The sequence below is a fragment of the Papaver somniferum genome, chromosome 3 (assembly GCF_003573695.1).
Source record: "Papaver somniferum cultivar HN1 chromosome 3, ASM357369v1, whole genome shotgun sequence".
NCBI lineage: Eukaryota > Viridiplantae > Streptophyta > Magnoliopsida > Ranunculales > Papaveraceae > Papaver > Papaver somniferum.
Window position 1 is genome coordinate 169,453,105 of NC_039360.1, and position 72,089 is coordinate 169,525,193.

Genomic DNA, 72,089 nt, shown 5'->3' on the forward strand with positions numbered 1-72,089 from the left:
TCTTAAAGTCAATAGGTGAAGGAGGATATTGATTTCTTCGAAGACAGAACCTAATCACAAGTGCTGAAGAAGAAGATGGATCAGCTTCCATATTTTCTGAACCAGAGAGCAAGACTATCTTGTGACTAGGATGTTTCCTAATGTTCGGAAAAGGCACAGTGAACAACTCATCATCTATTTTCGTCACATCTTTGAAGCTGTTAGCACTCCCTGACTTGGCACCAACGTTATCTTCAGAAGGCGTTTCAACAGAAGTCTTTTTGTTCATCCTACGAAAATCAAACATGGAGGTCAACACCTATACAAAACGCATGGGATATGTAGTCACACATGACAGGACACACATTCGCGTTAAAGCACACAAAGCAGGGAAAGCAAGCAGGCTGGTTTAAAGTCATAGTAGCCAAGTCAAGGTCATGAGACTGGTATGGGTTCACATGAAGACAAGACTAGTCACGCCAGTCCGGTATTGGTCAACGTCAAAGTCAGATATCATGCCACGTCAGCAAAGGAGGCTGGTATTCATCAAGTCACAAGTCCAGTATTGATCAATTTACAAGTCCGGCATTCATCAAGTCACAAGGCTGGTATTGGATTCAAATGAGGCTGGCATTAATCCATGACAACATACAAGACTGGTATTGCTCAAATCACAAAATCGGTGTTGGTCGAGGAAGCAAGGCTGGTATAAGGTCGACTTTCGGTCAGGCATATGCGGTGGGACCCGAGTTCAATCAACACACACGATGGGCCGCATTCATGTGCACGTATTATAGCACAGTTTTCTTATATTCATGGAAATCTTGTTTACGAAATTCAAGTCAAACTTCTTTCCTAGCTACAACCTAAAAAGATAGGTTTTCATGCAACGATGAAAAGGAGGCAAAAACAACATATTCATGGATTCCCAATTACCAAGCAATCCTAGCAAATATTGGCGGTTTTTGTTATCAATTTTGGTGGAAAAACTAAGCATGATATGTCTTGCAAAAGGGTTTTACCTAAGAAATTAGGGTTTTTTCAAAAAAAAAAACAAAACGGAAAGCTTACCTTGCCGCGGATGGACGGCGGCGACGGGCGACATGATCGGCGAAAGAAGCTGCGGACAGAGAAGGGAGCTCCAAAAAAAATCGTGAGAAAATAAAAAAAAAGGGGTCGACCTTTTATAGACAAAAATTGGAAGAATCCCAATAGAAAAAAGGATTCCTCTTTTTGGATTCTTCTTTTGATTCAAACACCCAAGGAAGGAAACCGGTCCCACCAAAGGATTCCATGTTTGCACGGCGGTGTTTACATGAACAATTACTAGCGGTCATTCAAAATTCTTCCGGATAAGCTTCCTTTATCCTGTCTTTCTCACATATGTATGTCACCATCTCATACCTACCACACAATAGTGTAACCATTATGTGCTAGGCAGGGGACTTAATGTTGATGGTGGATTTTCATTTAAGGCTAAAATTGTAAAAGCCCAAAAACTATGCGCTAACATTCAGCAAGGATAAAGCCACTGATAAAGTGGAGAATACTTCTTCACTATAAACTTATAACATTACCAATTAATGAATGACCAGCCTTGTATTTTATGTACTGCTCCACTCTTATTATTGGTGCGGCATGACGACTGAGTGTTGCGCTCAGCAGAGCAACACGAATCTCCAAGCATTAAATAAGGAGGCACGTACGAAATACTCGTACAGGCTATAACTCTCGGAGTGTTATACTAGCCCGATTGAGCATCTGGACTGTCCATATAAGTCTCAGAAACAATCACGACCATCCAACTTCACCAGCATGATTGGAGAGCTTACATCGAATCCATAACCCTCAAGCAGGTACTGGAATGTTCAACACCGGACCAATGCGAACCCCGCATGGTCGGCCTCCCCAAAAGGGTAGTATGGCTTGCCAATTTGTCCAGCCAAAGCAGCGTGAATGAGAAACCCTAAATTAGGGTTTGCAGCACATTACATGTGTCGCAAATCAGTCTCAACCATCCATCTTCGCAGGCATAGATGGAGGGTGTAGATATAGATTCAAAGGGCCCAGAGCATGACAACACAAACACCGTGGGCCCGCCTACATACATGACTGATCGGTCAGGACCAAACATGGGTGGTCGTCCCAATTCGTGCGCCCAAACAAGGCATGACGCACGGCTGGAAAAACCCTAATTAGGGTTTTCGATCACGAGCGTCCATTTTCACCTGATCGAACGAAGGGTCTAGGAATCTATTAAGCAGGTCCAGTGAGTATCAACATGATCATTGTGGGCCCACATATCTCCACACCTGATCGGCCAAGGCATATCATGCCTGGTCATCTCGATTCGCACGCCCAAATTAGGCGTGGTCACACCTCCCAATTGCAAACTAATCTCGGCCACTCAACTTTGCCAGACAAATTGAGTGGCTCAGATCACGTTTCTATGGGGTGTTAAAGTATGGACGTGTACACCAGCCCGCCGTTTGTATACCTGACTAATCGGCCAAGACCGACCAAGCTTGGTCGTCTCGAAACGCGCGCCCGACCAAGCTGAAGAGTGATGCTTGCGCACCTCTTCATAAACCCTAATTTCACTAACGGTCGCAGATGAGTGTCTCAAATATCATCTCGTCCGTTCAACTTCACCTGCTTGGTTATACAACCTTAGTCAGGAGTTAACTGGTCAATGAGGTGTCGTGGTGATTATCATCCGCCACTCTACCACACCATGTGGTCGGCCAAGTCAGGACTTGCTTGCGCAGCCTCCAAACCATCACATGAAGTAGGCTGGACATGAAGCTATTTTAAGACGCTCAAACAACGATGCTTCATACATGCTGAGTATATTCGATGCATTACTTGCATAGAATACACACGATACTTCACAAGTATCGACTACCTAAATAACTTATTTATTTAATCTAGCATCACATGCTACCTTCTGTGGGTACCACGATCCACACACTCGAGACATCAATCATGTCACAAACTGGGGGATACATACTGGGGTATTGGTCTGGCGGTTTACAACGTGCAGCGCACAACGCGCCATCACAAGAACGTGTCAGGAAGTCATGGACGGTTAGTGATGATGGGAGAAGTGGGCAAGACTGATCGTGTAACACTAACACCCGCAACTCCACTACTCCATCACTCCATTTTCTCCACTTCCCACGAAATACGTGAGTAAGGCTCAATGACTTGTATAAATATGTTCTCTTCCCTATTTCGACAACACAAGACAACAGAAGCAAGTGTTAGTACAACTGTATTCAAACACCGGAACTGATAGCTTACATGCTGCAAGCCAGTTCAACTTTCTGATACAAGTCATACATAGCCAACACCTTCACAATCTCAACACCTTCTTCGCTTCCCTCCCTAAGATCAAGCCCAACTCCTTCACTTTGTGACCGAAGCAATTCTGGAACGGCCATTTCTTGGTTTAGGCCAGAATTGTACAGATTGATTTCTCGAATCACAATGCACTCCCGTGCAGTGCATTTGTTTAGGGTTTAGATTCATTTCTCATCCACACACTCCAAATTACCAAATTCGTCAGGAATAGTTTTCACCTATAAACAGTTACCAAGAAAACAATTATCCGAAACAATTTTTTCAATTTAGTTTAGCAAACCAAAAAACAACTAAGCACCTTAGTCCCTTTGATAAACCGATTGTTCAAAAATAACCGCATAATTCGATAAGACCAAAATAAAGATAAACTCCATTTTTCTCATCAGGTTCTAATTATCCATAAAATTAGACTTTTCAATTTTAAACAAGACAAGTACTAGGTTAGTTAACTAGCATTTCTTGTTAAGGCATTCGATTAAACTTTAATAACTGAAACCTTACTTCGATAAGTCTAACTAAGATCAGAATTAACTTAGTTTCTCTTATCCGGAATCCAATTGGACTAAAAAAATCATAGGCGTACACAAATTATTTTTTTAAGCCATAAATAATTCATACAAACCAAAATAAATCAACTTGCATAATTATTCACCTCAACCGGAAGCAATTGAAACAACATAGACATTAAAAGCACCGCAATTGCACCAAAATTTTGTAAGCCTAAACAATTGATACCATACAAAAGCAAGATAACAATAGTTCTTCTTGACAGAAACCAATTGAATCACACATACACATCAATTGTACCGAAATTTTGTAAGCCTATATAATTGATACCACATAATAAAGCAAGATAACAATAGTTTTTCTTAACCGGAACCAATTGAATCACACATCCACACACACATCATGGAATAAACATCAATTGAACCGAAATTTTGTTAAGCAAAAGAAACAAATATATATAATATAAACTCAGGCTTTTCTTAAATATGAAAATAATTAACTAACAAGATTGTTACCTCAAATTTCGCATCCACTTCTCCAATATGATTGCATCTTCGTCCAGGCAGAATGGATATCGAAATATCATCACGTTGTCATCCTTATGCATAAACAAAAGAATAACAACAACCCTCAACCTTTACTAGAGAAAGGTTGAAAACCGGTTTTAACAATTGCAAGCAATAGTTGAAAACCGTCGAAACACATATGCTTTTATGCTAAACCAAAACCTATTCAACATATTGTGACTTTTTCACATATTGTTTCTACCAGATCCCATCATGATCCTTTGATAAAACCTACCAACATGGGCTAGAACGTAATCCTGCTAAATCAAAAAGTCACCCAAACCATAAGGGTTCACAATATATGAGATCGAATATTAAGGTAGTAAAACCAAAATCAAACATCCCATAAACATACATAACAATAAGGTAAAATCAATTAAGCACAGGCTATGTAAACTGAAAACTATCACAAGAGAAATTACCAAACAAATAATTTTATTCATAATAGTTTTATTCATAATAGACCAATACAATCAATGAAAAAAATCAAAAAAATTGATGTCTATTATACTAGATTAAGTAATACAACAAATAACTTAATCTTTAATAACCTTCCGACAGGTGTTTTTCAAAGATTATCTTCAATTTCCTCAAATTTTTCAGGATCTTCATGAACAGCATCTCGACTGATATCTCGGATTCTGCACACAGTACCTTGGTTATGTTCACAGGATAAAGCATTAACCTTTCGATTAATATTCCTAGCATACTCCCTATTACTGATTCCAAGTTTAATCAGCTTCCTTTGGTTACGGATAACAGTTCCTAGTAATGGTGCCTGTCTGTGATGAGTTTCGATGGTACTGACGAGGACTTGTCGAAGATTGATAATATCAACCTTAGCATCCAAACTGTTTTTCACAAGGAGATGAGTCATATCATCCTTTTCATTATCGATGTTTTCACAACCAGGTTTCTTGAAGGTATTATCAAGATGAAAATTTTCCTTAGAAGTCATTTCACTCAAGGCTTTCAGAAGTTGTGCTTGAGATCTGGTTTGAGAATACATCCTTTTGTATAAATTCTCTGACACGTTGAGTACTAATACAAGAAATACCTTTAACATATTCCAAACATAGATATCAGCCTTAAATAAATAATTCTGACAAGATTTGAAAAAGATTTTCGCATCTAATGTTTTACGGAAACACAATATTCTTCAAAGAGATTATCTCCAAAATCGGTATCAATACATACTAACTTATCCTATTTACACAAGTTGTTGTAAGACAACCTTTCTACACGTAAAGATGAATAACATATCCTTAAGGTAGATTGTGTAATCTCTCTATGTTGAATAAGAGAGATTAGTAGGATACCAGCTGCCCAGATATATGTGCTTCCTTACATCCGAAGATTGGGCAGAGCAAGGACGCACAATCCAATGCAGTTATACACTGGGATGAGGATATTCCTCATCATACACCTCGGGATATCTTTCTCCCTTTTGAACATAATCATGTTCTTCTTCGTGGGTTCTGAACCCATCCTTTTTGTTAAGGGAATTGCGAGATACAATATCCTTAATTACATCTTGTGTGCAGGATGGTATGTTCCTTGAACTTGAACCCGTTTTGTCTAGATCTGCCAGTCGACAGTTGGCTAACGTCTCTTGTTCAAGACGTTCTATAGGTCCTCTTAAGGTTTTCATTCCTTGTTAGAAATGTTTTTCTAAACACTTGTTCAGATATACCTCTTGACATGTTACACTAAGAAGTTTCTCAATAAGGACCTTATTCCTTATCTGCGGGTGTTCCACCAATTGAGTTCACACTCTTTAGTCTGTTGATGAACTTCATTGCATCAAGCCAATTTTTGTTCCTCATAATCTATCGGATTATTTTGAAGACTAAGTGTTTCTCGCTTTCCTTCACATATTCTTACATTCATTTGAACAATAAGTTCTAGGACATCATCTAGACTGTCAATGGATTTACCCTTTTCTGAATTTTTTTCAATATGTTTGAAAAAGATTTCCATCATTTTACAAATTCAAAACTCGGGCATACAAGTGAATCGAATCTCTTTTCAGAAGATTTTTCACTATGAATTGGAGACGAGTCCAAAACATGTTTCTTGAGTTTCAGACTCAATCTTTTCTGATCAGGAACCTGATTCGCAATCAAATTATTTTTCATAGACTTTTTTTTTTTATTTTCGAAAAGACTTTCGAGACCAATTTCCATTGGTTTTCCTTGAGATCTTATTATCATTATATTGACTTACATTAACTGAATCACTCATTAGATTCATTCTTATAGGTTGGATCGCACGAAACACAGATTGTTAGATCTTTTCGTGTTTGCCTGCTCTGATACCAATCGAAAAGGCGAGGGTACCCAAATATACCTCAAGCTAAAACTTTTCCTACCTATAAGTCCGTTCTCCAAAAGTGATTGTCTACGGACTGAGTCGAGACAATACAACTAATCGGTTTACACTTCGTATGATCGTCTATGGATACGAGATCGAGACAATACAATAACGAAGTATGTTTACTTGATACAAAGGTTTGGACTTAACCAAACACAATAGGATTGCTTATCAAGTAAATAGGAATTAACGTTTGTGTGATTTTTCTTTAGTTATAATACGGAAAATAAAAGTAAATGACACATCAAGATTTTGTTAACGAGGAAACCACAAATGCAAAAAAAAACCCAGGACCTAGTCCAGAATTTAATACTCTCAGGATCAAGCCGTTACACAAAATTACACCTAACTTCGTATAGTTGAGACCAAGTAACTAACCCTATAGTTCACTTAGTTCCATCTGTATTCCCACACCTCCGACTTATGAATAAGTCACTTACTTGGAACAATCCCTTTGGTTCGTACTCCAAACAGTAAAGGAACAAGAAATTTGTTTGGTATCAACTCTATTCAACCAAGTGATATGGGTCGGACAAAGGCTCTTCCGTTTATCTTAACATAAACTCCTTCGTCGGGTCTAGATCTATTTTATGTTCAATCAACCTAAGGTAATCGTTTAAGATTAAGCCAACAACACCTTCAATCCGAAGAACCGTGTTGATGCCGATCTACTCAATTAATCAATCCAATCTACTACAAGGATAAACCGATTATTAATTGGATCCTCTTCTACCGAAACAAGTATTGTGCACACCAAAGATTATAAAACCCAAGTCAGATCTTCAATATCTTCTTTGTCTTCAAATCTTCTTAAATCTTCAATAAAAACCTGCGCACAATCACTTGCATCTCTTGTGATCAATCACACACAGAACTGAGTCTGTTAACAATGGATTATCACAAGATCGTCTTTAGAACTAACAACAGTCTAAAGATCCCTGTTGAAACTCTGAACTAGTTTGAGTGAATCTTATATCAGAAGAGAAGATTCTCAAGAATAAACAAACTAGGTGCAATCATATTTCAACCACCGTTAGTCAATCAAATCAATCAAAAAGAAAAATAAACCGCAATTATCTAGTTTCCCACCAACGGGTCGCGCTAGAGCTTCTCAATCCCAAAGAAGACTTTAAAACGAGCGGCCGTAAGAGATTTTACCTAATTAGATTACTCTCCTCCCCGATAGGAGTCTACACCAGTAACAAAGACAAAAGATATAGTCTGTTGTTACGAAGGATTGGTTTGCTAGAAAGGCAAACTTCGTGTATTTATAAACAAGGAAGTTTGGACACCAAGGAATTTCCGAAACCGAAAATATTCTCAAGATATTCATAAAAGCACAGATTTGGTTTTCATAATTCCTGGAAATGCTCTGTCCAAGAATAACAATCGAAATCTCTCGAAAAATATAATTAGTAAATGCACATTACTAATTCTGAAATTTCCCTACAAAATGAAATTAATAACCTTAATTAAAAGGTTCTTAACTTACTTATTTTCGATCCTGGGATTCTCTTCCCTTAGCCGTTAAGGATTATCTTTGAACAATTATAGAAATAAACATTCTCAGCACGTGTTCAAAGTTTGTCGACATCTTAACTTTGTAAGTTCTCTTTCACACTTACAACCTTGAAACCGATTTGCCACACTTTCAAACAAGTTTAGAATTGGTTCATCTGACTTTCAAGAACTATGTGATTGATCAAACCAACATTCAATCACAATCATGGGTTTAACGGTTCTACCAAAACAAGTTTCGGTTCTACCTCCATGTGAGTATTGTGCATAGTCACACTAGTTTTCCAAAATTGGGTTGACTAGGAACTACGATCAGTTCCCCACATATATATGGTATCTAAGTTATATGTGTTGCACATGTCCGTAGGATCGGTTCCCCTTTGCCTAAAAACGTGTTGCACATGTCCATAGGATCGGTTCCCCTTTCTTCTATAAACCTTGCTGCAGCCCATACAAGGATCGGTTCCCCTTGTGATGTACTGCACCTCTTACTAGGATCGGTTCCCCTTTCCCATATTCGGTCAGACACACAAACCCAATCATACCACAGGTGATTACTTAAGATCGGTTTTACTAATAAAAGTTATACCAATACATAAGTCAGGCCTTTGTGAATAGTTCTACCAAGAACACAACAAGTTGTGAGCGGTTATACTCTATCACACATATTGGTTGTTCATAAGATATACAATGAATAACAAAACCAATAACACCTGGAAATTTTCTTTTCAGTCCACAAACAAGTTTATGAACTTACTTCCTTAGAACACATGTAAACATTGTTCCCTAGGATGAAATCCTCACCTCATACCCATACATAATCACAATAGAATTCAAATGATTATGGCGATGTCTTATTTACAAAGTTTAATGGTTAAGCAATAAACATCATATTGTATTCCTTAATACTATGTCTATCTAGAGTTCAAATATGCTTCGCAGTTATGTTTTCAATATGCACGACTTGAAAGATATGTTAGGAATGAAACAGTTCAAGTCAAATATCACTAACCTCAAGTGGAAGGATGATTATTGTCGTTGTAGCTCCTTGCTTCTTCACATCTTCAAGACTTCGCAATACTTGTAATGTCTCATATCCTAATACTTTCAAGCTAACCAATACGAAGTTGACTCTAGTACATAATCAAGCGAATCTTAACATGAGTTTTGATTCACTAAAATATGACAACCAAACTTGACATACCAACGTTTGGTGGGTTCAACCGAGAAATGCTCTAAAAGTTTTCCATTATTGATTTAATTGATTAACGGTTGTTGAAACTTTGACTGCATCTAGTTTGATTATTCTTGAGATCCTTCTCTTCTGACATAAGGTCACTAACACTCGATCAAAGTATCGACGTGATCTTCAAAACTGTTTTTTCATTTGAAGACAACTTGTGATCATCCATTGTTAATAAACTCCGTTCTGTGCGTGATCGATCATAAGTAGAATCAAGTTTTTGTGTGCAAGTACAATTAAAGACAACTGAATATTTGAAGACAAAAAGACTTTTCTTATTGGTTTCGCATCTTGTGATATTACTTTAGGCACACATCTTGATTGGCTGGGATCCGACTAATATTTATTTATCTTTGGTAGATTTAACTAAGTATTCTTATAGATCGACAACTATCATTTGGTGGTATTTTTTAATATCCGAATTTGATAGTTGTGAATCTAAATCAGATTATTTCGGATCTTGATTGATCTTTCCCGACAAAGGAGTTTACTTGTCTAAACAGAAGAGCCTTTGTAAAAAATCAACATATTTATTCTAAAAGATTGGTAGGGAGGTTACCAAACAACTTTGTTCCTTTATACGATCAAAAAAAGTTGAGTGCTTAGAGCTTTACATAGGTAAAACAACTCAAGATAATGATTTCTAATTTTGGATTCACGTGCATTGGCCAGATGGTTTTAGGCACAGGGATACTGAGGGAACTAAGTAACTAGGGGTAAATTACGTGGTCTTAACTATACGAAGTTGGATTTCTTTTTTGTATAGCTGCTTAATTCTTAGAGTATTCAAAATTGGACTAGGTCCCGAGGTTTTTCTGCATATGCGGTTTCCTCGTTAACAAAATCTTGATGTGTCATTTACTTTTATTTTCTGTAATTATAATTGTTTTATTATAATTAAAATTAAATACATTTGTACATCAATCCAAGACACTTGATAGTGATCATATAGTATATCGATTTTATACGATAATTATTGTCAAGTGTATACCTTGTTGTCATACTTTGTACATAGAAGATCACTCAAGGTATCATACTTATAGGTTGATACGAAAATATTTTGATGGACTTGGGTACCCTCGTCATTTCAATCAATAATTTTCATATATATATTTTTTTCATATTGATTTGATTATTAACATTTTAATTGAATTTTTAATGTTCGGTCTTGCTACCAACATTTTTGCTGCTCGAACATCCACTTGGTCGATTATCCAATATCTACCAATATTTTTATCTCTACTTTGTCATTCAGCTACTCATGACATGGTGGATCGAGGATTATAATAACTCCGCAATATCTTATCTCTTGTCAAATACTTGACAAATCAGTGGTCATAGTTCATCAGAGTACATGGTGTCCGACATTCATTAATACAAATTATTCGAGTATCGTTATTCCCTCAGCTGGCACAATGATATTTCATAATTTATCATACTCAACGTCTAAGCATTATGGTTTTTCCAGCAGACACCTATACTTAATCCATCATAATGACGAGTCATATAACGTGTCGCATTTGTCATTGAGAATTATGCTTGACTCATCAAAGATAAGACTCATGGTCTAGTCACGTCGACAATTGACCAACTAAATACTCGTTTGCATAGCATAATTCACATGAGACATCAATCATGTCACATGGGGGATATTGACTAGGGTTTTTTTCGGGCGGCCTACAACATGTGTTATGTAACGATACATCCACGATGAGAAATGTTAGTAAGTCGTGTTGGCAGTTGAAGGAGTAAGTGAAGTAGTGGATGGAAAATCAACCAAGTCTCTCACGCAATTCGGAACTGGTTCAACCACGATTTACCACTTCCCTACTCTTCCACTCCTCTTCACCGTCACCACTTACTAGAGATCAATGCGTTAACTGCTTCTGTAATAAATACGTTCAACATATCCACGATCCATCAATTACCGAAGTTTTACAGATTGATCTCTCGAATTCAAGTACTCATGTGCAGTACATCTGTTAAAGGTTTTAAAAATTTGCTTAATTGAGGATCCGCCTAATCCAAAACTTTCCACTTTACTCAAAAACCATTAAATCGTTTTACCCATCAACAAAAGGATTTGGGCTTAATATCTCCGTGAAAAATTCTTGAAACTGAATGGTAATATTATTGATTATAAAATGAAGTCATCTGTTTTTCCTGGCATTAAATGGGTTTATATCACTGTGGAAAGAAGAATATTATCGAGGATGGTAAATAAACCTCTATGTTTTTCGATAATTAGTGTGATGCACCTTTCTCCTCACTGATATGTGTTGTTAATTATAATAAAGATAAGTACCAGACTAATGTTTGTAACTTGATAGGCGATGGGGTACGGGTTTGATGAGTGCTAAAAAGTGCATATTTCTATATATTTTTCTTGGCATTTAACTCATCTTTTGTGCATTAATTCTACATTTTATCCCATATTCTGTATTTCATTGTTTTCAAGAATAAATATTTTTATTAATTAATTTTGCATTTTTAGGTTAGAAATAAAGTTTGGATGAATTACGAAGCAAAAAGAGCAGAAAAGTGGTGGAAGCCGATAGGAATCACGCAAGGAAGCCGCGAGGAATGTTGTTCACAAGACCAAAAGGCTAGAAATGGGCTTAACAAGGAAGAATTGTTCTTAAAGAAGATATGGGCTTGGCATACCCAAGGCCCAAAACCCTTACCCAAACCCATTTCCAATATCCATAGCCCACTTCTCCTGTAGCCGTCAGATTGGATCATCTCAGCATCCTACGGTCGCCTCATCGTCGTGCATCAAAATCTGAAGATCCTGCTTCACACTACAGCACCTAACTCTAATCTTCACCGTTAATTTTGATGTATTATACATCCAACGGTCGCTACAAGCTCCCTTCTATCTCGCCGTCAGATTGATCTATCAATTCCACATCCAACGGCTGAGTTTCGCAAATCATCAAGCTTGCTATCCCTGCCACACACCCAAGCACCTAATACCTATACCCATCAACCAAACACTCCCCTCCTTCTTCTCCATCGACTTCACCTCCCTCACCCCCGTCTGCAGAACCACTCCCCATCGCCTGCACCACCATCATCATCACCTCCACCACCTTTCTCAACCACTCCACAACCAAACCAACTACAAACCATCTCCTTTCCCATCATTTCCCTACCTCTCTACCTATCTATTTCATCAATCTCTCTTCTTTTCTTTCTCTGAAACCCTAAGAGAGAAATTGATGAATTAGGTCTAGTTAGAAAAGCAATTGGAAGGCATGGAGAGGAGCAGGAGAGTTAGAAGAAGAATGAGTCGACGCATGGAGTAGTTATCATTCCATCAAATTAGGTAAATCAGTAACCCTAATTTCTCTGATTTGGGGGAAAATTATTGTAACCCTAATTGAGTGCTTGTAACTATAAATAGATGTTGTAGGTGTGCGTTGAAGATATGCCTGCGCTAGCCAGAGCTTCACCCAAGAGGACTGGACTAGCCAGTTCCTCAACTGTGTTATTTTCAATTGTTTTGCACAATGTTTGTTATGTTCTGATTTCATGTCTAGGGTTTAGATGAAACCCCAATTCTGATGTTAAGTTGTTCATATTCTAGACAGTGTTCTTGTTGTGATATAATGTTGTGGATAAATATAATCTAAACATGTCAGCATTTTACTTTCACAATGTATGCCTTGTATCCATTGTAGTCAGGTTATTTCTATGTTGAATGTGTTGCAACTCATGCTTAACAGATTGTTGTTCATAACTTTGATTAATTGTACTTTAATCAGACAGTTAGTACTTTGTAGGAACACCTTAGTTGCGATTAGAATATCCTTCAGGATTATTTAGCTATCTAAGAGGTTAATCCATAGTTAGTTGCATTGTGAGAAGGCAGCTAGAACTAGGATTAGGATCATCTTAGAGACACTGAACCATTCTCCTAAGACCATCATTTGATGAGCAGCAGGCATAGAACCTCAACTGCCATCTAGATAGTTAGATGAGGCTAGAACTTCACTAATATCTATACAAGGAACAAGACTCTATTAGAACTAGGAGGAATTAGCTTAGGAAAATGGTGGATTCAAGATCCTAGTCCCTCCCATATCACTTCCATTTATAATTCTTTAGGAAATCACTTAGAAAACAACATATCACCCTCCTTGTCCCCGTGGACTTTCCCCTACTTTCACACTAGCTTCATCAAGACCCTGTATACTTGTAGGTAAAACATAGGTTGTAGTTTTAGGTACTCTTTTCCCAGCTACCAGGGTTATACCTAGTTTTATTAGAGATTTTATGATGGAGGCATGCATTGATCTAAACTTTCTTCCTAATATTTGTGACTTGATAATCATGGGGAATTGGAAGTAAAGACTAAGGGGGAGAACATATCACTGTAGTAGTGCTTCAAAGTTGTGGTACAATTAGACTTTGAGGAAGGTAAGAATATTATGCACCAACGTAACAACCATTAAGTTGAGTGACTTTGTCATTCTAGAAAAACTCTAAATGAGTATTCTCATAAGTTTTTATCGCTACAGATCTTTAACAACAAAAGTGTTGAATCGATCATATGCAGAACCATATAAGAACCTGAAAAACGAAGAATTCAAGACGATGTTGAAGAACCAAAGAAATCAAACATGAGGGATTTTGAGCCGGAAGGTTTATTTATTTTGAATACATATGTATTGATAGTTTTGTCACTAAAATTGACAAAGGGGGAGATTGTTAGATCACTGCTCGGCCGAACTCGCAAGTTTTGCTATCTCAAGCTTGTTGTCAATGTTAGTTACACAAAACTATATCTTGATTTTTAGTCCACTCAAGTCAAGTCTCAGACTAGGATTAAAGTATGGTAGTTGAGTATCATATATAAATGAACAAACCTCGAAGTTTGAAGATTGAAGATTAAACGAAGACATTTGAAGAACTTCATCGACGAAAAGGTATGTGAAGACAAAACTTTCCTATTTACTCACGGAATTTACCATTCTATCTATATGATACTATGTCGTATGAGTTTAGTATGTTTGATATCAAAAATAAGAAATTTCGAGTCAAGCTAGTTTTGAAAAATCTCTCGGAATATGATTCAAGCAATGTATGTTCATAAATCCTTGACAATCTTGGTTAAGAATTATTTATTGTTCATGAGCTTTTTTTATTTCAACTTTATCATCTGGAAATTGCCCAAGCAGTGGTATTTATTATCTATGGATATTGGGAATGTTTCGAATTGTTTAAAGAGATATTTCATAACTACTGAAATTTTGGACAGAGGGTAGGTATGCATACCCTAGTTATTGGAGTTACAGAATGGGGCAGGTACGTATACCCCAACGTTCTGAGTTCGTTAATGGGGGGATGTACGCATACCCAGTATGCTTACCCCCAAGGGCATGAGTTCGTCAATGGATATGAGTACCCTAGCAGCCTGAGTTCACTGATTGGTTCGTAGGTATGTATACCCCTACACTACCTACCCAGTATGAAACTAAGATGATGCTCATAACCACTTCTAAAACAACTCTCATAACCACTTCTAAGACAACTTTGTGAATCATGGTTTAAGTCTTGAGTATTGATGAACACGATTTATGCTTATAAGTTCAATAAGCATATTGCCATGCATTACCATTTTACACGGTTCCAGTATTTTGTACCCTAGTGTATATTCTTCTGTGTAATTTCAAGGCGAACTTCTCACATGCTTACATGAAAGAATTTTATCTAAACTGAGAAAGTGTTTGCTTGAGTCTCAAGTTATCTTATATTGAATTCAAATCTACCTAGATCCTTGAAAATAAATAAATAAAAAGACTCAAACAACTGGAAACTTTAATCCATGACACTTATGTGTCCTAGTTGCATGCTATAGTCGTCCTATATTAACCTAGGTTTCCTCTATGAAACATAATTAGGTTTGTATTTAAAGACTTCACATAGGGATTTGTGAAGTCAGGTCCGACTATTATTTACCTGATAGTTTGTGTATCATGATCTTGTTCTTTTTAATTGTTAAGGTTTTCGTCAATTTCCGATCAGGAACGAGATAAATAGAAATCGCAAAGTTTTCTCCATCTCATACTTTGTGATTCCCCGAGATAGAAGCCTAAATTCTTCATTGATCGATTTAGATTGTTCTTGAGAGGTGGTTAGTAATCAATCCTTGTCAGCTAACTGAGTGTAAATATTCCGGATTCGTAAAGTTTGTTATATTTTTCTAGGCGAACAAGTTTCTAAACCTAGACTGAAAGATCAAAAGGGAAATCGAATAGGCTTATCTGTTAGAGGCAGATTGGTATCAAAAGTCTAGGTTGAAGCAACTCTTAGGCTGTAAAGGACGTTACCTAAGGGAATCAATTCCATAGAGCCTTGGTAGGTTCAAGAGACTAAGAAGCACCAATGCAGTTGAATTGGTTGGAGGGTTAATTCGGTTTCAACTACATTCCGGTCCGAAGTCTGATAGTAGGCTAGTGTCTGTAGCGACTTAATACAATTTGGTGTTCAAAGATATATGAGGACCCGAGGATTTTTTGCAGGTTCAATTTTCCTCGTTAATAAAACTTCTGATGTCTTGTTTTTTTTCCATATTATATTATTTTATTTTTATAATCTTTATAATATGAATATCACAAGTAGGGGTGGAGGCTGAAAGAAAAACCAAACTCTTTAGGGGGGAAATACTAAAAGTAAAATATTATCCTAAATGTGACATATTAATCCTACACCTAAAGATGGGGACAATTGGTTGTGGGTATTCTTAATGGAGTTGAATAAGTTAAGAAACACTGTAGATGTGAAGTAGTAAATGGGAAACTTATTGATATTTGGGAGGACCGATGGATTCTAAATACCATTGCTCAACTTGAAAAATCAACTAAAAGTGCTGTAAATTTGAAGAAGGTATGTCATCTCTTCAAAGCAAACAAAAATTGGGACGAACATAAACAAAAAATCGGTTTTGATGGAAAAACAGTTAATAAAATTATGAATATACACATCCCTGTAACTGATATTGAAGATGCTGCACACTGGAACTTAGAAAAAATGGTAATTTTACAGTTAAATCTTTGTATAACTCAATAAATAGTGATAGTAACATTGCTAGAAGTGATTGGGGTAGAATATGGAGATTAAAAGTAACTCCATCTGTAAAGATTTTCATCTGGAAAACAACTCAGTAAATATTATCTACAGGTATGAGAGTAGCTACAATTATCCCTAACATTAATACTAAATGCAACCTATGTAATGAGAATGAGGAATCCTTATGTCATCTTTTTCCCAGATGCAATTTTGCAATTCCGGCATGGATATGCACTTAAACTTTGATACAAATTATGTGACAGATGAAAAATTTGCTTTCACAAATGGCTAAATGATTGGTTTCATGAAAAAACAAAAGCATAAGGGATCATAGAATGGTCAGAATTCTGTAGCATAATAATATCGCATATATGGAAAGCAAGGCACGAAAAAGATTCAAAATAGTGCTTATGCACCAAAAAAGATAGACTAGACATCAATAGTACAATGACTGTTAACATGCCCAATTACAACATAATGCAAACACTATCCTATGATCCTAGCTATGCATGATGAAGTTCTAAAAATGTTGGATAGAGAACCTGAAAAACAAATAACATGTGTAAGTATGAGAATGTCCATAGCTCTAACTATGCACATTCTAATAAGTCATTCTGGAATTGGCTTAACTTTGATGGATTTACAGATTACACAATTGAGGCAAGAGGATTTTTTGTGGACTGCACAATTAGGGAACAATTAGAAGGAAAAGCTGTTGAAACTGCCTTCCGATGGGAAACTGAATGGAGTGGCTACAACATCACTTTTAAAGTGACTCAAAACCTACTCTAAAGCTGTTGTTGGGAAGATATGCAAAGTCTAGAGAACATTGTTATAACATTAGTGAAAACTTCGAAGTTAGCATAAACTCTTGTATTAACTTCAAAGATACTGCTTTTATTTTAATTTCTAAATTCAATATTAGAAAATGCAGCAAATATAACGAGTTTTTTTAATCTTAACACCATTCAAAACACTTGGACATGTGAGCTATGTTGCATTATTTTTATATTGAAAATTGTCGTAATCTTGTAACAAAGAATGTTCTTCATGTTTATGAGAAGCAACCTATCTTATGACGAATCTATCCTCTTTCCGAAAAAAACAGAAAAACAATAAAAAACAAAAAAAAAAGTGTTGGAAGATACTGACCGTCCATTACATTTCCCATCTAGACGTCACACTGCATATCCAAGTCATCGATCCTCGTGAAACATTTTTTCTTTACTATTTTATCCTTTCTCTTTACCCGAGACGAGACTTTCTTCTAAATAATTAAAATATCTAAACCGTCTGTTACAACTCAATTTAAACAGCACACAGTATGTACAAGTCATCAAAGTGGGAGATTGTTAGTTAATTGAAGACTAATTAATTATTTCCTAAATTTAGCCGTGGTTATTTAGGGAAGGGATTTCCTAAACCGGTTAGAATTCTTGGTGGCCAAGTTTGTAACCTATATAAATAGGTAATTAGGCCTTGTAGATGTACATTGTGTAGAAAACGATTAAGAGATCGGTGAGATATTTCTTGTATATCTTTTAGGGATAAAGCTATGATTTCGTTGTGAGAGCATATTGGTGAGGAACAAGAGACAAGGTTATCGTATCGGGTAATTGTTGCGGTGTAACCAAGGGTTTGCTGGTATTCACACGACGTTGTAATCTTTTTTTCTTCATAGTGGATTTGAGTTGGTGCGGCTCAAAGTGGACGTAGACAATATATACAAGTTGTATGTATTGGTCGAACCACTATAAATCTTGTGTCTTGTGAGTTGATTTATCTTTCTCGTATTATTATAGTTGTTTGTGCTTGGTTTACTTATTATTCATCATAATATCTCAAGATCCGTTATTCCGCGGTTGTCAGTGATTCCCTAAGAAAATCCTGACAACTGGTATCAGAGCTCGGGTTAGATCTTTAGGGTTCATAGTACGATTGGAGTGGGAGTTATGGGTGATAATAACGAAAGTACGGTTTTTAATGGGAAGAAATTTGCGTTTTGGAAGTCTCAGATGGAAGACTACCTATATGAGAAAGACCTTGTTGATCCATTGGGTGGAGTTGCGAACAAGGGAGCACGCAAAGACCATGAATGGACAACTCTTGACCGCAAACGTGTAGTCGTGATCCGTAGATGTCTAATGGAGGAAGTCTACAATAACGTACAAGAGGAAACTAGTACGAAGGATCTTATGGATAAACTTGAAAAGTTGTATCAAAAGTCATCAGCCTCGGGGAAGATTATGTTGTGTGAACAATTATTTAATCTGAAGATGCAAGAAGGCGGAGCGATTTCAGCACATCTTGGGAAGTTTAAATCAATTATTTTTCAGCTTTCAAAAGTTAGTATTACTTATAATGATGAAGTTCAAGCTTTACGGTTATTGTCGTTATTACCAAAGAGTTGGGAGACTGCAAGGACAACCATTAGCAATTCCGCAGGGAGCGAGAAGTTAAAGCTTGATGATGTGCAGCAAAGGTTAATTGCTGAAGAGGAAAGAAGAATATAACAAGGTTATGGTTTTAGTACTTCAAGCTCGGCCTTAAGTTTGCAGGAAGAAGATAAAGGCATGAGTTCAAATAGGAACAACAACAACAAATCCAGATGGAAGTCTAGAGGAAAGTCTAGGGGGAGATCTCAATCCCGGCCTAGAGGTGTTTTAGAGTCGGTAGTCTATAATGGACTTCAGATGGAACTACTTTAGCAGTGGCTAGTAGTGGTGAAGACACTAACTTATGGCATAGAAGATTAGGGCATATGAGTGAGAAGAACATGAAGATTATATGTTCGGGAGGATATCTACCAAAGGTGAAGTCTGTTGATATGAGTTTTTGTGAGGACTGTGTTCTTGGAAAGTAAAAACGAGTTAGTTTCAGTAGAGGAGGAAGAGACTTGAGAGGTGCAAAACTTGATTTGGTTCACACGGATGTATGGGGACCGATTGATGTTGCATCTCACAACGGGTTTCAATATTATATCAGCTTTATTGATGATCACTCAAGGAAGGTGTGGCTTTACTTCATGAAGAATAAGTTCGAGGTGTATGAAGTTTTTAAGAAGTGGAAAGCTTTGGTTGAAACAGAAATTGGTCTGAAGTTGAAGTGTCTAAGGTCAGACAACGGTGGTGAGTATGACAAAACATAATTCTTACAGTTATGTGCTACGAATGGAATTCGTTTGGAGAGGACAATTCCAAGGACGCCACAGGAGAATGGAGTAGCAGAACGTATGAATTGGACGTTGAACGCACGTGCTAGGTGCATGAGGTTGCAGATATGGCTGCTTATCTAATTAATAGGACACCTAGTAGTCCATTAGATATGAAGATACCAGAGGAGGTTTGGACTGGAAAAAAGTTAAATCTTTCATACTTGAAAGTTTTTGGTTGTGTTGGTTTTGTTCATCTTGGTCCCAGTGATAAGTATAAGATAGGTGCTCAAGCAAAGAAGTGTATATTTCTTGGTTACGTAAATGACGCTTTTGGGTATAAACTTCGGGAATACGAGGGTCACAAAGTTATTAGAAATAGAGACGTCACTTTTAATGAGAATGAGTTATACAAGGACAGGATCAAAACACAAGTTGAAGATGTCGGATCAAGGAACGTCGATAAGGAGTTGTATATCGATATTGATGATGTTTCTGGAAAAAGTGTGGTACAAGAAGGTCACGGTGTTGTTGATGGCAGAGAAGTACAAGGTAAAGAGGCTTCTGCTGTAGTGGGAGTTACACCTATAGTTCCACAAGAAGTACGAAGATCATGAAGAACTCCAAAACCAAACCCAAGGTATGATCTGAATTATCTATTTCTTACGGATGGAGGTGAACCTGAAGATTTTAAAGAAGCACTAGCGGCTGATGATTCAGGCAAGTCGAAACTTTCTACAGAAGATGAGATGAATTAACTTGGGGAGAATGGCACTTGGGTGTTAGTAAAATTACCAAGAGGTAAGAAGGCGTTGCATAATAAGTGGATTTATCGGATGAAATCTGAAGCAAATGGAGAAATTCGCTACAAGGCGAGGTTAGTTGTGAAAGGTTTTCAGCAGAAACCTGGTGTTGACTACAACGAGATATTTTCTCCAGTTGTAAAGATGACTACTGTCAGAGTAGTGTTAAGTCTAGTGGATTCTGAAGATCTCTACCTTGAACAGTTGGATGTAAAGACAACTTTTCTTCATGGTGACCTATATGAAGAAATTTACATGAAGCAGCCAGAAGGATTCATAGTAAAAGGCAAGGAAGAGATGTGTGCAAGTTGAAGAAGAGTTTGTATGTTTTAAAACAAGCCCTGAGATAGTGGTACAAGAAGTTTGATAACTTCATGCATAGAGGTGGTTACTCACGGTGTAATGCAGATCATTGTTGTTACTTCAAAAAGTGCGGTTCTGACTACATCATATTATTACTGTATGTGGATGATATGTTGGTTGCCGAAACATCTCTACAAGAAGTTGAGAATTTGAAAAACAATTAGCAAGTGTGTTTGCTATGAAAGATCTTGGTGAAGCAAAGCAGATTCTTGGTATGAGGATCATAAGAGACAGAGCTAAGGGTGTACTTATGCTTAGTCATGCTGAATATATTGAACGAGTGTTGAAAAGGTTCAATATGTAGAATGCTAAACCACTTAGTTCTCCACTTGGGAGTCAAATTCGTCGTTCAAGTATGCAGTGTGCGAAGACAGATGAAGAAAAGGAGTACATGTCTAACGTACCATATTTTTCAGCTATTGGGAGTCTAATATATGATATGGTGTGCGCGAGACCGGATATTGCACATGCAGTGAGACTAGTGAGTAGATATGCAAGCAACCCAGGAAAAAAACATTGGGAAGCTGTGAAGTGGATTCTCAGGTATTTTTGAGGTAACACAAACGTACCATTGTGTTATGGAAAAGGTGGTTCTATCTTGAGGGGTTATGTGGATGCAGACTTCGCAGGTGATGTAGATAAAAGGCGAAGTACGATCGATTATGTTTATACTATGGGATCAGCTGCAGTGATTTAAAACTCACGGTTACAGAAGTTGGTGACATTGTCTACTACGGGAGCGGAGTACGTAGCAGTAACAGAAGCGAGCAAGGAGATGATTTGGTTACGACGTTTGTTAGATGAATTGGGAAAGGAACAACGAGATAGTATTCTGTTTAGCGACAGTAAAAGCGCTATGCATTTAGCCAAGAACTCAGCCTATCATGCTAGGACAAAGCATATAGATATTCGTTATCATTTCATTCGAGATCTCTTAGAAGAAGGAGAGTTGAAGCTCGAGAAGATTCTTGGTTCGAAGAATCCGGCGGACATGTTTACCAAGGGAGTTACATCAGACAAGCTAAATCTCTGCAAGGCTTTAGTTGGTCTCTCAGAATGAGGATCTGGGATGGGAGCCGCACTGACATGAAGATTTTTTAGCACCGTCAAATCCAAAGTTGAAGAAAATGAGACTTGAAGACAACAAATGAGTCTTCAAAGGGGGAGATTGTTAGTTAATTGAAGACTAATTAATTATTTCATAAATTTAGCCGTGGTTATTTAGGGAAGGGGTTTCCTAAACCGGTTAGAATTCTTGGTGGCCAAGTTTGTAACCTATATAAATAGGTAATTAGGCCTTGATATGTACATTGTGTAGAAAACGATTAAGAGATCGGTGAGAGATTTCTTGTATAGCTTTTAGGGCTAAAGCTAGGGTTTCGTTGTGAGATCATATTGGTGAGAAACAAGAGACAAGGTTATCGTCTCGGGTAATTATTGCGGTGTAACCAAGGGTTTGCTTGGATTCACACGACGTTGTAATCGTTTTTTCTTCATAGTGGATTTGAGTTGGTGCGGCTCAAAGTGGACGTAGACAATATATACAGGTTGTATGTATTGGTCGAACCACTATAAATCTTGTGTCTTGTGAGTTTATTTATCTTTCTTGTATTATTATAGTTGCTTGTGCTTGGTTTACTTATTATTCATAATAATATCTCAAGATCCGTTATTCCGCGGTTGTCAGTGATTCCCTAAGAAAATCCTGACAACTGGTATCAGAGCTCGGGGTTAGAGCTTTAGGGTTCATAGTACGATATGAGTGGGAGTTATGGGTGATAATGACGAAAGTACGATTTTTAATGGGAAGAACTTTGTGTTTTGGAAGTCTCAGATGGAAGACTACCTATATGAGAAAGACCTTGCTGATCCATTGGGTGGAGTTGCGAACAAGGGAGCACGCAAAGACGATGAATGGACAACTCTTGATCGCAAACGTGTAGTCGTGATCCGTAGATGTCTAATGGAGGAAGTCTACAATAACGTACAATAGGAAACTAGTACGAAGGATCTTATGGATAAACTTGAAAAAGTTGTATCAAAAGTTATCAGCCTCGGGGAAGATTATGTTGTGTGAACAATTATTTAATCTGAAGATGCAAGAAGGCGGAGCGATTTCAGCACATCTTGGGAAGTTTAAATTAATTATTTCTCAGCTTTCAAAAGTTAGTATTACTTATAATGATAAAGTTCAAGCTTTACGGTTATTGTCGTTATTACCAAAGAGTTGGGAGACTGCAAGGACAACCATTAGCAATTCCGCAGGGAGCGAGAAGTTAAAGCTTGATGATGTGTAGCAAAGGTTAATTGCTGAAGAGGAAAGAAGAATATAACAAGGTTATGGTTTTAGTACTTCAAGCTCGGCCTTAAGTTTGCAGGAAGAAGATAAAGGCAGGAGTTCAAATAGGAACAACAACAACAAATCCAGATGGAAGTCTAGAGGAAAGTCTAGGGGGAGATCTCAATCCCGGCCTAGAGGTGTTGTTGAGTGTTGGGAATGTAAGAAAGTATGACACTTCAAGTGCGATTGTCCAGAAAACAAAGGTGCTAATAATGGTGGAAACAAAGGTAATCAAGAAGTGGTCAACGTAGTTGCAGCTGCGCAACCGGTGAAGGTCCTTGTTGATAACAAGAAGGTGATTACTGAAGGTTTTCTACTACTCTCTGAGGACAAGCAAGATGAGTCTTGGATTATAGACTCGGGAGTTTCTTTCCATCCAACGGGTGATAAGAGTATTATGATCTCTTATAAAGAAGGATTTATGGCCAAGTATTCTTAGGTGACGGTGAAGCATGCGACATCATTGGATCGGGTGATGTGATCTTGAAAGTTAACGGTGCGACATGGAAATTGAAGGATGTACGACACGTTCCAAATTTGAAGAAGAATTTGTTGTCTGTGGACCATGTTTGTGATGATGACTGTGAAGTTGTGCTTACGAAACACAATTGGAAAGTGAAGAAAGAAGCTATGGTATTAGCTCGTGGAGTTAGAGTCGGTAGTCTATAATGGACTTCAGATGGAACTACTTTAGAAGTGGATAGTAGTGGTGAAGACACTAACTTATGGCATAGAAGATTAGGGCATATGAGTGAGAAGAAAATGAAGATTATATGTTCGGGAGGATATCTACCAAAGGTGAAGTCTGTTGATATGAGTTTTTGTGAAGACTGTGTTCTTGGAAAGTAAAAACGAGTTAGTTTCAGCAGAGGAGGAAGAGATTTGAGAGGTGCAAAACTTTATTTGGTTCACACGGATGTATGGGGACCAATTGATGTTGCATATCACAACGGGTTTCAATATTATATCAGCTTTATTGATGATCACTCAAGGAAGGTGTGGCTTTACTTCATGAAGAATAAGTTCGAGGTGTATGAAGTTTTTAAGAAGTGGAAATATTTGGTTGAAACAGAAATTGGTCTGAAGTTGAAGTGTCTATGGTCAGACAACGGTGGTGAGTATGACAAAACATAATTCTTACAGTTATGTGCTACGAATTGAATTCGTTTGGAGAGGACAATTCCAAGGACGCCACAGGAGAATGAAGTAGCAGAATATATGAATTGGACGTTGAATGCACGTGCTAGGTGCATGAGGTTTCAGATACGGCTGCTTATCTAATTAACAGGACACCTAGTAGTCCATTAGATATGAAGATACCAGAGGAGGTTTGGACTGGCAAAAAGTTAAATCTTTCATACTTGAAAGTTGTTGGTTGTGTTGGTTTTGTTCATCCTAGTCCCAGTGAGAAGTATAAGATAGGTGCTCAAGCAAAGAAGTGTATATTTCTTGGTTACGTAAATGACGCTTTTGGGTATAAACTTCCGGAATATGAGGGTCACAAAGTTATTATAAATAGAGACGTCACTTTTAATGAGAATGAGTTATACAAGGACAGGAACAAAACACAAGTTCAAGATGTCAGATCAAGCAACGTCGATAAGGAGTTGTATATCGATATTGATGATGTTTCTGGAAAAAGTGTGGTATAAGAAAGGCACGGTGTTGCTGATGGCAGAGAAGTACAAGGTAAAGAGGCTTCTGCTGTAGTGGGAGTTACACCTATAGTTCCACAAGAAGTACGAAGATCATCAAGAACTCCAAAACCAAACCCAAGGTATGCTCTGAATTATCTATTTCTTACGGATGGAGGTGAACCTGAAGATTTTAAAGAAGCACTAGCGGCTGATGATTCAGGCAAGTCGAAACTTGCTACAGAAGATGAGATGAATTCACTTGGGGAGAATGTCACTTGGGTGTTAGTAAAATTACCAAGAGGTAAGAAGGCGTTGCATAATAAGTGGATTTATCGGATGAAATCTGAAGCAAATGGAGAAATTCGCTACAAGGCGAGGTTAGTCAGCAGAAACCTGGTGTTGACTACAACGAGATATTTTCTCCAGTTGTAAAGATGACTACTGTCAGAGTAGTGTTAAGTCTAGTGGCTTCTGAAGATCTCTACCTTGAACAGTTGGATGTAAAGACAGATTTTCTTCATGGTGACCTATATGAAGAAATTTATATGAAGCAGCCAGAAGGATTCATAGTAAAAGGAAAGGAAGAGATGTGTGCAAGCTGAAGAAGAGTTTGTATGTTTTAAAACAAGCCCCGAGACAGTGGTACAAGAAGTTTGATAACTTCATGCATAGAGGTGGTTACTCACAGTGTAATGCAGATCATTGTTGTTACTTCAAAAAGTGCGGTTCTGACTACATCATATTATTACTGTATGTGGATGATATGTTGGTTGCCGGAACATCTCTACAAGAATTTGAGAATTTGAAGAAACAATTAGCAAGTGAGTTTTCTATGAAAGATCTTGGTGAAGCAAAGCAGATTCTTAGTATGATAATCATAAGAGATAGAGCTAAGGGTGTACTTATGCTTAGTCATGCTGAATATATTGAACGAGTGTTGAAAAGGTTCAATATGGAGAATGCTAAACCACTTAGTTCTCCACTTGGGAGTCAAATTCGTCGTTCAAGTATGCAGTGTGCGAAGACAGATGAAGAAAAGGAGTACATGTCTAACATACCATATTCTTCAGCTATTGGGAGTCTAATATATGCTATGGTGTGCGCGAGACCGGATATTGCACATGCAGTGAGAGTAGTGAGTATATATGCAAGCAACCCAGGAAAAAAACATTGGGAAGATGTGAAGTGGATTCTCAGGTATTTTTTAGGTAACACAAACGTACCATTGTGTTATGGAAAAGGTGGTTATATCTTGAGGGGTTATGTGGATGCAGAGTTCGCAGGTGATGTGGATAAAGGGCGAAGTACGACCGGTTATGTTTATACTATGGGGTCATCTGCAGTGATTTGGAACTCACGGTTACAGAAGTTGGTAACATTGTCTACTACGGAAGCGTAGTACGTAGAAGTAACAGAAGCAAGCAAGGAGATGATTTGGTTACGAAGTTTGTTAGATGAGTTGGGAAAGGAACAACGAGATAGTATTTTTTTTAGCGACAGTCAAAGCTCTATACATTTAGCCAAGAACTCAGCCTATCATGCTAGTACAAAGCATATAGATATTCGTTATCATTTCATTCGAGATCTCTTAGAAGAAGGAGAGTTGAAGCTCGAGAAGATTCTTGGTTCGAAGAATCCGGCGGACATGTTTACCAAGGGAGTTACATCAGACAAGCTAAAGCTATGCAAGGCTTTAGTTGGTCTCTCAGAATGAGGATCTGGGAGGGGAGCCGCACTGACGTGAAGATGTTTTAGCACTGTCAAATCCAAAGTTGAAGAAAATGAGACTTGAAGACAATAAATGAGTCTTCAAAGTGGGAGATTGTTAGTTAATTGAAGACTAATTAATTATTTCCTAAATTTAGCCGTGGTTATTTAGGGAAGGGGTTTCCTAAACTAGTTAGAATTCTTGGTGGACAAGTTTGTAACCTATATAAATAGGTAATTAGGCCTTGTAGATGTACATTGTGTAGAAAACGATTAAGAGATCGGTGAGAGATTTCTTGTATAGCTTTTAGGGCTAAAGCTAGGGTTTCGTTGTGAGAGCATATTGGTGAGAAACAAAAGACAAGGTTATCGTCTCGGGTAATTGTTGCGGTGTAACCAAGGGTTTGCTGGGATTCACACGACGTTGTAATCGTTTTTTCTTCATAGTGGATTTGAGTTGGTGCGGCTCAAAGTGGACGTAGACAATATATACAGGTTGTATGTATTGGTCGAACCACTATAAATCTTGTGTCTTGTGAGTTGATTTATCTTTCTTGTATTATTATAGTTGCTTGTGCTTGGTTTACTTATTATTCATCATAATATCTCAAGATCCGTTATTCCGCGGTTGTCAGTGATTCCCTAAGAAAATCCTGACAATCAGTAGCAGAAAAGAAGCCTAGAGCAGAGAAGAAACTACCAACAAAGGAAAGTGGAGCTGGACATGGTAAAAGAAAGAAGAAGATGAAGAAATCAGTTGAGACATACAAGATCTACATCTTCAAAGTTTTGAAACAAGTTCATCCTGATATTGGTATTTCAAGTAAAGCTATGGGTATTATGAACAACTTTATTAATGATATCTTTGAGAAATTAGCTAATGAATCTTCAAAATTAGCTAGATACTGTTGGGGTATGTATATTTAAAAACATAATTTTGTAATATTATACCAAACTTAGAGAGATAGTGTGTTGGTATTATTTTGGGCTCCCACACTATAGATTTTGGTTCAAGTCTCACCCCATGCATTCAATTGTGTGGTTCACTATTTCTCAAAAGGTGCTAGTTTCACTTACACTCCCAAAACAACCATATGTGTCGAGCAACTTAGACGCAGGAGAGTGGTGATTGCGTTGGTTAACAACAACCATTTTTTAGGCCTCCGGTTAGAAAACAATTGTCTATTATTGGAATGGATTTAACCCCGACCCGATGTTGGGTTGGTGCATTATGTATGAACATAACATGGAGATGTGGAAAGCTTTGGAGGAATTGAACAAAGTTATACATGGACATGCAGTTTCCCTTGGGGATGATTAGATGTACCTTTGGCTAGAATATATGTATGCTTTTGAATATCATCATATGAATGAAAGATTGTGTGTTTTGGTATTTGGTCTTATTTTTGTGTTATTAGCTCATATTTTGTTGTTTTCCCAATGCATTTTATAGAAGTTCGGTTAGGAAATGAGATTACAACACAATATAGAACTAGTTCATGACATAAGTTAGGAAATGAAAATACATGACGTTGCCAAAATGAAATTACTAAGAACTTAATACCCAAACCGCATTATGAAAAAGTCTCTAAGGATGCGGAAATGATCTTCATATTTGTCTCAAAGCTTGAGTTCGGATACCTGGTAAAATTCTGCAGGTAACCGAACAGTGTCAGTTTTTTGGAACATTAAAGTTCGGTTACAACGTATTTTTTGCAGTCACCGAACTTAGAAGTTCGGTGAGCTGACATTTTTTCCTAGTTAACCGAACCTGCATCTGGATGTTTTGGCATGTTTTCGTTTTTGTTCGACCCATGAGTTCGGTTACACTGCACATTTGCGATAAAACCGAACGCTGAGTTCGGTTACACCGTATTTTTTTTGTAGGTCACCGAACTGTTCAGTTCGGTGACATGCCGTTTTTTCCTTGTTAAACGAACCTGACTCTGGATGTTTTGGCATGTTTTCTTTTTTGTTCAACCCTTGAGTTCGGTTACACTGCACATTTGCGATATAACCGAACGCTGAGTTCGGTTACACTGTAAATTTGCGATCAAACCGAACTACTTGTGTTGAATCCAAAATTTTAATTTAAGCATGACTGTAACAACAACAACATAAGACCAAATTATGAAATTCATTTAGTAATCCATATAACTAAATGTTGGAAGCAAACATAAGAAAACAAACTACCAAATCCACAAAACAAAAGTCTTCCAAACATAAGGAAACAAACTACCAAATCCGCAATAAAAAAAGTCTTCCAAACATAAGAAAACAAACTACTAATTGTTGCAATCACTCATTTACCACGACTACTACGAGAAACTTTTCTACTCTTTCGTTTAGGAGATTTAGGTCGTCCTTCGTCACTAGGAGTGTCATCTCCACTGCTTTGTTGTTGAACCATCCGACTTGAACCTTCCCATTGTTGGTAACTCCTTTTCAACGACATGGTCTGGCTTGGATCAACCTGGCTTGTATCGACAAGGTCGGGATTAAAAACATTAGTTATTTGGTTGTAGAGGTCTGTTTGTTCTCGAGTGTCCATCGGCTCTCCACTCCGGATTTTTGCCATCAATTTCTTCAACAATTTAGCACTTGCCTTCACCTTTTCTCATCAAAAACATAAGTCACTATTATTTTTCAATACTTTATAACATTTTGAAAAACAAAAATAAGAGTAAATATCTTACCGCCGAATTCCACAAGATCAAGGCCTCATCACCACACATAGGGGTAGGCTTCATAATCTTCTGAACCTCTTTCTCCATTGTCGTCGCTTTTGCTTTATCAGCACGGGCTTGTTGGACACTTTTTATTACACGAGGATGAGAAAAATGTTCATACCATTCCATATATCCATCGTCAGCGGCATTTGGCTCATCAAACGAATCTTGTAACTCTTCGACTGGAACAAGATAATCCCCAAAGTTCTTCCAGTGGTCCACTGATAGAGCAGGATCGTATTTGGGGATGAAATTCTTATCGCTGTTCTTAGTTCCGTCCTTCTTTACCTTGAAGTTTTCCACTTGTGGGACACTTTGGACACAAGAAAGTTGTCTAAGTACTCTTCGAGGATTATACATTGTACAACCCCTAGGATGAAACAACGGTCCATTATAACCCGCAACAGGTGAGAAATCAATAACATCAACATCCTCATCGTCTTCATCTGATGCAATGCTGTAAGGATGGAAAACCACATCTTGCACTGTTAACTTATCCAATGTCTCCCTCAACTCCAACACCTTTTTTCCTTATTCTTTTCCTGTGAGTTCAAAAATTCATATTTACCAGCTGTAGGCTTCCCATAAGGCCAAGGAGTGCGAGAATTGCAGTTTAGGGAAGTGTCCGTACACCCAAGCCTATGAGAAGAGGCAAAAAATAATACATTCGCAATATGATTAGTAACAATACACATTCATTCACTTATATATTCAAACACACAAACGATAATTTAACGGGGTACCTGAACAAGGGTGTATAAGCCTCCAAAATATAGACTCCTAAGCCTCGAAGCTTTTCTGAGTTCCACTTGAACGAATGAAAGAACCGCGATTCCCCAAGAGTAGTTGTTCACCTCATCCAAGGGGTCCAATAGCTGGAGGTAATGAGCATTTACCACGTGGCCTGAAGTGTCAGGGTAGAAGATGGTTCCAAGTTGATATAAAAAATAAGCAGTCACATGGTACTTAGTCTTCTCCTCTATCATCGCCAACTTTCCTTGAGAAACCAAATCTTTCGTCCCTGAAAAATCATCAAACAAGGTTTTGAGCTTGATCTTTTTCAATTTCTTCTTGTACATGCGGTCTTCCTCAAACTCATTACACTCATCACCTTCCTTAGGCTCTTTGTTAGCTCGCCTAAACTCACATTGTGCCTTTTTATCGCTCCATCCTAGACACCTTTCGACTAGTTTTTCAACAACTTCATAACTCATCGAGGGATCGTAGTCATCTCGAACACTTGTTCCTGTAATTGGTAGGGGTGTGATTCTAAAACAATCATCCGGAGTTATTGCCATCTCACCAAAAGGTAGATGAAAGGTATATGTTTCTGGATAAGCCCTCTCGGCAAATGCAGTAACAGTGACAACATCAAATTTTTGGTGCGCATGTTGTATCCCGTTCCATAATACACAATCAAATACCGCCAGGAGGACCTCATCACACTCATTTTCTATATTCCATACCTTGTTCTTTTGACGTTTCAAAACAAGAACAGCAGTTTTATGATCCTAAAAAAACAACATCATAACTTATATACTAATATATATTGGGAAAGAACAATATATGTCAAAATATAATAAAATGACCGACAAATCTAAATATTGATGGTTAAGATTGAACCATACCTTTGTTGCAAAGATCTTGGCATCCATGAGTTTTTGTAGCCCATCAATACCTCCCCGCCATCTCTTGGAGTACCATATGTTGGATTCTTTGGCGGCAAACACAAATCCTTATGAGGAATGTACGAATATGTAGCACAAGGCTTTTTAGGCGTCTTTCTAGGTCTCTTTACCACTATGTCTGCTTGTTCCTCTTCTTCTTCCTCTTCATTTGAGCCCTCCTCTGATTCATCATCATCCTTATCTCCATCCTTGTCTCCGCCTTCCTCATCTTTTTCACCCTTATCATTGCCACCCTCATTTCCTCCTCCTTGAGCTAGTTCATCTTCTCCACCTTGATTATGTTCTTGATTGCTCATCTCTTCCACGATCTCTTCATTAACTTGTTGGATTACGTTGTCAACATTATCTCTATTGACACCATCTTGGATGACAACACCCAGTAATGACCCACCTCCATACTTAGCATTTTTGGTTCCACGCTTATCGGCACCTAAGTGTTTTGGGCCTCTAGGCGTGGGATTTCTCAAATCTTCCGGTAATGGTTGATTAGATTTCTTACCTTTGCCACTAAACAAAAAAACAAAAGAAATAAGGAATAATTCACGAAAAAAAAAACCAACTCAAGAAAAAAAAATCGTGTTCCAGGGTAGAGTTCGGTTACTCAATTATTTTTCGAGAAAACCGAACTCCACATATGTATGTAAATAGCCAAGAGTTCGGTTTGTCAAAGTTTTTTGCGAACAAACCGAACATATTGGAACAAGTTCGGTTATATGGGTACTAAACATATAGGGAAAAAAAGAACAGTTCGGTTACATGGCCAATTTTTTTTTTGTAATAAGGGTACAGTTCGGTTACATGGCAGTTTTAAACATTTATGCGAAACAACCGAACAAAGGTGCTAGAGTTCGGTAATGTGGGTACTAGAAATTTTGGGAAAAATCAAACAGTTCGGTTACATGGATTTTTTTCCTATTTTGGTAATATGGCTATAGTTCGATTACATGACAGTTCAACAATTTTTTTGCGAAACAACCCGAACTCACGAGTTCGGTAACCTAGTTTTCAATCCTATAAAACCGAACTGTTCTTCGTGTTCTTCGTTTCATGGAGTTCGGTTAAGAAACTAGGGCAACAATAAAAGACGCTCTAACCGAACTAAACACTGTAACTTCAATTTGAACCCTATTTTGATGATTTCTAATCAATTGAATCGATGAAAATCAAATTAAAAGAAATGGGTTTCTCAGGAAATACCTGCGAATCGGTCTCATGGAAGAATCAGGCTTCTTACTGCGTCTATTATACTGGATTATGGATTCACTTGGGTGTTCCACTTCTTTATGAATCTCAAAATCACTTGGCTGATTTGATAGATGTTCTAATGGGGGACCTGTTCCTGGGAGTCTTTTGGTTTTCTTTCGAAGAACCATTCTTATAGTAGATTGATTAATCGACGATGAAAATTTTATGAATCGACGATTAATCGATAAAGACGATGTTGAAAGGAAGAAGAAGAAGAAGACTTTTTTTATCTTTGTGCGGTGGTAGGGTAGTCTGATTTTGGTTTTTGTTAATAGATTAGATTAGGTTTTTTTATATTTTGGTAGTTATTAGTTTAGTTATAATCTCAATTAGGATTAGGGGGCAAATTAGTAATGTCTACACTTTAGGACATCCCTTATAAGTATAGGATAGATGGCCTTATAAAACAATGGTCCCCTCAAAAAAAGGCTGATCCCCAAAAAATCGTTCGTATATTATATATCTATATTATTTATCAAAAGTTCGGGAGAGAGGGGCCTTGGGGGTCTTGGACTCTTGGGAGGTCTAGTGATTTCAAAAATAAGTTTTTGCAAATTTGACTTTTCGTTTTTAAAAACGTTTTAAGGAAATTATTCTCTAGTTAATTTTCATTAATTTTGGTATTATATTCTGCCCGTTTTCTGACTGTTAGGGAAAATTAATTTTGGGTAATTAATCAGAATTTATTTCTATTAAAACCTAATTGATTCTCTTAATCCTTTATAAGGCTGGTTTTATGAAAATGGAATATGATTTGTTTTTCGTGTGATTCTGAGCAAGTGTTAGAAAGAGTAATAGTTGGTTCGATTTCTCAAGGTGCAGAGAAATCGATCAAGAGAATATCAGCTTTTTTATCCCATAGGGTTTTCGACAAATTTTTTGACTGCTAGCACAATCAAGAGGAAGAGTCGCGAAACACCTTAACGATAGCGACCTAGTCCGCGACTCAGCTGTTTGTGGTTCGTTTTGATCTTTTGTGCAGTTTCCAACAGATACAATAAAAAACCTACTGTTACTTCCCGTGAGATTCAGACTTCTGTTCGTCTAGTGCTCCCTAGTGAATTAGCTAAACATGCTGTTTCTGAAGGTACCAAAGCTGTTACTAAGTTTACCAGCAAGTAACTTACTGGATCCATTCTACAATATATGTAATTTCAATGCCTGATCTCGTAATCAAGCTACTGTTTTATCTAATCATAGATATATCTGTACTTTTTAATTGATGTTCGTATGTAGTTCTTATTATCAAATCTGGGATCTGTTTGATGTAAATGGTTATGAACAATTATCAATGAAATATGTTCCTTTTCCAACCTTCTGTTACTGTGTTGTAATGGCGCAATTGAAATTAGAATTAAACTATTTGACATTACTGCTAAGAAAAACAGTGAAATTTTTAACCTAACAATTGAGTTTGAACTCCTCGTGCATAACAAAAAAGACCACAAATGAAATGACATACATGGGCATGAGTCGAAACAAATTTGTTTCAGTATTTAAGGTGGCAAATTTCCGGATAGATGGAGAGAGAGTTTATCTCTCAACATGGAGGCTTTCTTGTCGACAGAATCACATATCTGTTGCTTGTAACATGGATCATGGTGGTGAGTTAAAGGAATTTCACCTTGTACTTCATCTTCCATATCGATCACAATGTTATGAAGCAAGCAACAAACAAGAATAATTCTCGGCAACCTATTTGTATCCCTCCACATTGTACCTCGAAGGATCCCCCACATTTCCTTTAGCCTTGCTAGCGCTCTCTGTGCGACCATTCTGGTTGCAAAATGCCGCTTGTTGAATTCCGACTTAGACTCTGACAGATGTTTACCTGGATAAGGTGTGACAATCCAGGGTAATAGAGGAAAACCCACGTCCCCGATTATATATTCTCTCAATTCTGAACCTTTGCAAAGCTGTATTTTATTCCCACTTAGTCTATTCCCTTTCTCACAAAGATTGAAGAAGCCTGAACTTCAGAGAGCTGACGATTCGTTTACACTTCCTGGCCATCCAGTGACTATGTCTCTAAACCTCATTTGTGGGTCAACAATTGCTTGCAGAATCATGCTGTGATTGTTTTCGCTATCATACCAAACATCGTTTGAGCTATCCACTGTAGGCAAACACATCGCAATATGGGTAGTATCAATTGCACCACAACAATTGGGAAGGCCTCGCATTTTCTCAAACTTGGATTTTACCTTTGTCATTTCTGCTTCTGTAGAGGGCCACATTAGGTAAAGGAGTCCTCTTTTTTCCATAGACTCAATAAAACGACAGGTTATTTGTGAAACACTAGATTGGTTTATCCCAAATGTCTCACCTATAATTACTAATGACTCACCTGAGCCTAACCTTCTTAGAGCGACTGCTACTTGGTCGTTTAAACCCAAAGACTTGCCATTTGTAGCTGAGAATGGTGACAATTTTATCGTATCCTCCTTCACAAGTGAGCAAACGTAGTTGAAGGTTTTTCTTGAGATCTTGAAAACAGATTCAAACTTTTTCGAACTCTTCGATCGAGATGAAGGCCCTGCAAAAGGGGGGTAAATGTTAGTAACCAGTCTCAGTATGAACTGTCTGAGCCTTCAATATATATTTTTCTCTATTCAGAGAACCCCAAGTAATTAGTGTCATGCTATTTGATATCAGCTCTGTAATAAGAAGACATATTTGTCTCAAGAAATGAAGAAATTATTAGTCACTGAACATAACTTGCTAACCGTTCAGTGAGGTTCTACAAGGATACACAATTCTTAGATGCTTTGTTCCCTTGAGATTTCATGGATACTGGAAGTTAGACTGCTGAGCACTCTTCAACTAATCAAACTCCTCAAAACAAATTGTACTCGCCTGAAGAGACTATTAAATTAATACAATCCACAACACTATCTCTATTCTGGTAAACGTGACGCCTCAAACTTGAGGTGATATATACTGCACTACTAGAATTGTTAAATCAATTACCAACTAAGTAGACCTCTTTTCTTGGCACAAACTTTAATTTGATTCTTTGCAAATTAATATTAGGATTAGGCTTCCAGGATATCACTTAGATAATGGGCAATTTCTATAATCAAGGTGTTCCATATATTTTGAAGAAACATCTATGCAGTTGTATGTCAGATGAGTGGAACCTATCGGTTTTTGAAGTAACTAAAAAAAAATCTCAATTTACCATCTAGATAGGTCTTCGAGCCGGTGGCAGATATCAGTGGACAGAAACTAGATTGCATTAGGTTTTGAAATTGGACCCTCACGCAAAATAGTGGAAAATTGAGCAAAGGATCAGCGGATATAATGTAGGTCATTCAACCTCTACTCCTCCAAATGTTTGGTCAGGAAATACTCAGACATTCATCGAGCTATGAGATAACATGAAAGTTGACCTAAAACGGTTGTTTCTTAGTGATACACTTGCAACACAAACACAAGTTACACCTAAAATGTGGTATTTTTTTCCCAACTCAAAAGTGATACAGAGATCTCAAGCTGTAAAGCCGAACACCCCAAGGGAATGCGGGATGTCAAAATGAATCATTGCTTACAACCAAATACTGTATAATCACTAACGTCTCACCCCTATGCAAACCTCCTGGCAAGAACAATCTGAGCGAAGTCCTAAAGCCACCATGGCTTCTTTTTTCATAAACCGATAGACACAAAGTCACTGTTGAGATTATATTAGTCCCACATGGTTGGGATATTTAAGATCCTGCGGTTTATAATCTATTAGGGCCTCTCCACTCATTGTAAATTGGTTGTGAGTTGGATTCCCGTATCACATCCAAGCCCTGTATGAGACGTGAGACCCAGTAAGACCCAAGAAGGCAGGGCAACCATACAGCGGTCCATATAAGTGTGGAGCTACTCCACTTGTTTTGAGTTGGATGCCCGCAGACTTTAATAATCACAGTTACTATAACACGAATGTTCAACAAATAACCATGAACATCAACCACAATAACAAATTGTGCCTATATATCCATTTTATTACCAAGATACATTCTGTATACAACCTTAATAGACTCTAGTCTGGTTACTCAGTATAACTATGTTTATATGAAATCACTTTAGAGCAGAAATAGAATACCTAAAACACAACAACCAAGAACAACATTCAAAATACATCAACCAAAACATGAATACATACAGCAAATGGTAAAATAACAACATAAAATGAAAAACCCATACCAGTAATCCTTTTAGAAAACTCATCCCACCAATCTTTAGGTTGTTCATCTTTCTCTGGTGAAGTTGAAGAACCAACACCACCACCACTACCACTTCTATCGACCTTCTTCTCTACTACTTTCCTTTTCCTCTTTTGCCCTCTAATGGGTCCCATTAAAAATCTCTGAGAAGATGAAAAAAATCAGATTTGAACCTTTTAAGACTTACCACTCCATAATTTTGTCAATGAATCTGTATTTGTTGCAGAGAGAAAACCCAGATTCAAAAAACAAAGACAAGAAAAAGAAGTGCATGAAATAAATAGATGAATATATTTAGATGTTACGAGGCTGTGATGGGTACAACAAAACATGCAAGAAAAGTTTTTGTGGGGTTGGAATGGTCGAGTCTTGAGTGATTTAGATTTTGATGTTGTGTTTTCTTTACTAAGAGCAACCACAGTGGGCGAAACGAGACACAGCGGAAAGACTATCGATTAAAATTCGGACCAAAGACCAAATTCCAGATTATATTTGGTCTAAGACCAAGACCAAAACCAAATATAGTCGAGCGAACGTATAGTTAACACCCCACCACCAGGCGGGTGTATAGTTAACGCCCCACACCAGGCGTGCATAAAGTCCCCGTCCCACACCAGGCGTGTTTTATACCTCCGCCCCATTTGTTGTTTTTTTTGGGTGGGGCGGGGTTTATACCTCCGCCCAACTTTTTTTTTTCAATTCACTTTATATATGGGGCGGGCTTTATACCTCTGCCCCATTTTTTTGTTGTTTATTTATTTTTATTTTTTTTGGAATCTCGTCGGGCGTACGTATAGTTTACGCCCCACACCAGGCGAACGTATAGTGCACGCTCGACCAAATTTAATCTTCTACCCGTAACGTCACACACCAGACTAAACTCAAATTTGATCGTTTTTTTTTTGTCTTTAATCTTTGGTTATATTCGCACCACTGCAGTTGCTCTAAGAGACCATTGAAGGCAAAGGAAAAAAATAAAATAAAAGGAACCAAGAAAAAAAGAATAAGTAAGGATTTGAAAAACGGTTTCGAGTCTCGAGAAGTGAATGACAATAGGTCTAAGCAAATACACGACAACAATCGGATGAACTTTTCTTGTTTCTGATTTCTGTTATTGACTTTTATTTCTGGAAAAAACAAAATCACTTCTAATTTTAATATCCAAACACGTTATCAGAGTTTTAGACGTTATTTCTTTACCCACTTCTCTTTCATGGAGTACTTATTTTTTCCGTGAAGGGGAAGGATATATGATGTGGCATGAAACTTTGGTAGACCATGAACAAACATGAGCTACCACGGTGCACACTACTCATGAGTCATAAATGTAAGTATTGATATTGATTTTATTTATCTTTTTATATTGATATCGATACTTTTGTGGTTGGATGAGTCAAAAACGTCTTTTTAGCATCACGAGACCATAGCTGCTAATGGGTACCAAACCACTGTACCAGTTTACTGGGCACTGACCCCTATTAGCAAAGGGGAATCTTCTGCATATTTTTTACAGTCCGACTACATAACATTCGTCTAAACTCCAAAGTTTCTCACCTTAGGAAGGAACCTTACTCTTTCTCATCATGACACAAACTACAGTCTCCCCTTTGATAGAGAGTGATAATTATCATTTGCCCTTTTAGGTCTAGAGCATCGTTCTCATATCCAAATCTCTGCGTACTGAAAGCCTTAGATGTGTGCTGCTATTATTTTGTGATAAGAGTCATAAGTTGAAACCGATCAAAAATAAAGTCATAAGTTAAGGCGTGGTACAACATTTTGTGAAATTCTGAGTTGAGACAACTTAGGTTGATAGCGGCTTAGACTAGGCCACATTTAGAAGAGAGTTTAAAGAGACTTAAAAGAGATGTATGGATTCCATTAAATGCAAGCATGGCATCCATTACTAGCTCATAAATGTGACACTACTATTTTCCCAAATATCTTGGTATGTGTTTCACAAAATTTTAGGCATCACAACAAAAACGCTAAAAGCAAAAACTCTAAAGGTTAAAATGAGGGACAAATACTCCCATGACCAAATCAAGATGATCTGGATCAACAGAACAGACGGCGAACTACATCTTGATATTGAAGTAATCTTTGTCAAAATGGTGCAACCTAATATAACCATCTTCTCCTCCACTTGAGAAACTGTACAAAACAGAAAGAAAAACAACGTAAGAACTACATGGAGAAGAATGAGAAATCCTCCTATGGTTCTGATACTGTTAGTTCTGAAAAAATCTGCACTAGATGTATAAATTGACAGTTTCGAATGATATTAAAAAAGATTAGAGAATAAAATGATATATACCTTCTTCCATCAGGGTTGATTGCCAACGCATTCATTGGACCAAAATGTCCTTTTACACCACCTATTTCTTCTTGAAGAACCTATTTTCAAAGAAAACCCATGAACTTTTATCAGTAACAGAGAGTAGCCGGGAAAAAACATGATCTGCATGCACTAGGTCATGTAACAAAATGCCTCACCTTGTGGAAGAATTTAGCCTCGAAATTCCCAGCACGATGATGGGTAGTGGTGACTTCACCTGCGGCCTGACCACCTCCAATCACCACCTATATATTAAGCGCACAAATAAGATTAGTCCCTGAACAATATGAAAAATATGAACGAGCATCTTTAAAAGGTAGAAATTAAGATAAAAATCCTCAATATTAGAAAAACCTGGAGATGACACCCTATATTATGACCCATCATGTCTGCCTATTGAAGTACTATGGAATGCAAGAATACATGCTAGCTTTTATTCAGCAAAAATACTGATAGCTGAAAGATGCAGAAACAGAACACCAATATGGTTGCACAGTTTCAAGGTCACAAAGAACAATTTCTTTACAAACAAAGGATGACTCGTGTTTCAGCACATAACCTAGCAAACCAAACGAAATAAAAAAATAAAGTTTCAGGAAACATGGTATAAAGTATACTAGCCTAATAGGCATCAATGTGCTCCGCAGTTCAAGTTACATAAGCACGTACATGTTCAAGAAGTGGAGATATAGCAACAGCATTGATTGGACTTCCAGTTACATATGTCTTTAAATTTGTCAATGTCCTGGAGTCCCAAAGCTAAAACAAAAATGAAAAAAACTGGTTATCAACAAGAAAAGAAGGCCAAAGTATAAAAATAGAAGAATGAAGAAGAAATGGGTCAAATATAAATAGAGAAATGGCAGAAAAAGAATGTTTTCATGAAGTGTATACCTTAGCAGATTTGTCCGAAGAACCAGTTAAAAAGTGTGAGCCATCTTCAGACATTGACAATGAAGTAATTGTTTTTGAATGACCAGTTTCCTTGCTTGATTCATTCAGCATTTTCCCTGTCTGCAAGTCGATAGAGTAATGTTAAAGTTGAGGTATCTACCGATCTTTTACAGAGAGTACACAAGGACTTCACTGTAAGAAAATGGGTGTTCCAAAAAATATTTTTCACTGTGCCGGCACATCACAAGAAATTATAAAGATTGTCTAGCTACACTTTAGCACATTGAATTTCCTCTGTAGGGGTACATACCTCAGAATCCCAGATACGAATTATCGCATCTTCTCCAGCACTTATTATAGTCCTGTTCAAGGGTCCCCAGACCGCTCTGTTGATTCTTCCTCGGGGTCCAGTGATTTTAAGCGCAGACTCAGCGGTCTCTACAAAATGATACATCAGTTTTCAAGTTATATATCTACGAGTTCATTCCAGGCAAACAGATACATGGAAGACACAAGCCACAATTAGCTAACATAGCTGTATGAATTCTATGCTTCTTTTTCCTTCTTTTTCCAATAAGAACCTTGTACTGCTGTTTTCTTATTTCAAAACAGTAATACAGTCAATTTTCTATGTTCTTAACTTTACCTTTAATTGAAGTGCTACCCTGACCAAAGTTAGATTCTACAATTTATTTAGCCAGTTTAGAATTCTGGTTAACAAGTGATAGTTAACACGTACAGATTCTCTTTTCATGCGAAACCAAGAATAATACTCAACTCAATTAGATTTAAAATAGTGTTCCTTAAACAGATGAACCATAACTTAGACTCGAAAATATATCAAGCAATACTAATACTAGTTGAAGTTGCAATGTTAATACACAAGTGCATAAAGTCGATAGAAAAACAAATAAAAGCCGACTCATCAATTAATTGAAGAAAGCAACAGCTTTCAGAAGAAGATATAGGAAGAATAAACAATAACAAAAAAAATACTAAATAAAAAGTGAACACATACGCACGTTCATTGGGATCATTCGAAATAGTTTTCACATGAATCGCTGAAGTCTGTTCCATGAATGGGTCCGTGGTGATCACAGCAAGCTTATCTCCAATTGCAAAATCTACAGATCTAGCTGGAGAATCAAATTCAAAGGTAAAGAGCAGAGTTCCAGATTTAACATCCCAGAGCTTTGCTGACCGATCCGCACTTCCTGTAATCAGACGCCTGGAATCCCCTGAATGATATTGAGATATATTAGCACTTGAATAGTCAAAATTTAACTCCACAAAATATTGAAGCAAAAATCAATTAGCAAGCTCTTCAATCTTCGTATATCTGCCATCTTTTATCCTGTGGTCCAATATAAAATCCAATTCCAATCACAAGGTAAATATTTGCAGAAAGAATGATCTTCCCCAAAAACCAACAAGGAGGGTAATGGTTTTGGGGCTCACATCAAAGTGCTGGGTTAGCTTTATGCTAAAAACTTAGCCAAACAGATTTCAGTTACCTAACATCTCAAAGTTCAATATAAAGTTTAAAACAGTTCGACATTGTGCGTTCTTAGCTACTAAACTGTGCCCTGAAGTGAGACTATGACGCTGTGCCTAAGAATTGCTTAGAGGATGTGCATCTCGGACTTCAACTCAAACAAATCTTTCAAACAGATTATCCAGAATAACCCTCAGCACTGAAATATGCTAGGATTTACAGGAAAATTGCACTCAATCAGTTATAAAAGCTTCGAAGAAAACCTTCTAACACAAACCAAAGGCTGAGCATAAGTAATTTCTGCGAATATGTCAGATGCACATCAACATGCAAATACCTTCACCATTATTCCAAACAACAAAAAAGTAATAGATGATTGGGAAATCACAACTTACTTGAAACATCACAACACCAGACGGCTCCTTTGTGTCCATTGTAGGTACCCAATCGCTCACCGTTATCCGCAAACCACACAGTGGGTGTATGATCTTTGGCACATGAAAAGAGAAGATCACCTTGTCTGTTGTACTTAAGAAACGTCAAAGGCCGTTCATGGCCTTTCATCAAGAATGGTCTCATACTTTTACAATTATGAAGAAATTATGAAGAAATTATGAAAAAAGACAATTGAACAAAACTGGATTTCAATTTAGGGTTTGATTTGTTAATGATACCACCGATGGTCTTACCAACAACCTACTTCGGTTATAAATAGGGTTTTTCCGAGCACACATAAAGAAACAAACTAGTTAAAAGCTACGGGGCTGGCTAATTTATGTGACCTTTGGTACATCAAGAATTTTTGTTTGCTATATCTTGGTCGTTGGATGGATCATCATCATAGATGGCGGCATTGATGTGCACGGCTTTGTAAATGTGTGGGCCACTGTATATCAACGGTGAATACAAAAAAGAATACTCATGTTGATGGGAAAATCGATTTCCTCTTTTTTTTAGGAAAGTGAAGAGACGACCGTGCGGACTGGGACTCCTCAACCGCGCAGATGTACTGCGCGGGAGTGCTTTGAGTTCGAGAGATCAATATGTAGGATTCCGGTTTAAACCAAGACAATGGCCATTCCAGAGTCAATTCGGTCACAAAGAGGGAAAAGGGTCGATCTGTAGGAGGGAAGCTGAGAAGTGTGTGACATCAATGGTGATCAAGGATTATGAATGTGTTGTAGGTTTCTACAAATGAACTGGTGGGTTCGAATAAGTTTGAATTCTGCTCAACTTGAAAGTGTTTGTTCAAATGAGAATTCTTGTGGTAATTCCTATATATCTGAGATTGTTAGATTGTCCTTTAATCGTGAATTCATAGACTTATTTATATTTCCAGAAGGTAGACACATTGATCTCCAGTAAGTGTGACGGTTGCTTGAGTGAAAGAGTGAGAAAGTGGGAAATCGTGGTTAAACCATTTCCAGGTCGTGCAGAGACTTGGTTGATTGTCCACCCACTACTTTGCTAACTTCCTCAACCGTTTGCAAGACTTACTCACAGTTCTCATCGTGGATGAACACACGTGCCATAGGCCGCCAGACCAAAACCCTAATTAAAATCCCCCCATGTGACATGATTGATGTCTCATGATTGTGGAGTCTACAAGGCAGACATGTATTTAATTAGTCAGTTGTTGACTTGATTAGACAATGAGTGTAAGTTTTGTTGAATCGAGCATGATTGACGAATGCTCTATGATTCATGGACTAAACATGTCTCCTCGGACATATGGATAATTCTCGAATGTTGATAGCTGAATCAACATAATGAATATTGATAATTTGAGCAAATATTGCTCGTCTTAGCGAATATTGCTCGGTTAATGAATTATTAATCATTGATAGTTGAGTAATATTACTAGTCCCGTCTGAGCAAATATTTCCTATTTGATGGACTATTAAATATTGATAGTTGAATCAACATTGATATTCTGAACAAATATTGCTCGTCTGAGCGAATATTGCTTGTTTGAACAATTATTGGTAGCATGACCAAATAAAATATTTATTAAAATATTGGTAGTTGGACCAAATATTATATAATTAATCAAGATGTTGATTGTTTGATCAATATAAAATTATTAGTGTTCAAACTTGTTCAGAATTATGGTTTGCAGAGCATTAAGTTCAAAACCCTACTTTTGATCGGTTGTTGATCAACTGATGATTTATTGAAAGTCAATCACTCGGTGAGGGAGGGACCGGGTACATGGGATGATGGCCGACCATGTAACGCCAAGGTGATCGAGTGAGCATGCACCAAAGTCCTTTGTAGACCAGTCGATGAATGGATATGATTAAATGTTGGTTTAATCATTTATTAAAATATTGTGCGCGTCCGAGCGTTAGGAAATAAAACCTAATTATGGAGAGATGAGGGACCGACCAAGGGGTATGAAACCATCCCATGGTGATCGTGGGACTAGCTGGTGGTCGATTGAACAAGTTCCATGTTGGTTGGAAAGAGTTTGAACCCAATATGAGCATTAGGTCAAAATTGTTAAAGTATGCGGGACCGGCTCTTAACAAGCCTAAGAGCCGACCTTGGTCGGTCAAGGTGGCATCCCCGTGCCACCATATTTTCCGTGTCTCAATTCTGAGAATTTTGATATTTTCTGACGCGCTTTCGAGCTATATTTTGGATTTTCAGAAGAGTTTGATCTTGTCTGAAACTCTCGATTTTGCTCGAATGAGCAAGTAGAACTTTGCTCGTGCGATCAATATTTTAACAATATTAAAATAATAATATTTTAATATTTAGTGAGGAGCCTAGTCGGTCATGTGACCATTTGACTTTTTGGTTTTTGACCATTTGATCATTATTTGAGAAAATATGAAAAACCCAGGGTTTTTGCTCAAGCGGAGGATTTTCATGAGATAGAGGAAATAATAATAATAAAATAAGAGATCATAAGGAGTGGGACCGTCCACGGGTAGGGCATGTCCGGCCGGCTAGTAGGCTCGGTCCCGTGACACCTTTCCCTATTTCTTAATTATTTTTCATCATGTGAAGGAAATATGGAGAAACTGAGAGTTTTGCTCAAACGAGGGAGTTTGCTCAAATGAAGGAGTTTTCCCGAGATTAGGAAAAATAATAAAATAAGGTAAAATAAAAGGAAGAGGCATGGGACCGGCTGACCGGTAGGCCGGCCCCCCTGGGCCCCACTTTATTATTTTATTAATATTATTTTTCTTCCATATTTTGCATAGGTTTCCTCGTTTGTCCATATTTTTTGAATGATCGTTCGTGCACTCGGGTGCTCGCTCGTGCATTATTGCTAAGTACACTCACACCATTTTCTCGGGTCTTACTAGGTGGTGGCCCTGCCCGATCAGTGAATATTTAATACTAATTCATGGAATTCAGCTGAGAATCAGCCATGAAACGGAGTAATAACAATAAATTGAGTATCTATTACTAATCCATGGACTTCAGCTGAGAATCAGCCACAAAAAAGAGTAATGAGATAGAATGATTATCTATTACTAATACATGGAATCCAGCTGAGAATCAACCACAAAATGGAGTAATGATAAATAGATTATTTTCTAGGAATTTAATTGATGAATGACACGCTAGAATTAATCTATAAATTGCTCCACACTAGCATGCGACAAGTCTAGGAGCGAGTTTATTTGAGAATGGAGGTATGATATAATGGATGCATCATACTCGTACTGAATATTGGGGCGTATAGTTGGGGAACAACAAACAGTGTGACGTCCTGAAGACGTTAACGTTCTATACTAGCATGCAATATGTCTAGGAGCCATCCAATCGTTAAGAGATTCTATACACGTTCTCTATACATAGTCAGGGAACAACAAACAGTGTGACATCTTGAAGACGTTAGCGCTCTATACTAGCATGCAATATGTCTAGGAGCCGTCCAATCATTTTGATTCCACGTAGAGGTGAGTATGAAATGTGCAAAGTGTCGAACGCTCAGCTGAGAGGCTTTTCGAGGAGCATATTCATCATAGCTCTGAGAGGATGTTCGCTCAGTCAGAGACCGTGAAATGGTTCATAGATCATAAAATATGAGTTTCACATACATTCTTGAAGCCGGGACAGAAACATACAATATCGTGATTTTACGATTTTAGCCTTTATCGAAAATCCACCATCAACATTAATTCCCATGCTTAGTGAGGGACGGTCATGTTCCGCAGTAAGCACTAGATGGTGATTTTCCAGTAGATGAGATAAGTAGTTGAACTTAGTCGTAAAAGGCATTTCCAGAATCCCCAATTTGCTCCAATGATATCATGTACAAGCAAATGCCTAGATAAGGAATCTGGTGGTATGATAGAGTGTCATCCCGTGAGCACAAAGAGATGAAGCACCGCTGATTCGGACGATCGGACGCCCATTTTTAGTCGGTTTAGCGTTTACGAGCCCGGGACCAAAATGGAAATCCTTGTTTGATTAGGTTTTTGGAAATAAAATTGTTATAAAAGGGAAGAAGCCCTAAAAAAAGAGTTTATTTCTTGTGACCGACCAAGCCTCCCTTCTCCTTCATCTCTTTCACGTTCAAGCAGTAGAAAGTGAAAAAAATTCGTCGGAACCGGCCATCACCGTCCGACGAAGTTCCGGCCAACTCCGGCCAGTTCAGGTAAGAAAAAAAAAATTATTTCGAAAGTTCATGAGTTTTTCATAATACAAAATCCTATATATGCAAATGCATGTGTAAATTTTATAAAAAATTGTTTTAGGAAACGGGCGTATGTCCGTCCGTTAGTTTAAGAAACGAACAATAATCCCTAATATGAAAGAGATACATATATTTTGAATAGCCATGGTCTTAATTGCAGAGAAGGAAATTTTTCCAATGAGCTTTCATGAAAACAAACTTTTATTTTGAATATGTGGATTTGCATAAGATAGAGAAGACCCTCGTTTTATAGACAAATGCTCTTTCGAGCGGATTTTTTTTTATTTGCGTGAGTTATTCACTCACGTCCGTTTTTTTTAATAATGTTTACGTGATTTAGTCGCTCACGTCAATTTTTTTTAATAATAATAATACGTGAGTTATTCATGATTAATTTTTTTTTTTGTAAAACCATATTTCGATATTGAGCAATTGTTAAAGGTAAACAATTATTTATGATGAAATAATGTTTTCATAAACTTTGTGATTTAATAGTAGATGCTCATGTAGTATAAAATCAGTGAATTTTCACACGGTGAAGATTATGTAAATTGCTCACACGGTGGAAATTATGTGACTTGCTCACACAGTGAAATTATGTGACTTGCTCACAATTTTATGAAAAATCAAGTTATGATTTGGAATAATGAAATTTTCTCGTTTTTGCAGATTTGAAGGATCGAGCAAATTTTCGAAATTCTTAGTTTATAATCACTATAGCTAGTGAAATTGTAAACATGTAAGGATTGATTTGTTACCATTTTTGTAGACGCTGATGTGAGCATTCTTATTATTTTGTTGTGCTTTAATTCCACTTGATGAAATTTGCATAAGAGTGATATACTGAAGTAGAAATGTTGTATGGATGTCACAGAAACTTCGGAAGGATGATTGATTCTCATGATGGCACCTCCAAAGATGATACCTCCGCAGATACAACTTCAAGAAATGGTATCTCTGTAGATGGGACTTCCATTGATGATGAAGAAGAAGCACCTGGAATAAAGAATATTCCAAACACTAATGATGATTTCTTTGTGGTTTAATATAGACATGAAAAACGTCTCTCAGGTTCTTCATTTCGCCTTCTTATAGATCCCATGGATATTACTCAGAGAAAATTGGTATCTCCTCGAGCGATAATCGGTTTTGTCTACAAGGAGGACATTACTCTGCTTCGCATATAGAATTCAAGCTTTCTCGAAAACCTTTAACAGACTTTTCTGGATGGGCGAGGCATATGTTGGGTTATGATCGTGTACGAACCATGCTAGATCGTGCACAGGTGACACCAGCTATTCAAGTAGCTGGAGATTTGTTTATCTATCATTTGATCGCTCACTGGTGTATTACTACCCACGCTTTCATATGCAGATGGGGAGAATTTACCATCACTTTGGAGGATGTAGTTATTTATTGCATCTTCAAATTACGGGTAATTTTCCTGAAGGACTTTCGGCAAAGGAGATTGCAATGTTTGATGTCTTGACAACCACGATATATGACATTAACAAATTATCTGGCAAATTTTGTTATGCTCAATGGTTGAGGTACTGGTGGCCATGAGATAGGGCTCCTGAAAGACCTGTCGATGGTACATTAACCATTAATGCTTTCTTGTGCTTGTGGTTGTCTAGAGATGTACTTGAAGATAGTGGAAACTTGTTGAAGCCATTTTTGTTTCTTTTGCCATTAAGTTGGCTCAAGGTGAGAAACTTCCCATCGGTAGCCTGTTCTTGGCTTCATTATTCTCCAATTTAGACTCCTTGGTTATAGATTCCAGTATTTCCAATGGCTTTATGAAAATTGAAACATACGTTAATACAATGTTTCTCCAAGCCTTACTGTGGGAGCGCTTCAAGAATTATGCACCGATTCCTCGTAGCGTCTAGCAAGGACCAAATGTTGATGCTCATCATGCTTTTACTGAAAAAGATAATTCCAGGATGATGCGTTGGTCTACAAAACAACCTCGACTCAAGACACGCCTCACCAGTGTTTTGGACAACGAGTATGAGTTTAATTTTCTTTCATGGGTGTCGGTTCCTTCTTACGTATCACAATGCTGCTGAAGAAAATGTCACTTTGGAATCCGGTACATACCTGAATGATGGTGAGAGATCCTTCATACAACTCCTGGTTATTTAGTATCATTAATACAAGGAATGTTTCTGGTGGAGGAATATAATATCGATAGAGCGGCTCGACAAATGGGTCTTGATCAGTGTGTTACAGATGTTCGGAAAAGAAAGCTATCAGTCAACCAACTTAAAATTTCCTTGGATTACACACATCTGAATGGACGCAAATATCTGTTCCCTTGTTCTGACCGAGTCGCCTACGCAACCTCAAGTTATATAAATTTCTGGAATCAGCAACTTGATCTTTTACATGTTCAACCTATGGTACAAGAACCTCCTTCTGTTGAGATGATTTCTGATCAACCAAGATTGAAGTATCCCTCCAATGGTGATAAATGAAAAGTACTTCCAGGATGTTCACAATTAAGTATTCTTATTATGAATTTTATAGAAACATGATAATTCCATCTTAATTGCTTCATTAACTTTACCACAGGATGGTCGTGTAGTGATACCTTGGATTAATGTAGACTTCACGGAAATGAAAAAAAGTCCCCTTGGTGGAGAACCCAAAAGTAAGAATTACAGGATGTTACCAAATAGTGCACAGTCCCCAGTTGTTTCTTTGGTGAGTTGTCAATGATTCTTCCATCATGACTTTTTCTTATCCGTGTAATTAGGATCACAAAAAAAATATTTGTTAATTTGCTTCAGAATTTTGCTCCGTCGAGCATTGATGGTCTTCAACTTGCTCCTGGGCAAGCAAATCGTGAATACAGTGAATAAATCGATGTAATTTCTCCTTTACATAACCAGTTATGATATTTCTTGAATGAAGTAATAATGATTGTTGTTGACATATCCAGGAGGAGATTATCATAGATAAAGAAGGCGCTGATGATGCTCATTCGTCTTCAAAGGATGGTGATGAAGAGAATTCTCATGGTTTACGAATCATTATGTAAGGGGGAGTGGTTTTCATTGTGATATGAATTATTGACTAAAGGGGAGTGATACATATCACCATAGTATTATTGTCAAATTTGTGATACAATTGAACTTTGATAGTTGTGTAATAATACTATGACATTGTATAACAATAAGGAAACAATCTTGTGAAATTATTGTTATAGCTAAGGATCTTCAACAACTATGATGCTGAGTTGAACACGTTCAGAATCACTGAAGTACTTGGAGTGACGAATAATTCAAGGAATGTTGAAAAACCAAGGAAATCGAGCATTTAGATGAGAAGCTACAAAGTTTATTTATTTTGTAATTCATATGTATTGATAGTTTTGTCGCTAAAACTGACAAAGGGGGAGATTGTTAGAGCACTTCTCGGCCGAACTCATAAGCGTTGCTATCTCAAGCTTGTTTGTCAAGTTTAGTTGTCAAAACTATAAGTCTTGATTTAGTCTACTTATAGCTATGTCTCGGATTTGGATAGAATGTATTGAGCTTTATACGTCACGACGTTCATTGATTGAAGATGAAGAACTACTAAGGGGAGCTTGTGGAACTTCGTTAACAAAAGGTATGTGGAGACTTGAACTCATGTATCACTCAAAAGTCTATTCTATTCAATCTTCTATTGAAAAAAAAGTCGTATGGCTATATAGACTTTACATTCTACACATTTGATATTTTGAGCTGAGTTTAACTCGCTTATATATTTCTCGAAATATGTGTTGGAAAGCTTTTTGCTTTAACTACATTCATCATTATTCTAGGAAAAAGTCAAAAGATGATCATGTGAAAATCACCTGGTAACATCTTACATGATTTGTGTGAGACTGTCATTTGATATAGACTCGGAATGTTTCGTATTGATCATTCGATCACTTGAAAATTGCTCATAAGCTAATACTTTGTGTGCGACAGCTATTGTTGTCTTCTAATAATGTTTCAATGATTGAAATGAAAGTTAAGATCTAAAACCCATGTCTGGATACATTACGATTTGTGTACTAAGTGTGCGAACTGTTTTGTTGGAATTCAGGACTGGAAGTTAAGTTTGCATACCCGTTTGCAAACTTATTCAACTGTTTAAGTCAGGGTACTTAAGTTTGTATACCCGTTCGCAAACTGATTTAAATGTTGAAGTCTGGGAACCAAGTTTGTGTACCCGTTCGCAAACGGTAGCTAAAGTTTGCGTACCCGTTTGGAAACTGTCGGCTTGTGACCAATGTCCGAAACTTAAATTTGCGTACCCGTTTGCAAACTTAAGTGGTTCAAGTTATAAATCGGTTAAGTATGCCTTCATACTCATGAACAAATACATTTATATATTAAGGAATGAAATTTTTGCAAACCGTGGCTAAAATGTTCATGAACTGATTCTTTTGAATCAATCCGGTTTTGCTACAATTGTGTCTTGTATACTTCTATGAGAATATAAAAAATTGAAAAACTCTATGAGTAATACATTTATATTCCTGTGATTATCAATTGATCTAGAAGTGTTAAGATGAACATGGTCAATACAAAAGTGTTCATATGGTTAACTTCAGTTGACTGTTATTAAGCCAACTCAATATACACGTTTAGGTACGGTTACCCATATATAAATGAAGGTATATTTCATTTGTGTGTAACAAGCTAAGACCATCTAACAGTGGAAAGATATTAGCTTGAATCTTAAATCAGGTTTCATCTAACGGTGAATATTGATTGCTTTGTTCCAAAGTTATCAAACCTTGATTTGAAGACTATATGAGGGAGAACTCTAGCAACTGGGAAACCTAATACCCACACCTCTTGTGTGAAACTAGTTGCGACTAGAGTCGATCCTCCTTTAGCCTAGGTTTTTCCTAAAACCATCATAGGTTAACAACTTAAAGACTTCATTAGGATTCTGAAGCCGGACCAAATTATTTTCTCTGTAGTTGCGTGTTATGATCTTACTTGTTCTATCTATTGAGAACTATCTTCTCTAAGATTTGCTCGAGATTCATCTCCAATGGGTAAGATATAAAAAGTAATCAGAAATCTCTTTGTCTCATTCTTTGTGATTCCACAATAACTTGTGCTACTACCATATAGTTAAGTTATTGTGAGGTGATTGATGTTTCTAGGCTGTTTTTCGGGAATAGAAGACCGAATTATCAATTGGTTCCTATTCACCTTGATTTATCAAAAGACAGAACAAACTTCGTAAGTATTTCTGTGGGAGACAGATTTATCTATTAAAATAGACTTTTTTGTGGGAGACAAATTTGCTTATCAAGTCTTCGACTTTGGGTCGTAGAAACTCTTAGTTGTGGGTGAGATCAGCTAAGGGATTCAAGTGCGTAGATTCCTTCTGGGATGCAGAGGCGTAAGTCATGTGACTGTACCTTAATCAATGTGAGATTGGTTAGGGCTCAACTACATTACAATGCGAAGTTAACTTGTAGTAGGCTAGAGTCTGTAGCGTCTTAATACAGTGTGGTGTTCGAATCAGGACTAGGTCCCGGGGGTTTTCTGCATTTGCGGTTTCCTCGTTAACAAAACTTCTGTTGTCTATGTTATTTCTTTTTCGCATTTATTTTCTATATAATTGAAATATCACAGGTTGTGCGTAGTTCAATCAATTGGTAAATCCAACCTTTGGTTGTTGATTGAAATTGATTGACACTTGAACATTGGTCTTTGGTACCGTTCAAGTTGTTTCTCATAATAATCAGGCTCGCAGATTTCTATCTGTTTGATTTGCTGATTACATTGAGAAACAAAGATATAACTCTTGGATATATTTTCCTTGGTTAAGTCTGACTGTCTAGTTGATTCTCTTAGAATTATATTGGAGTTAGTCCATATAGATTGCTTAAACGAAATATTGGGTGTGGTTGTTAGACCCCCGCTTTTTCAAGATTTATCTATCAGAATAGACTTTTCTGTGGGAGACAAATTTTTTTATCGAGTCTTCGACTTTGGGTCGTAGCAACTTTTAGTTGTGGGCGAGATCAGCTAAGGGAATCAAGTGCGTAGAGTCCTGCTGGGATTCATAGGCGTAAGGAACACGACTGTACCTTAATTAGTGTGGGATTGGTTAGGGCTCAACTACATTCCAGTTCGAAGTTAACTTGTAGTAGGCTAGAGTCTGCAGCGTCTTAATACAGTGTGGTGTTCAAATCTGGACTAGGTCCCGGGGTTTTTCTGCATTTGCGGTTTCCTCGTTAACAAAACTTCTGTTGTCTTTGTTATTTCTTTTCCGCATTATATTTGTTTGTATAATTAAAATATCACAGGTTGGCGTAGTTCAATCAATTGGTAAATCCAACCTTTGGTTTTTGAATGAAATTGATTGACAGTTGAACATTGGTCTTTGATACCGTTCAAGTTGTTTCTCATAATAACCAGGCTCGTCGGTTTCTATCTGTTTGGTTTTGTGATTACATTGAGAAACAGAGATATAACTCTTGGATATATTTTCTTTGATTGAGTCTGACTGTCTAGTTGATTCTCTTGAATTAGGATTGGTAGAAACAATAAAAAAGCCCATGAGGGTGACTTTGCCGCTGTTTTGTGGTGTTGAACGGCCAAGACCTGGTACTTCGAGAACCGATGTATGTGAATGAATTTGGATGTGTATGATTGTGGGATTTACAGGTCAGGAAGTCTATGAGGAGGAGATGAAATCATTCTCAAATTTTCCTTTAGATGCACAGAAAGCTTCCCAGAAAGTGTTCGCAAAATTTCCTGCAAGAAGATGGAAGTTGGATTCTTGGGAAGAACGTGTGTGTTGGCTTAATTGGTTTTATATGGGGCTGCAATTTGAGCCGAGATGGATTTGTGTACATGGGAGTGGGTTTACTGTGACTTCTTGGTCTCGAGCAGGTAGCAGCAGAATTTTGGGTTTGTTCATTGTGCAAGTTGTTAACAAGGTCAGCGATGGTGCTAGTGGTGATCGAATTCCGACATAAGATATTGAAATCGGTAACAGTGGAGATTAAGAGACAGAAACTAAGAAGTGGAGCCGGTATTGTGGTTGGTGTATACTACGAGCTCTCGGTACTCGATTGAGAGATAAATGGCAGCAACCAAGTTAGAGTTATGTTGTTGGAGATGGATCGTGTGTTGGCTGTTTTGTATTTTGTGTGAAGTGAGTCTGATGATTGAGAACTCAACGCAATGAAGTTTGGTATTGTGGTCAGACTTGGGGGAGAATTTGCACTAACCCAGACAGATGGTGGATGGCCAGATTTAGACGGACAGAACATGATGGAGCTGGAGAATTGAAATTGGCGTGGACAGAATTTGGAAATTGGTGTTGTTGTCGGCTTTGGGAAGGAGCAGAACTTAAAGGGCCAGATGTGGAGTTTGGACTGGGCCGAGGTGACTTTGCTAAGTCTAAATTGGACTTGCTCAGAACATAAAAGAGAACGGAAGAGAAACAGAAAGAGAGGCGGCTGCGGCTACAGAGGGGGTTAAGAGGAGAATAGGGTTTGGAGTTTCAATTCCCTTTTCCGATTAGCTTGTCATATTGTTGCAGATTTATTTTATGGTTTTTGGGAACGCTATGTCGAGTTAATTCATGTTAGGGTGAAAGGATGAATTTGTAGGATATTTTTGCTTGTGTTCTAAACAATGGGTTTCAGTAATTTGAGCTTAATGTTTTATCTTCTAGCTATATTTTTCATGTTCTATGTCATGTATAGTTCATATTTAGATTAGTAAAAGAACTCATTGAACTTTAGCGATAATTGAATTATGAATTTCATTTGACTATTTACGCCATGTATATCTAGTGCTTAAGAATTCTACATTAAGGTGAGAACAAACTACCATTTTGATAATTCTAGTTGACGATTCTTAATGAAATATCTTCCATGTATTAGTTTCTAGGTTTGGTATTTTACATAAGTAAATTCGAAACCTTCGTGATTGAATATAAGTAACTTTCCTATAACGGATTCTCGGATCTCTAACACCTTCATAATCTTGGTTACGTTTTCTATTATTTCGATTTCGTAGTTTCATAATCTTAGTCTAAATCTTTGAAATATATAATTTGTTATTCTTGATATTAATTAGTAGTAGTATTTCACACTCCTCGTGGGAACGACCTGTACTTTCCATTGTCTACTAGTTAGACGCTTTGCACTGGCAGTATATTTAAAGTCAGTTTTCCGACCCATCATTTGCCTCATAGGTTTATGCTTTGGATTAATTTTCAAATGATGGCAACAAACATTGGGATCTATCCCTGGCATATCCTCTATTCGCCACGCAAAATTATCAGAGTATTCCTTTAATACTTGTACTAACCTTTCTTCTTCCTTTGTGCTAAGAAGAGTTCTGATTCTAACCATTCACGGGTTTTCGGGTGTCCTAATATTTACCTCCTTCGTAGGTTATGAGGCCGAGAAGTTCAGCTTTGGCTCCCTAATTTCGGGGAGGTTCTGTGATTGCTACAAGGGCTCTATGGATTCACGCGAGGCAGAGCTTTCCATGGTGTTCGAGCGTCTAGCTTCATTTGTTTCTGCGATATAAGTATCGATCTCCTCCCGACTCTTAGCATCTTTGGCTCTTTTCTTTCTCGCCTTTGGAAAATTAACCTTACTTTCACCATTTCGTACGTCCATGTTGTAACATTACTTCGCTTCGCCAGAATCTCCTATATGATCTTTGTGATCCCGTCAGGTGTTATGAACCTCAACCTATGATGGTAAGTTGGTGTGACTCCTCTAATCATGTGTACCCAGGACCGTCCGACAATACCGGTATAAGGTGAAACTACATCTACCACACAGAAGGTGGTCAAGGTCAATATTTTTTCTACTCGAATCTCCGAGGTCACTTCGCATTTTAACGAACCATTAAACCCAAAAATATTATATGTGGACGATATGAGGCATTCGTCTTTCAATCCCATCTTCTTGAACGCTTCATAGAATAAGATCTCGACAGAGCAACCGCCATCGATTAGTATTTTAGGCAATTCCCATGGAAATGCCTTTGGTTTCTCGTTATCTCTCTCGTGTTCGGGGAGTGCAATAGTCATCGTGACCACTAGAGCGTCGTTGTGGTTTCTCCCGTCTTCCGGTGCCTTGGAGGGTAAGAAACTGATTGGATGTTTCAACCAGTCTTCTATTGGTGGTTCTTTTTCCATATTGAAAACCTCGTTTCCTTCGAAGTTTCGTTTATGAATTCGTCCTGTGATGTTTCCCTCCAATGTGGGTGTTGTGACAGCCGAATGGGAAATCATGTTACATCCCAAGTACTGTGCTTCTCGTGGGATTTCCACACGATGCATTGGGGATCCTATCGTCTGGGGGTGGGTGGGTGGGTAGTAGTGCGATGTACTCCTGAAGCTTGCCGTCGTCAATCATGTCTTGTACTACCCTCATTTAAAAGACAATGGTACCCAAATACACCACATTCTTTTATTTATCAAACTATAAGTCCTTTACTGAATGTGATCGTCTGTGGATAGAGTCGAGACAATACAACAAATTCGGTTAACACTTAGTGTGATCGTCTATGGATACGAGATCTATAAAATACGACAACAAGATCACTTGTGTGATTGACTATGGATACAAGATTGAGACGATACGACAACAAAGTGTGTACTTGATAATAGCTTCGGAAATAACTGAAACTCTATAGGATCAATATCAAGTATTATGGAGTTAACATACAAGTGCAATTTACTTTAATTATGATAAAACAATTATAATGCGGAAAAGTAAAGTAAATGGCACAACAAGATCTTGTTAACGAGAAACCGAAAATGTAGAAAAACCCCGGGACCTAGTCCAGTTTTGAATACTCTCAGAATTAAGTCGCTATACAAAATCTAATACCAACTTCGTATAGTTGAGACCAAGCATACTATCCCTAGATACTTAGTTCCCTTAGTATCCTTGCACCTTCGACTTCGAGAGTCACGCACGTGAATAACAAGTCATTTGGATCGTATTCCAAACAACAAAGGATGAATCTGTTTGGTAACCACTCTAATAAATATTTCTAAAGATAAAATGAGTTGTTGAGAAAGGAGGTTATGTTTAATCTAATAAACTCCTTTGTCTGGTTAGATCAATATGTCATTTGACTACCGAAATAATCAAGTTTAGATTTGCACTTAATCGATACAGATCTCAAAGAGAAACTATAGAGAGTTGTCGATCTCAAGCAATTAATCAATAAAGTCTATCAAAGATAAACCAATTCTAGTTGAATCCCAGCCGATCAAGGTTTGTGCACTAAATCCACAAGATACAAAAACTAATAAGAATTCCTCTTCGTCTTCAAATCTTCTATTTCCTTCTAATACATGCGCAAAAACACTTGATTCTCTTATGATGAATCACACACAGGACAGAGTCTGTTAACAATGGATTATCACAAGATGTCTTTAGATACGAAGGTGTTTTTGAAGATCTCGTCGACACTTTGATCTAGTTTGAGTAAATCTTATATCAGAAGAGAATATTCTCAAGAATAAACAAACTAGGTGCAATCAAAGTTTCAACAACCGTTAGTTAATCAAATCGATAATCGAAAACTACAAGAACAATGCAATTATCTAGTTTCCCGCTAACGGCAATCTTAGAGCTTCTTGATCCCGCAGAAGTCTTTAAACGAGCGGTCGTAAGAGATTTCACCTAATTAGGATATTTTCCTCTCCAGATAGACATCTCAACCAGAAACAATAAGAATGAAGTTTTCCCAGCTCCTAAGAAAGTTTTCAAGAAATGCAAACTCAAGTATTTACACACCAAGGTTGTTTGGACAACAAGGAAATTCCAAAACCGAAAATATTCTCAAGATATGCATTAAAGTACCTAAATTTGGTTTTCATATTCCCAATTAATGTTAACCAATATTTCTGAAAACTCTCATGGAAAAACTTCTATTATTAGTCTAGCACATTAAGTAATAATATTTTCTAGGGGATATGTTTTAAATGCTGGTAATTATAACATATATGATGAAAATCATAATTAAATGCTTTTCACTTTTTCGGACCAGGGATCACCTTGAGTATCAAGGAATATATTTTGAACAGTAACTGATAGGGTTATTTAATGTTTGGTACCCATCAAATGTCCAACACCTAGCTTTGGTACCTAATATTTCAAATATTAAGGATTGGTACCTTGACCCGTCATTGACTGTCTGGTCAAACAGTTGACTTAGCAGACTATTAACTAAATAATTTAAATAAATAATAAAGGATAAATACTTAACGAGGTTAACTGACCTTTAACATTTGACTTATTAAACGAAATTGGGATCAGATTGATTTGACCGAACGGGCTACAGTGAAATGGTTTAAACCGGATTTAAACACTGTTTCGATCACTTTCTTCTTGCACGTCGGTTGTTTGAGAAAACTACGATTACTTCACAACCATTCATATCCATCATTGAAAACTACAACAACATCGAGTTCTTACTGCGACAACCAGACTCCATCTCTGCTTAGCCATCTCAACTCCATTATCTCGGCACCATCACCGCTAAAACTGACTCCTTCCTTGCTTGAGCTTCTAAAACTCTTCACCAATCCACCGGAACCATATTTTATAAAAAGAACTCGTCTCTCAGATATTTTTACGAACATATGAAGTGTGTGAATATAGTAATCAAGGGAAATCTATGTCGTGGATTTCTAAGCCAAGCCAACCGCATATCCTTCCCTTCAATTAATCACGAATTCCAGAAAAACCCATTCATTTTAATCATCACATATCATAAATTTCTCTCTTAATCATACAACATCAAAGACGCCAGTAGTAAACTTCATCTTCCACTTCATCCCTCATCAATCTTCCAGCATTCCTCCCCATTCATCTTCGTATTACTACTCCGTTCTTTGTAGCCTCAAACTGCTAACCCATTTCTCTTCCAATTATACATCCACTGCAAACCATCTCTTATTTTTCTCACAACATCCATTAAACCCTTGTCTGCTTAGCAACTTTCAAAACCCTTGAACTCTAACAACACTACTGCATCTTTGTTTCTTCTCTAACACCTACTACATCTTTACGAACAGAAATATATAATCTCCACTTCCACAAACCTATCTCTAATTTTTGAGGGAGAACAAGAGATGAATCAGGGTGATGAGTGCCAAATATTGTATATATTTATCCCTTTCTGTTGGCATTTTAACTCATCTTTTGTGCATTAATTCTACATTTTATCCCATATTCTGTATTTTCATTGTTTTCAAGAATAAATATTTTTATTAATTAATTTTGCATTTTTAGGTAGTAAATAAAGTTCGGATGAGTCGCGGAGCGAAAAGAGCAGAAAAGTAGTGAAAAGCCGGGAGAAATTACGCAAGGAAGCCGCGAAGAATGGTGCGCACAACCTCATTTTCTACACACAAAAGCGCCTCCGTTCTCAGCCATCAGATCATTTCTCAGAAGCATCCGACGGTCGCTCCTTCATATAGCATCAAAATCTGAAGTCTATGCCGAGCACCACAGCGCTGAAATTCCAAGCCTTCAGATTAGATGGTAGTTGAATCCAACGGTCGCTCCCTTGCTGTTCATCAACGTTTGATATCTCCGCCTTACACTACAGTACCTAACCCCATCAAGTACCGTTCATTTTGTTGTATCATATAATCCAACGGTCGATCATCGCTTGCCTCCGCATCACCGTCCGATCTACCTACCAGCTTCGCATCCAATGACTCAGCGTCGCAGAACATCAAATTTGATGAAGCCGCCTCACACTCTAGCAACCGAACCTATACCACCTACCCAAACACCCCCCTTCTCCCAAACAGTCGAGCCATCTCCTCCACCACCCCCCTCTGCAGAGCCATCACCCTGCAACTGCCGCACCACCATCATCACCACCAACTCCACTGCCACCACCCCTCCTCCACCATCATCACCCCATCACCCAACAACCAATACCATCTGTTCCCTTCTCCTTAGCCACCTATTTTCTCAATTTTTGCACGTTCTCTATCAGAAACCCTAGGCGTGCAAAATTGGTAAATTAGGTTGAGCTAGAGTGAAATTGAAGGCATGGAGTGATACAGGAGAGTCAGAGAAAGGATGGGTCGACGTCAATTTGACGATTAGGTGAGCTAATTTCACTGTTGGAATTTGGGGATTTTTCTATAAACCCTAATTTTATAATTTTGAGAAATTTGGGTCTGTGACTATAAATAGCCTTATGTGTGTGTTGTAATAGTTATGTTTGGATTAGCCAACATCCAGGACTTTCATGTCCTGTTAAATGTTCACATTTCAGTCAATTTCATGTTCATGTCTACTATGTTCTGTTGATGTTACTGTTAATCCTTTTGCCTTGTTAGTGTTAGTTATCATGTTAGGTTAAATTAATTCCTGTTAGTGTTTCTGTTAATGTGTTCATTGTTAATTTCAGTTGGTTATGTTAATGTTAAATGTTGTAATGCTCCTGTTGATGTTTGTTAATGTTCACTGTCATGTTTAAACTGCTGTCACAATTGATGGAATGCTAGGCTAGATATCTTTGAAGCATTGAACTGATTGTGCAATGGAAGAAATCAGTGCTCATAGCAAGCTGATTATCTTGCCATTCTATTTGTGTATGCTTAGGTTGCAGTGTTGATTGAGCATTGGGAGAAACTAGTGCTCATAGCAAGCTAGTTCTCTTCCCATTCTATTTGTTTGCATGTATTCTACCTTAGCCTTGCTCCATTTCAGTTTCTTTATCACCCCTGCCCTTGGCTTAGGCCTTGGTTCATCTTGCACTGTTTATGCTTGTAGTTGCTTTGTTCTTTGTTTCTGTCACTGTTTTACTTCCATGTTCATTTCATTTGCTGATTTACTTCTAGTGCTGCTACTTCTTTTGGCTTGCTGCAACTCTGTTGCTTCTCTTATTCCACTGCCTTGCAGCTGCTGTGCAGCACTTGTGCTGCTGCATTGCCTTCTCTGCTGCTGCAACTCTGTTGTTGCTGCTTTCTTTGCTTTCCCCTGCTGTTGCTGCTCACTGCTGCTGCTGCCCTTCTGCTGTGCAGTCTTGCTACTGCTGCTGCCTGCCAAAGCCAGCTGAGCCCAATTCAGTTCATTGCTGTGCACTCAAGCCCAAAGCTCACTTCAAACTGAAGCCCAATTCAGTCAACTGTGGGCTTAACCAAAGCCCAGTTGTTTAAAACCAAAGCCCAAATTCATTAAGGCCCAATCCAATTCAGGCTTAATCAAAGCCTAAGTTTAAGGTCAAAGCCCATTTGCACTTCAAAGACCAACTGAGCCCAAGCTCAGTTCATTTTATTGTTATCAAACCCATTTAGTACTCTAAGCCCATTAGCAATTTAGAGCCCATTAGCAACTAGAGCCCAAATAGCTAAACACAACAAAAACACTCCCAGTCTCTGTGGATCGACCCGTACTTGCACGAGCTACAACCGACGACCGTGCACTTGCGGTATTACTGTAGGCCCCCGTTTTTATTGCGCTTAATTTTATACATATCTCCGGACCCACCAAGTTTTTGGCCGGGGATAATTTTTAGGACCTTTTAGAAGCCTACCAAGTTTTTGGCGCCGCTGCCGGGGATTGGTGCTGTGTTTTTCTTGTGTTTTTCTTTAGCTTTTGTATTTCATTTCATAGCATTTGCATCTGCATCTGCTTCACTTCATTTGCTGTTGGACCTGCTGTTCTGAACCTGTTTTTCCTCTGCTGGGACGCCACCAAGGAAAAGAACCAAAACCCAACTGGGTTTTTGCAACAATATCAGAGCAGCTGGGCTGTGCTAAAAAGGTAAGCCTAAACCCATTTCATTAAGAGAACCCGAATTGTGGGCTTCCAATTCTTTAATTGTGGGCTTGTAATAATTAACCCAATTTTTGGGCTTTTATTTTCTATTTTGGGTTTGTAATAATTTATTTGTGTGGGCTTGTATTTATTTTGTGTGGGCTTGTTTAAATTCTTTCATTGGACTTGTATTTTGGACTCTGGGTTTAAACCCAGCTGAGCTTATAACTGATTGTGGACTTGTATTCCACTCAAAAGTGGACCTCGAAACCAAAGTTTTAAAACAAACGTCGGGCCTTAACCAACTGGGCCAAATTAAACTTTCAAAATTAAAACTTAGTGTTTCTTGAGCCACAGCCTTCCTTCCATTACTTAAGAGGACAAACAGTGGGCTTGCTCCCATTTCAAAAACCAAATTTTATTTTCTTTAAAAAAAAAAAAAAAAAAAAAAAAAAAAACCAAAATTTTCTTTTGCTCCCATTCAAAAACCAAATTTTATTTTCTTTGTTAAAAAAAAAAAAAAAAAAAAAAGTTTTATTTTTCTCCCATTTAAGTCCAATTTTAGTGTTTTGAAACTTTCCATGTCTCTACACTTTTTCTTTTGGGTTGATCCTCAACTCTTTAGACTTTTGGTGTATGGTGATTTTTTTGTATATAATCCAGTAGATAAAATTTCTTAAAAACCCTTTTGTTCCTTTTGTATATATTTTGCTAATCCAATATGATCTCGGCTGAAATATGTTGGATTTTTGCCGTGAATAACGGAGTTTTAATTCTGCTTTCGCCGAAATCGGGTATTCTCTCTCCTTTTACTCTACTCAGCATGTCCCTTTCCATATGTTGCATTTTAATTCTTTCCATATTTTGAAACATTGAGGACAATGTTTAGTTTAGGTTTGGGGGTATAGAGTAGATACCATGATAATTTGCCATAATTGAAAACGAACTCCTTCTTCTTTTTGAAAAAATTGAAAAATTCCAAAAAAAAAAAAAAATTAAAAAATGAAAAAAATCATAAAAAATGGAGCTCATTTACCTTGAAATGTTGACTCTTGTGCAAATATGTATTATTATTAGGAGTCTTAGTCTAGATATTTAGGCACCCTGATTCTAGCACAATTCACATTGTGATAAGAAATTTGCACGCGCACGATCTACCAATACATGTATGGCCTCGATCTTCAAGGTGTTTGATAGGAAGTTACGATTGCCAATCACTTTAGAATACTGAACGAAACTGGACTAGCTTGTTCTTTGGTTGGTTGGGATAGAAGGTGGAGGTTACATTAAGAAAGACAACCATCGAATTTAAATGGGTGCATCAAAAAGGGCTACCTCTTGCAAAGTGTCATGTAATCTTTTGTTTCCTTTTGTATTTGTATCAAAAGTGTTTCCTTCTTAAAAAAAAAAAAAAAAAAAAAAAAAAAAAAAAAAAAGAAGAAGAAAAAAAAATATCAGAAAAATACAAAAAAAAAAAAAATCAAGTATTTATCAATTCCATCATCTCTTGTTCCAAAAATAAAAAGAGAATTGTCAATGTAAATAAGAGTCATGTAAATAGTTATCTTTTTGTTTTATGGTAATAAGCAAGGAGGGTGTATGCCATTGATGTACAACGCGAGAAATTGTGAAATACCTCCAACTCATTCACAGTTCTCGTAAAGTCCGGACAGCTAGCTAGATTTCGACCTCAGTTCTTAGCCTGAGAAACTATCTCTTGGTGATTAGTAGTCATAACTTCAGATCTTTCTTTACACATGTGTAGATACACTTTACACTCTTATCACATGTCTTTTTTTTTCAGTGCTAGGATTGTGCCTTCGATAGCTAGATTGACATCTCCATTTTGCTGTGAGCTTAACTGTTTTGCACATGTCACATTTGATGGAATATGAGCTTATATTTTGTCCTTAGGTTTTGTAGGCACACCTCTGGTAAACCTTCACGAGACTTCACTCGTCCACTAGGGACACTTAGTGGTTTAAAAGGCTTAGTGCATACGCTAAATGCATTCGAGAGACCAGCGACAGTGGTATAGTTAGGATTTCCTTAGTTTTGTTTTACTTGAGGACAAGTAAAATTCAGGTTTGGGGGTATTTGATGAGTGCCAAATATTGTGTATATTTATCCCTTTCTGTTGGCATTTTAACTCATCTTTTGTGCATTAATTCTACATTTTATCCCATATTCTGTATTTTCATTGTTTTCAAGAATAAATATTTTTTAATTAATTTTGCATTTTTAGGTAGTAAATAAAGTTCGGATGAGTCGCGGAGCGAAAAGAGCAGAAAAGTAGTGAAAAGCCGGGAGAAATTACGCAAGGAAGCCGCGAAGAATGGTGCGCACAACCTCATTTTCTACACACAAAAGCGCCTCCGTTCTCAGCCATCAGATCATTTCTCAGAAGCATCCGACGGTCGCTCCTTCATAGAGCATCAAAATCTGAAGTCTATGCCGAGCACCACAGCGCTGAAATTCCAAGCCTTCAGATTAGATGGTAGTTGAATCCAACGGTCGCTCCCTTGCTGTTCATCAACGTTTGATATCTCCGCCTTACACTACAGTACCTAACCCCATCAAGTACCGTTCATTTTGTTGTATCATATAATCCAACGGTCGATCATCGCTTGCCTCCGCATCACCGTCCGATCTACCTACCAGCTTCGCATCCAATGACTTAGCGTCGCAGAACATCAAATTTGATGAAGCCGCCTCACACTCTAGCAACCGAACCTATACCACCTACCCAAACACCCCCCTTCTCCCAAACAGTCGAGCCATCTCCTCCACCACCCCCCTCTGCAGAGCCATCACCCTGCAACTGCCGCACCACCATCATCACCACCAACTCCACTGCCACCACCACTCCTCCACCATCATCACCCCATCACCCAACAACCAATACCATCTGTTCCCTCTCCTTAGCCACCTATTTTCTCAATTTTTGCACGTTCTCTATCAGAAACCCTAGGCGTGCAAAATTGGTAAATTAGGTTGAGCTAGAGTGAAATTGAAGGCATGGAGTGATACAGGAGAGTCAGAGAAAGGATGGGTCGACGTCAATTTGACGATTAGGTGAGCTAATTTCACTGTTGGAATTTGGGGATTTTTCTATAAACCCTAATTTTATAATTTTGAGAAATTTGGGTCTGTGACTATAAATAGCCTTATGTGTGTGTTGTAATAGTTATGCTTGGAATAGCCAGCATCCAGGACTTTCATGTCCTGTTAATGTTTTAAATTTCAGTTCAGTTTCATGTTCATGTCTACTATGTTCTGTTGATGTTACTGTTAATCCTTTTGCCTCCTGTTAGTGTTAGTTTATCATGTTAGGTTAAATTAATTCCTGTTAGTGTTTCTGTTAATGTGTTCATTGTTAATTTCAGTTGGTTATGTTAATGTTAAATGTTGTAATGCTCCTGTTGATGTTTGTTAATGTTCACTGTCATGTTTAAACTGCTGTCACAATTGATGGAATGCTAGGCTAGATATCTTTGAAGCATTGAACTGATTGTGCAATGGAAGAAATCAGTGCTCATAGCAAGCTGATTATCTTGCCATTCTATTTGTGTATGCTTAGGTTGCAGTGTTGATTGAGCATTGGGAGAAACTAGTGCTCATAGCAAGCTAGTTCTCTTCCCATTCTATTTGTTTGCATGTATTCTACCTTAGCCTTGCTCCATTTCAGTTTCTTTATCACCCCTGCCCTTGGCTTAGGCCTTGGTTCATCTTGCACTGTTTTATGCTTGTAGTTGCTTTGTTCTTTGTTTCTGTCACTGTTTTACTTCCATGTTCATTTCATTTGCTGATTTACTTCTAGTGCTGCTACTTCTTTTGGCTTGCTGCAACTCTGTTGCTTCTCTTATTCCACTGCCTTGCAGCTGCTGTGCAGCACTTGTGCTGCTGCTGCATTGCCTTCTCTGCTGCTGCAACTCTGTTGTTGCTGCTTTCTTTGCTTTCCCCTGCTGTTGCTGCTCACTGCTGCTGCTGCCCTTCTGCTGTGCAGTCTTGCTACTGCTGCTGCCTGCCAAAGCCAGCTGAGCCCAATTCAGTTCATTGCTGTGCACTCAAGCCCAAAGCTCACTTCAAACTGAAGCCCAATTCAGTCAACTGTGGGCTTAACCAAAGCCCAGTTGTTTAAAACCAAAGCCCAAATTCATTAAGGCCCAATCCAATTCAGGCTTAATCAAAAGCCTAAGTTTAAGGTCAAAGCCCATTTGCACTTCAAAGACCAACTGAGCCCAAGCTCAGTTCATTTTATTGTTATCAAACCCATTAGTACTCTAAGCCCATTAGCAATTTAGAGCCCATTAGCAACTAGAGCCCAAATAGCTAAACACAACAAAACACTCCCAGTCTCTGTGGATCGACCCGTACTTGCACGAGCTACAACCGACGACCGTGCACTTGCGGTATTACTGTAGGCCCCCGTTTTTATTGCGCTTAATTTTATACATATCTCCGGACCCACCAAGTTTTTGGCCGGGGATAATTTTTAGGACCTTTTAGAAGCCTACCAAGTTTTTGGCGCCGCTGCCGGGGATTGGTGCTGTGTTTTTCTTGTGTTTTTCTTTAGCTATTTTGTATTTCATTTCATAGCATTTGCATCTGCATCTGCTTCACTTCATTTGCTGTTGGACCTGCTGTTCTGAACCTGTTTTTCCTCTGCTGGGACGCCACCAAGGAAAAGAACCAAAACCCAACTGGGTTTTTGCAACAATATCAGAGCAGCTGGGCTGTGCTAAAAAGGTAAGCCTAAACCCATTTCATTAAGAGAACCCGAATTGTGGGCTTCCAATTCTTTAATTGTGGGCTTGTAATAATTAACCCAATTTTTGGGCTTTTTATTTTTCTATTTTGGGTTTGTAATAATTTATTTGTGGGCTTGTATTTATTTTGTGTGGGCTTGTTTAAATTCTTTCATTGGACTTGTATTTTGGACTCTGGGTTTAAACCCAGCTGAGCTTATAACTGATTGTGGACTTGTATTCCACTCAAAAGTGGACCTCGAAACCAAAGTTTTAAAACAAACGTCGGGCCTTAACCAACTGGGCCAAATTAAACTTTCAAAATTAAAACTTAGTGTTTCTTGAGCCACAGCCTTCCTTCCATTACTTAAGAGGACAAACAGTGGGCTTGCTCCCATTTCAAAAACCAAATTTTATTTTCTTTAAAAAAAAAAAAAAAGAAAAAAAAAAAAAAACCAAAATTTTCTTTTGCTCCCATTCAAAAACCAAATTTTATTTTCTTTGTTAAAAAAAAAAAAAAAAAAAAAAGTTTTATTTTTCTCCCATTTAAGTCCAATTTTAGTGTTTTGAAACTTTCCATGTCTCTACACTTTTTCTTTTGGGTTGATCCTCAACTCTTTAGACTTTTGGTGTATGGTGATTTTTTTGTATATAATCCAGTAGATAAAATTTCTTAAAAACCCTTTTGTTCCTTTTGTATATATTTTGCTAATCCAATATGATCTCGGCTGAAATATGTTGGATTTTTGCCGTGAATAACGGAGTTTTAATTCTGTTTTCGCCGAAATCGGGTATTCTCTCTCCTTTTACTCTACTCAGCATGTCCCTTTCCATATGTTGCATTTTAATTCTTTCCATATTTTGAAACATTGAGGACAATGTTTAGTTTAGGTTTGGGGGTATAGAGTAGATACCATGATAATTTGCCATAATTGAAAACGAACTCCTTCTTCTTTTTGAAAAAATTGAAAAATTCCAAAAAAAAAAAAAATTAAAAAATGAAAAAAATCATAAAAAATGGAGCTCATTTACCTTGAAATGTTGACTCTTGTGCAAATATGTATTATTATTAGGAGTCTTAGTCTAGATATTTAGGCACCCTGATTCTAGCACAATTCACATTGTGATAAGAAATTTGCACGCGCACGATCTACCAATACATGTATGGCCTCGATCTTCAAGGTGTTTGATAGGAAGTTACGATTGCCAATCACTTTAGAATACTGAACGAAACTGGACTAGCTTGTTCTTTGGTTGGTTGGGATAGAAGGTGGAGGTTACATTAAGAAAGACAACCATCGAATTTAAATGGGTGCATCAAAAAGGGCTACCTCTTGCAAAGTGTCATGTAATCTTTTGTTTCCTTTTGTATTTGTATCAAAAGTGTTTCCTTCTTAAAAAAAAAAAAAAAAAAAAAAAAAGAAGAAGAAAAAAAAAATATCAGAAAAATACAAAAAAAAAAAAAATCAAGTATTTATCAATTCCATCATCTCTTGTTCCAAAAATAAAAAGAGAATTGTCAATGTAAATAAGAGTCATGTAAATAGTTATCTTTTTTGTTTTATGGTAATAAGCAAGGAGGGTGTATGCCATTGATGTACAACGCGAGAAATTGTGAAATACCTCCAACTCATTCACAGTTCTCGTAAAGTCCGGACAGCTAGCTAGATTTCGACCTCAGTTCTTAGCCTGAGAAACTATCTCTTGGTGATTAGTAGTCATAACTTCAGATCTTTCTTTACACATGTGTAGATACACTTTACACTCTTATCACATGTCTTTTTTTGTTATCAGTGCTAGGATTGTGCCTTCGATAGCTAGATTGACATCTCCATTTTGCTGTGAGCTTAACTGTTTTGCACATGTCACATTTGATGGAATATGAGCTTATATTTTGTCCTTAGGTTTTGTAGGCACACCTCTGGTAAACCTTCACGAGACTTCACTCGTCCACTAGGGACACTTAGTGGTTTAAAAGGCTTAGTGCATACGCTAAATGCATTCGAGAGACCAGCGACAGTGGTATAGTTAGGATTTCCTTAGTTTTGTTTTACTTGAGGACAAGTAAAATTCAGGTTTGGGGGTATTTGATGAGTGCCAAATAATGTGTATATCTATCCCTTTTTGTTGGCATTTAACTCATCTTTTGTGCAGTAATTCTACATTTTATCCCATATTCTGTATTTTCATTGTTTTCAAGAATAAATATTTTTCTTACTTAATTTTGCATTTTTAGGTAATAAATAAAGTCTGGATGACTTGCGGAGCGGAAAAGAGCTAAAGAGTGGTGAAAAGCCGGAAGAAATTACGTAAGGAAACACGTCGTAATGTCTCTAACTTGACGTTAGGAAAAATTTGGAAATTGTTCTAATTTATATGTCTAATCATGTAATAAACATATTCTGTTACAGAAATATTAATTAGGTTAAGTCAACCGTTTGACCAGACATTCAATAACGGGTCAAGGTACCAACCCTTAATATTTGAAATACTGGGTACCAAAGCTAGGTGTTGGACATTTGCTGGGTACCAAATGTTAAATAACCCTAAATGATAGGAGTTATGTACATGTTTAAATATGTCGACATCTAGAAGTTTCTTAGCAAACCCTAATTCCAAGCTTCACACAAAACTTACAGAGATATGTGATTATTGAAAACTCGGTTTTCCTTCTTAGGATAGGTTGTACCAACCTCACAATGTAAGTTGTGATCGGTTATACCATTTTTCCCAAACCAGGTTGTGACCGATTACACCTTGCTTTCCATAGGTAGCTTGTGATCAGTTACACCGTACTTCCTGAGTTAGCTTGTGATCGGTTACACCTTGCTTCCCAAAGGTAGCTTGTGATCGATTACAACTATCTTCCAATTCTTCTTGTGACCGGTTATAACTTGGTTCCCAAAGTAACTTATAGATGATTACAACTTGCATTCCAATATAGGTTGTGATTGGTTGCAACTATATTTACAGTGAAGCTCATGACCGATTGCAACATTCTATATTCTATAGGCTATGACCGGTTATACCATAAATCTCAACAAGTTAAGATAGTTTCTACCAAAGTCATCTTCCATTGGTCATCCAAAAGATATTCAAAGAATAACAAGACCAATCATGATTTCCTTTTGGTTACGAAACAAGTTCATAAATGTACTTCCTTTAAACAAATGTTATAAAACATTATTTCCTAGGGTGAAATCATTTCTATATAATGCACACACACTAAACCAAATCCTGGTTTTTGCAACGCCATAATTTTTTGATGTGCAACGGATATAAACGTTGCAGACTGAGCAACGGGAATATACGCTGCACAATAAAATATCCGTTGTATCATCAAATAACTATATACAATAGATTATGTCGATGTTGTACTTACTAAGTTCTAAAAGATAAGCGTTTATATTTCGTAATATGTTTTACTTGACACTATGATCATACTATAATGACCAAGTCACATCAATATATACAGCTTCGCATGTTATGTTTTCAATATAGCATGACTTGAAATATACATTAGGAATGTAAACAAGATCAAGTCAGTATTACTATCCTCAAGTGGAAGGTTGATGTCGTCGTGGTAGTCGTTACTTATTCTCATTCTTCAGGTCTTTGGAGTAATACTTGTACGTCTAACATTCCTATACTTTCTAGTCTAACCTAAACGAAGTTGACTCTAGCATTTAATCAAGCGATTTTAGATGAGTTTTGATATTAAAATATGACAACCAAACTTGACATACCAACGCTTGGTGCGTTCAACCGAGCTATGCTCTAACACTCATCAAATCTCTATATGAGTCTGTAGGATGGTTGTATAATTGATGGAACTCACAATAATCCACCTTATTCTTCACATGCTCGGGTGGTTTTCCCCTATTCCATGGAAAAAAGATATTGTACTTTCCATCAATCTTCTTGAAGATTTCAGAGATAGGGGTGTTTAGCTTTGTGTAGACTGGGTATACACACTTTCCTTTCTTTTGTTGGGCCTAGTCTCGCCCTTTCCAACCACCAATTATCTGTTTTTCGGATCATGTTGATTCATTGTGAGTTCGTCCGGGTCCTCGGGTTTGTACCTACGAGGTTTGTGGTTCTACTACATTCGCTCCTCTACTAGTACCTCAGATTTGTTTATGGTACGTCCCATCCTGAAGTTCTTCGAGAGCCATATAATCCTCTTGGATTTCCCTTAGTTTCCCTAAGAAGGGTGGCGTTGTTTCGTACATTCTCACAAATATAGGGTCGGTCTTTCGTAGACTATTTTTGAAACCTATGATCACTTAGACTTCCGTCACCCTTCTGATTTCTGCATAGAGTTTCCTACAACTTGTTGCCAAAGATCGCAGGGACTCTACTAATTAACTGGAATAACATGTCAATTCCTGGCTTGACTCGACTGTTATGCATATATGCTTCCAAGATTATCTCGGATAGGTGGGGATAATGATTTGACCGATTCCTTTGGCAGATAGATCTAAGGACCTAACAAAGGAGTTTATTGAGATAAACAAAGGAACCTTTTTTGAACTCATATCAATTGGTTGAAGAGAGTTGATACCAAACAGATTTTTTCCTTTACTGTTTGGAATACGAACCAAATGAATTGTTCCAAGTACGTGACTTATTACAGGTCGGAGGCGTGGGAATACAGACGGAACTAGGTGAACTATAAGTTTAGTTGCTTGGTATCAACTATACGAAGTTGGTTTGATTTTGTATAGAGGCTTAATCCTGAGAGTATTCAATTCTGGACAAGGTCCTGGGGTTTTTCTGCATTTGCGGTTTCCTCGTTAACAAAATCTTGATGTGTCATTTACTTTTATTTTCCGCAATTATAATTGTTGTTATTATAATTTAAAGTAAATTACACAAAAGTGAATTCCTATTTGCTTGATAGCAATCCTATTATGTTTGGTTAAGTCTGAACCTCTTATCAAATAAACATACTTCGTTGTTGTATTGTCTCGATATCGTATCCATAGACGATCACCCTGTGTAACCCACCAGGAAAGTCAGTTCGATGTGTTCCTCAAATGTTCAAATGCGAAAAAGTCTTCTTAAACCATTTCGTTCAAGAAGAACTCATGGTTTTTCTTCTATTAAAAAGGGAGATAATGTTGTTCAGAATGTGAAAAGGGTACCAGAAGAAGGAAGCAAAAATGGAGAGATAGAAGATGAGATAAGAATGATAATTAAAGATTATAAAAAGATTATTAACAGGCTGTCAATTCCCTTTACTCAAATTTCTTCAGGTAAGAATACATATTATACATCGTATTTTGACGATAGTAAATTTTATGATAATTTTTCACATCTTAATGGTTTTCCTCCAAAGATCAGGAGAAAGAGGTTTAACCGAAAGAAACATTCATTTTATGAGCTCCAGGCTCATACTTGTGCTAATTAATCACAAGGTTGAAATCTCACTCACAAAAATTCCTGGTTGAGTGAGATATAATCAGGTATACTTGATGGCGAAGTGTTTTCTGATTCTCTAGCTGTTTTCTTATCATTCATAGCCGGATTACCATTCACAAACATTTTTTTGCACAAGCATGTGTGTGTGCTTTTGTTGTGTCAAACTTTTGATTTTTAATTGCTTCTTGAAATTTAGTTATGTCAAAATTTTACACTTATGCTCTAAATTTTTCTCTGATGAGAATGTAAAATTTACTGAGATAAAAATTTGAGAAATCATTCTTGTAGCAAAACATTGCGGTACAAACATCTTTCTTTTTTGATGTTTTTCGTTGTTCGGGTATTTTCCTTCTATGGGTCAAGTGACTCAAGTTTGTGTTCGTACGGGTACCTATGTTACATGTCACAGACCAACTTTGGAAACCCTAAAATCTGTTTTCCTGAGAAACCATTTATATACCAAAACCTTTGACTTGAGTACGCATACTTCAGGTTTTGTTTATCTAGAATGGATGCTCCTCCGTGTTCTTGGGATTTTCCGGAAGATTTTGTTGATAACAGATTTTGTTTTCTATTTACTTCGAGTTCGAAATAAAGAAGAAAAGAACCATTGTTAAAGCTGACAACCTTCTTCCTGGTGCATCATGCTTTTATACATATTCTCATCAAGATCGAGAAAATGCCGAGATGGTTTATGCTAAAGTGGTTCATGGTTTTCTCAATGATCTCGGGAAAGCAAAACTAAAGCTTGGAAACTCTATGAAGGATTTTAATATGTTACGGACTGAGTTGAAAAAGGTTAATTCTGACCTTATGGTCTCATGAAATCACATGTTAAGGATCTTCTCAAAGAGGATATCTTCTCCGAAGAAACTGTCAATGTTGTCTGTCACAAGCTTGAAGGTCTTGAAACCCATGAAGCTTCCTGAAAAAGTTGGGTTCTAACAACACCACACAATATTTCGCTTAGAAATCTGTATGGACTAACTCTGAAATACTTTGCTAGAGAATCAACTAGACAGTCAGACTCAATCTAGATAAAAGTATCTCAAGGAGTTAATATCTCTCTCTTGATTTGATTTTTACTCAAGCTAAAAACAATAACGAGTATTTATCAAATAAAAGGAATAACTTGGACGGTACCAAAGACCAATGTCCAAGGATCAATCAGCAACCAAAGGTTGGGTTTCCAATTGATGATCACGAACGCACAACCTGTATTATTTCAATTATATAAAATATAATGC

General features: G+C 37.4%; 2 protein-coding genes and 1 pseudogene across 2 annotated transcripts; 1 reads left to right on the plus strand and 2 right to left on the minus strand.

The window, feature by feature from the left end:
* The first annotated feature begins 25,870 nt into the window (after positions 1-25,870).
* LOC113360332 (histone H2B.5-like) lies at positions 25,871-33,409 on the plus strand. The gene is made up of 4 exons (XM_026603851.1): positions 25,871-26,115; positions 26,262-26,326; positions 27,290-27,538; positions 33,270-33,409. The coding sequence occupies exons 1-4, from the start codon at positions 25,871-25,873 to the stop codon at positions 33,407-33,409; spliced, it is 699 nt and encodes a 232-aa protein (XP_026459636.1).
* Positions 33,410-33,783: 374 nt separating this feature from the next.
* Positions 33,784-36,638, minus strand: LOC113357987 (annotated as a pseudogene).
* Positions 36,639-38,347: 1,709 nt separating this feature from the next.
* Positions 38,348-41,968, minus strand: LOC113357988 (eukaryotic translation initiation factor 3 subunit I-like). Its single transcript, XM_026601486.1, has 8 exons — positions 41,627-41,968; positions 40,759-40,974; positions 40,047-40,174; positions 39,737-39,856; positions 39,512-39,601; positions 39,001-39,087; positions 38,822-38,901; positions 38,348-38,658 (listed from the first exon to the last, which is right to left on the minus strand). Exons 1-8 carry the CDS (start codon positions 41,808-41,810, stop codon positions 38,583-38,585), a joined length of 981 nt encoding a protein of 326 aa, XP_026457271.1. The 5' UTR covers positions 41,811-41,968; the 3' UTR covers positions 38,348-38,582.
* Between the last annotated feature and the right edge of the window lie 30,121 nt (positions 41,969-72,089).

Excerpts from the sequence above, each read along its gene's own strand:
- LOC113360332 (XM_026603851.1), top strand. The coding sequence starts at position 25,871 with ATGGAGAATGCTAAACCACTTAGTTCTCCACTTGGGAGTCAAATTCGT. Across the intron at positions 26,327-27,289 it reads CGGAAGCGTAGTACGTAGAA|TAGCAGAAAAGAAGCCTAGA; the intron begins GTAACAGAAGCA and ends CCTGACAATCAG. Across the intron at positions 27,539-33,269 it reads ATTAGCTAGATACTGTTGGG|TTTCCAACAGATACAATAAA; the intron begins GTATGTATATTT and ends TCTTTTGTGCAG.
- LOC113357988 (XM_026601486.1), bottom strand. The coding sequence starts at position 41,810 with ATGAGACCATTCTTGATGAAAGGCCATGAACGGCCTTTGACGTTTCTT. Across the intron at positions 39,088-39,511 it reads TATCTCCACTTCTTGAACAT|GTGGTGATTGGAGGTGGTCA; the intron begins GTACGTGCTTAT and ends CTTAATATATAG. Across the intron at positions 38,902-39,000 it reads AGGCTAAATTCTTCCACAAG|GTTCTTCAAGAAGAAATAGG; the intron begins GTGAGGCATTTT and ends CTTTGAAAATAG.